The 68,260-nt window shown below is 36.7% G+C and overlaps 2 protein-coding genes, 1 long non-coding RNA gene and 1 pseudogene across 3 annotated transcripts; all 4 read right to left on the bottom strand.

Annotated features, from left to right (window-relative positions):
- Positions 1 to 4: 4 nt before the first annotated feature.
- Positions 5 to 1,399, bottom strand: LOC127160551 (soluble scavenger receptor cysteine-rich domain-containing protein SSC5D-like; the record flags this gene model as incomplete). Its single annotated transcript, XM_051103191.1, has 3 exons — positions 960 to 1,399; positions 515 to 832; positions 5 to 199 (listed from the first exon to the last, which is right to left on the bottom strand). Coding segments are annotated over exons 1-3 (571 nt in total), but the record flags the coding sequence as incomplete, so codon positions are not given.
- A 2,351-nt stretch (positions 1,400 to 3,750) lies between these two features.
- Positions 3,751 to 5,788, bottom strand: LOC127160549 (scavenger receptor cysteine-rich type 1 protein M130-like). Its single transcript, XM_051103190.1, is given in 6 exon segments — positions 3,751 to 4,046; positions 4,501 to 4,818; positions 4,895 to 5,218; positions 5,286 to 5,356; positions 5,358 to 5,598; positions 5,671 to 5,788. Coding segments are annotated over 6 exon segments (1,368 nt in total).
- A 1,870-nt stretch (positions 5,789 to 7,658) lies between these two features.
- LOC127160553 (deleted in malignant brain tumors 1 protein-like) lies at positions 7,659 to 66,465 on the bottom strand (annotated as a pseudogene).
- On the bottom strand, positions 12,329 to 12,974 carry LOC127160552 (uncharacterized). Its single transcript, XR_007826776.1, has 3 exons — positions 12,906 to 12,974; positions 12,711 to 12,773; positions 12,329 to 12,391 (listed from the first exon to the last, which is right to left on the bottom strand). It is a non-coding gene; the product is annotated as an uncharacterized LOC127160552 (long non-coding RNA).
- Positions 66,466 to 68,260: the final 1,795 nt, after the last annotated feature.

Below are 68,260 nucleotides of genomic sequence, written 5' to 3'. Positions count from 1 at the left end.
CACATCTGAGTGTCTCCTTTGCCAAAAGCAGCTGCTCCCAGCACCTGTACAGGAGCCCCACAGTCCAGCTCTCTACACACAACCTCTGCATCCTGCTGGTCAAAGGCAGCGTCACACACTGACATCCACGTCCGATCATGAAGTATCTCTAACCTCCCAGAGCACAGGTGAGGACCATCTACAAGTCGAAATCCCTTTTCTATGGTGTTATGATATAAAGACAAATTGTTCTTTATTAAAACATAGAGAGAAATGCAATTACATTTTGACATTGTATTTTATTAATTCACTTAATCTGTACAAATTTTCTTTAATTTAATATTGCACTTGTATTTTTTTTTTCATTAAATAAAAATATAAATAAAATAACATAAAACTGTGAGATCAAAAAGATCAAATCAGACTAATAATAAAAAAGTCTGCATAATAAGACTGACAATGGAAGTATGTTTTTGCTTGAGTGAGAATTATGAAAGAGAGTAATAAAATAGGCGAGAGTTTTGGAGCAGCTTACCTGAACAGACGACACCAGCATCATGTTCATGTTTACAGTCCTGTGCATTCTGGGTGTATGAAATGCAGTCTTTCAGTGCAGTCTCTGATCCTCTACAGTATAAATAACCCATTAAAATTGGTCCTGATCCTTGTCCAAAGTGAGCACTGCGTGTTGCTGTTACAGCCGTCCCACAGTCCAGCTCTCTACACACCACTGCAGCATCAGCAATATCCCACCCATGATGACACACTGTTCCCCACTGACCTTTATCAAAAACCTCCACTCTACCAGCACAGGGATTATTGCCATTCACCAGTCTCACACTCACACTTTCTGCTGTACATGAAAGAGACAATGAGTAAATACACCAACCACAGTGTATAGTAAAATGTAAAAGTATATATAAATTATTTCAGTTCATTTTAAGGAATGGATAACCTCTTTACCCTGAGTATGTACCTACCTGTGATGATGAGTTTTACCATATAATACAGAAACATCAGCATCAGACAGCTGTCCATCTTCTCCTTCAGCTCAACACACACTATTTCATCAACTCAGAGCACAGCACAAGTTTCTCGTCTGCTCCCTCAAACACACTGAAGAAACTGGCTCCTGTCAGCCCCCTAAAGAGAGAGAGAGACTCACAGCTGCCAATGACACTCACTGTTACCTTATTAGACACAACAGAGGAAATCATCAAACACAATCAGTGACAAATCAGAAAGCAGCATTTTTATTTTCTCCATATATATCAATAAAGTGTCAGCGCTGATGAGCGGGACTCCTCCTCCAGCGTGAAGAGACACTTCACTGAGGACAGACTCGTGTCAGTCATAAGTCAGTGTGGAGATAAAGTCACACTAAACTTAAAGCAGATTGATACAGAAACACTGCAGCTTATATTCAACATCAAAGCCTGAACCTGAACACAGCAGATACAAGTAATGATGACAAAACCTCTACCTCACACACACACACGCGCACACACACACACACAAGTATATTATATATATATATATATATATATATATAAAAAACTAAATACTTGTAAGTTTTCATTAAAAATGTCAACTTTATATTATATTATATTATATTATATGCATAAACATTATGTAAATACATTATAAAATGAACTGAATTAAAACAAGTTTGTAAATAAGCATTGGTTTATATTCCAGAGATATGGCTTTGGCATCATATTAAGGCATTTGTAGGGCTCCCTCTCTCTCTGCGAGAGAGTGTTTGCATATGTGTTTGCATAATTTATCCAGCAGATGGCAGCAAAACACTTCTTATTGTAAAGAGGAGCAGACACGAGTCTTGTCCTTGTGTCACCACATGAGGGAGCCTCACACGGTTACACTTTTTTTGTCTGGACGCAAATTGTTTATTTCTAACAGCTACATAATGGCTACATTTCTTATTTCATGTCAAGCTCATTTCACAGCATGCTGATTTTACTCTATATCTGCTGCACAGATATATTTTAATACACTGAGCAACTGAATAATGTAAATACACACTGCAGTCAGACTGTTTATTAAAATGTCTGACATTAATTATTGTTAGTGGTAGGGGTATTTTTCACCTGTCATGAAGACAGTGGAAGTTTATGAAATGTCCCGACTAACACAGTGAAACAAATGTGTGTATGAATGTGTGTATGAATTGATTTCTTGTTTCTTAATATATCCCTATGTAATGTCATTAGAGGAAAATGGAAAAGACAAACCAAGAAGGATCAGCCCAATCTCAACCTGCGATCTCAAATATTTAAACTAAATGCAAATAATCGGCCACAAAATTAGACTAAAAATGTTTTAAAGTCATTTAAGTTTAACTGCACCATCACACAGTAAACTGTGCAGCTGGGAAGTGTGATTTTTTTTTAATCACATTTTACATGTGTCTAATAAATCTTTGCAATCTATTTTTGTTGTTATTTTTACTGTAGATAAATTTGGCTGTGTTGGGCTCTGTTAAACTTTACACCTATAGCATGCATTAATTTATTTAGTTTTATTTGCCATTATATTAGGTACATAATGCTGTCAAAAGGCAGTCTACAAAGATTTTTGCTTTTAACTAAATGCTCTTTAAAATGAAAAAAATACTGAATTAATGTTTATTTATTTATTAGGTAAAAAGCAACAATATCAGTATAAAAATATCTAATAATCTGTAATAAAAATAATCTAATAATAATCTGAATACCAAAATACAAATTGTTGTTACCAAATTTGCAAAGCATGCATTTTTTTTTTTCATAGAAAAGGCACTGATGCATTAGTAGCAATATAAGAATAAAATAAATTCCAGTAGCTCCAGTAACTGTAATATGACTTTGTGAATAAAGATATAGTGGGTGTGTTTATTGAGTCATATGGCTCCTCCCTCTTTAGTTGACATCTGCACCACATCATCACAGTCTGTTTACAAAATAAAAATAATAATACAAATTCACGTTTTTCATTCATACATTTTTTCTAGACTTAGTTTGAATGAACAACAAATGAGTAGTTGTAAAGTAACCTACCTAATTTTTCCCCATCTTCATTGCTGTGCTTCACATTTTCATACTCCTCCTGATCTCCCTCTCTGATACACATGTAAAACAAAACCTCACATTGTAATTTGTAACATAGCTTGTTATGTCATAGACATCTCATGACTGAGAGATTAAACCTATTAGATTAAACTGATAGAGGCATGAGAATTCATGACAGAAATGCTTATTCAGTATATATTGAATCACACTTTTTTTTGTTTAAACAACTGTGTTCTGTGAAATGTTTGATATTTTTGTGTAGAAATGTTAGGCATGTCCCCCCCCCAAAAAAGTGCATTCTCTGTATAGGTCACATTTCTAAATATTTCTTTACATTCATTAAGCAACAGAGCACCGGCCCTCCCCTCCAATCAGTCTGACAGGAACATGATCTAAAACACACACATCAACCAGCACTGACCAGCTTCAGCAAAACACTCACAACAAAGTTTAAAGTTGTGATAATAATAAACTGATAATAAACATACTTGAACACTGTCTCTGGTGAGGAGATGGTGAGGTAGAACATGTCAGAAGACTCTGAGGAGACTCAGGTGTTTGATCCTCTGAGATTAAAACATGTTAAAATTCAATTTACTACTGAACAGTTAAAAAATAAGTAAAAGGCAAAAAATAATCATATTTAAACAAACAAATCATTACAATTTCAAACCAGCTTAAATCAGTTCAGTTAAATATCAACCTAGCAGGTGATTTTGGCCACTTCATTATCACAGACATTCTGTCCCCAGGGTAAAGATGGACACTGCCATAAAGTGGAATCATGTCGTCGACACTTAAAAAAATCCAGCCAATTATGGGACTTCAGTCCCTCTGAACTACTCGGCTCACTGCCAGATCTTCCACAGTTCAGCTCTTGACAGATCAAACTCGCTGTGTCTCTGTCCATCTGGTTGTAACATAAATTTCCCCAGGATCCATTGTAGAAAACCTCCACATTCCCTTCACAGCCCTCAGTTAACCTGATCTCTTTAAACTCTAGATTGAAAAGAAATTACCTCAGTTTTAATTAGTGATGTCAATCATACATTTTATGATTCTGAATCCTCCTAACAATTACAGCTCCTTAATTGTTCCATTAATGATTATTTTATATTTAAAAACAACACTAAACCAATTTAAAAATACCTACTTTTTATTATATATAAAATACTAATATTGATCAAATGCATATCTTTAGCTGCACTTTGTCATATGAACATCCAGTCTGTAATTAAACTGATTTAACTCTCAAAGTTTGCTGTAAGCTGTATGTCTTTGATTCACTAAACAGTATCAGAATCAGAACAGAATCATTAAAGATAAGTTTGGGAATTGGGCTACATTGTTCAAGCTGTGTGTTTTTTGCTGGAGATTTAGCAGTGTTATGTTCAGAGCCTGAACGAGTGACCTTAAAAGTTTAAATTAAATTATTATTTACATTATTATTTACCTGAGCACACAACTCCTACATCGTCCTTGTGTTGACAGTCATGTTTTCCCCAGTCTGAAGAAGAGCAGCTCCACAGGGACGTCTCATTCCCCTCACACTCCACCTCATCCAGCCATATGGGTCCAGAACCAGGACCAAACCAGGCTGGAACCTGCTGGTTACTGAGGGCCACTCCACACTGCAGCTGTCTGCACACCACATGGGCATCTTTAATATCCCAGGAGTCATCACACACTGTCCCCCATGAGCCGCTGTGAAAAACCTCCAGCCTCCCTGCACAGTCTCCCCCAGAACCCACCAGCCTGATGGACCCACGACCTGATATTCAGAGAAAGAAAAACACATTATTGATCACTAACAACTGGACAATCTGTCCAGATGTTGTTGTTCTCACCAAGGCAGGTGATTGACAGCTGTTGTGTGGAGCTGCAGTTGAGAGTTTGTGGAGAGCTGCAGTTCCCCAGATGAGCTTCACTCCCAGAGCACTGGAAGCCCGTCACACACTCATGACTGTGTTCAGGACTGGATGAAGAGGAGCCGTTGAAGTTCAGCACAGAGCCACAGCCCAGCTGTCTGCAGACCACAGAGGATTCAGTGAGACTCCAGGAGTGCAGCAGAACTCTCCTCCAGACCTGATGGATGAAAACTTCCACCTCCCCCTCACACTGTCTCTCTCCAGACAACCGCACCAGACCATCATGAAGAGCCAGAGAGGAACCTGAGGAGAAAATGTGGCATTTCATTAAGATTTATAAGATTTTTCTTTTTCAATAAAATCCTCTCACTAGAGCAGATGACTCCAACATCTCGTCTATGAGAACATTCAGCTCGACTCCATGAAGAGATGGAACATTCTGAGTTTTCTTTCATTCCCTTCACAATCAAACACATCAGCCCAGATTTCACTACTTCCCTCTCCAAACCAGTCTGATCCCACAACAGACACAGCAATCCCACAATTCAGCTGTCTACAGAGGACACTGGCAGCTCTCATATCCCAGCATGCATCACACACTGTGCCCCATTTATTGATAAATCGAAGCTCCACTCTTCCAGAACAAGAGTCTGAACCATTTACCACCCTGAGGTCTGTGTAACCTGGACAAACAACATTTGTTTATTTAAACAGTAAATGAAACGTGCAAAAGAAATATGTTTGACAAAACCTACCAGAACATAACAGTCCAATGTCATTCTCATGGGTACAGTTGTATGTGAGAGAAGACAGTGTTGGACAGAAAGATATAAAAGATTCATTTCCTCTACACTGAATCTCTTGTGTCCACATCTGAGTGTCTCCTTTGCCAAAAGCAGCTGCTCCCAGCACCTGTAGAGGAGCCCCACAGTCCAGCTCTCTACACACAACCTCTGCATCCTGCTGGTCAAAGGCAGCATCACACACTGTGTGCCATGTGTTCCCATGAAACAACTCTAATCTCCCAGAGCAGAGGTGAGACCCATCAACAATCCTAGACTGTTTTATGATCTATATATTACACAAACACACACACAAAAAGTGGTTATTCAAAGTGGTATGACAAAAAGTATATTTCATACAATATTTACTTTTTAAGTTACTAAACTCAGGTCTGCTTGTTAGTGTGTAAAAGCTCAAAATGCTTATAAAATTGAATTGATAATTAGTGATCTAGTGTCACTCAGTCTTAGTTTCTAGATATTATACAGGCCTCAATTCAGTTTCTAGTCATTAAAACATTTTCATTTAACCTTTTTACTCTTTATGCACGTACTTACCAGATGTGGTTATAGTGATTATAAAGGAGAGTAAAACGAGTGTTAGACATCCCTCCATCATCTTCTACTCATCACACCATCTGTTTGACTCTGTCAGTACAAGTTTCTCGTCTGCTCCCTCAAACACACTAAAGAAACTGGCTCCTGTCAGCCCCCTAAAGAGAGAGAGAGACTCACAGCTGCCAATGACACTCACTGTTACCTTATTAGACACAACAGAGGAAATCATCAAACACAATCAGTGACAAATCAGAAAGCAGCTTTTTTATTTTCTCCATATATATCAATAAAGTCTCATGTCAGTCATAAGTCAGTGTGGAGATAAAGTCACACTAAACTTAAAGCAGATTGATACAGAAACACTGCAGCTTATATTCAACATCAAAGCCTGAACATGAACACAGCAGATACAAGCAACACACACACACACACACACACACACACACAATGAAACTGGGAATAAATAAGTTATTATTACAAAAAAAAACCTAAATACTTGTAAGTTTTTATAAAAAAAAGTGTCAACTTTTTGTAATATTATATTATATATGGCTAAACAGTATGTTAATACATTATAAAATTAACTGAACTGAGACAAATTTGTAAATAAACATTGGTTTATATTCCAAGTTGTTTGTCACAACTTCTTATTTATTTATTTATTATTATTATTATTTTAATATAGTGAAACCTGTTGAACACAAACAAGTGAGTAGTTTCTGTGAGGGGTTATTGCTAGGGGTAGGGGTATTTTTCACCTGTCATAAAGACAATGGAAGTTCATGACTAACACAGTGAAATAAATGTGTGTATAAAATGTGGAGGTTCTGAAGAAATAATTAGAAGAAAATGTTTTTTTCAGTGAGAGAGGACAGTCCCACAGGTGAATCTCATTCCGTCTGCACCACCTGAGCATCGCTGATGTCCCAATGCATCACAGCAGCAGGATGAAGGCTGTCCAAATTCAAAGGCTCCTTCAAGTGCCACGAATGATACAAAATGATCCAGATTATCCCAAGATTTATTGCATGCCAGTTATGACGGGAATTTTTGAGAGAAAATAGGTTCAGTTTTGAGTTTCGGATTACTTAAATAGCTTTTATAGGAAGTTTACGCTTTTAATTATGTAATATGTTAAAATGGATCACAGTGAATCCATTTAGACAGACTGTGAACCATGTTTTGTTTTCAAATAGTTCAAATAATTTTTTTGTAGACCAGCACAAAAGCCAAAATTTGGTTTTGATCTTGTATGTGGGTTTTTTTTCCTATGCCGTGTCAAATTAAAAGTGTAACTTTTATCCTTTATTCTTTTATTTATTTATGTTTTTTACTTTGCTGTTGATAGCTTTTTCTCAGGTGTTTTGTTTCTAAACACATAAATTGTAATATAGTTAAAGCTTTTAACATTCTCACATGATGCCTCACCCCTCTGAGTGATGTTGTCTGTGATGAATCTCACGATAAACAGCTTCTGTCTGTGTCCTTTGTAGTCCTGTATACCAGTCAGAGAGAGCTGTGAGTGTAGACAGACAAACCTGCTGTCAGTTCACAACACATGACTGATCACACACTGAATAAGACACAATATGACAGTCTCTGGATCTCTCCTACCTCTCCTCATCACTCTGTTCTGCTGAATCAGTATAAGCAGTGGCACTAAGAGCAGTAAGAGCACAACTACCAGTACAATCACAAGCACTGGGGGGGACGGAGACAGTTTGTAGAGGAGCAACAGTTCTTAATGCGGAAGAAGTAGTGAAGGCTGACAAATCTGTAATTATAAAAACAGGCAGACACAAATATTAAAAACAATGCTATTTTTTTTTTTTAATTCTAAATATTTTCAGCTTTAAATGCTTAAATAAATATTATTCCTCAGTGTTTTGCTGTGACCTGCACAGGTGAGTCCAGCGTGCTCTTTGTGGGAGCAGTCAGTGTGGTTTTTCAGGGAGAGAGGACAGTCCCACAGGTGAATCTCATTCCCTCTGCACTCGACTCTGTTCATCCACACAACACCTTCACCAGCACCAAAGGTTGAATTCCCATCAGCCCTCAGTGCTGCTCCACAACCCAGCTGCCTGCAGACCACCTGAGCATCGCTGATGTCCCACTGATCATCACAGACTGAGCCCCACACAGCGTTATGATACACCTCCAGCCTCCCAAAGCACCGGCCCTCCCCTCCACTCAGTCTGAGAGGAACATAATCTAAAACACACACATCAACCAGCACAGACTAACCTCAGCACACCAATTTCAACAAAATACACACTAAAACTGCAGACAGAGTTTTAAAAACAAATTTAAATGCACTGATTTAACATGCAAATAATGCAATGCACAGATAATAATATTTGAAGCAAATACAGGCTTACACTACAAGAAACATTAACTAATGTATTAACAGGAAAATCACTATTAAGTACATATTAAATAATTTAAATACTGTATCATCTCACCCGAGCAAGTAATTTTGGCCACTTCATCTTCTCCACAGTCATTCACTGCTCACTTCAGACACTTACTAAAACTTTACTCCACACAGAAAGTAAGTTGATATTTTCTATATATATTTAAATTATAATAAACTGAACATTTAAAGTTATTTTTGGAACAATATACATGACATTAAAATCACAATGAACAGCATGTTATTACATTCTAAAATAAACTGGACTGCTTGTGTACAACAAAAAAATAGCTATTCAGATAAGATCTGTAAATAAACATCTAAATATTCTTCTAATAAATATTCATCTTGTATTATATCACAGATTTTTTTTATAGCTGTAGATGTGTGTTTAACACTGTAATGTGTAATTCATCCAGCAGATGGCAGCAAAACACTTCTTATTGTAAAGAGGAGCAGACAAGAGTATTGTCCTTGTGTTACCACGTGAGGGAGCTACTCACTGTTAAACTTTTTTTTTTCTGGATAGAAATTGTTAATTTCCTTTTAAGTTACCTTTTTCTCTTTCTTTTTTTTTTTTAAATGTTCTGTTTTTTTTCCCCCAACTGTCCACAAATAAATAAGTTACCAGTGTACTTTACAACAATATAAACATGATTTCTTTCTTTCTTGCGCCAAATTTAGTACAATCCAGTTTGTTAAAAAAAAAAAGTTAGACTAAAGACTACAGATATTGATTCTGAAGTGCACAATAGCAATGGACATACAATTTAAAGCACATTATTCAACATCTGCTTTAATCTTCATCTATATTTGATAATCCTTAATTCTGTAAATTGTCATACAAGTACAATGCCACATACTGTATGAGTAAGTGGAATAGAAGAAACATACACACAGTATATAACACACATGTAATATATTCACATTATATATTATAAACTTTCAAAAATGCATTAAATGTAATTTTGGGCAACACACTTCAGTTGAAATTAAAGTCAATTATTTTACTTGTTCTTTAGTATATTAATCAATACATCAACATAACTATATCTCTTTAAAGCATGACAAAAACAGTGATTTAAAATGTAAGTTTAAGTAAAACGTAATTAAACATTATTACAAAGCACATTTTTAAAACACTTAAAGTGTGTTGTTAAACAAAGTGAGTTAAGAAAGTCATGAGATTGTACTCTCTTTAGATACACTTAAGTGGCCTTTAATTTGATGTATAATATAAGTGCGCATTCAGTAAAATTAAGCACACCTCATTTTCACAAGGGTAGAAGGGATATAAACCTATAAACAAACCTGCTTTAGCATCTGTCCTGCAGGGGAAGGGTCTCAGGTGTGTGTATCAGTCAATCTTCACTGTTCCCAATAACAAATTTGAGTCATATGGTCTCCATTTCACTGGGCCACAAATCCAGTCTTAAGTCGCTGGGGAACATTTGTAGCAAGCCAAAAATACATGAACTGACTCAACACCAGATCTTCAACAGACCTTGATGAAAATGCATGTGCATTTAGAACATCAATATTTTTTTTTAGCGGCTGTGTCATCAATACAAGCTTATTTATTAACAAATTATAAAAAAAAAAAAAAAAAAAAAAAAAAATGTACAAATGCTTACTTGTTTATCTGTAGACAAAAAAATACTGCCACATTTTTGGGATGTTTCATGATTAAAAACAACATATTCTGTACATCTGGATGTTTAAAAAAGTAAAATAAAAAACACTGCTTTGCCACATTGCAATTAATTAACTGAATGGCAAATTTAACTGTCCACACACAAATCACAACAGCAGTGATGTGCAAACGACTACATTACTAATTGAATTTAAACATCGAAATTTAACAGATTTTATAAAAATGGCTTCAGAAGTAGATAATATGCTGCTCTATTTTTATATTACTTATTGTCAGGTGTCAGTTCTGTTCTGTTTTGGTTTAGCTCTGTGTTCTTTGTTTAGTTTGACCTAGCTTCCTTTGTTGTCTGTTTTCCCACCACTAGTTTGTTTCCACTGCCCTTGATTAGTTCACACCTGTTTCTGTTCCTTTGATTACTCCCTGCAAGTATATATTAGCCCTCAGTTTCTTCAGTTCTTGGTTTTGTGTAATGTTATGATGAGGTTTTAATGATTATGCTTGTGTGTTTTCTGTATTCATGAACACTGCTTTGGTTCTGTTTTATGTTTGTTTGGATAATATACACCATTTAAACTAAATTACACAAAAGCAGCATAAAATTAACTAAATTTCTTAAATTAAATTTCTAAAATTACATTTTATATGTCCAGCCCTTGGAAATGTGTAAAATAAATAAAAAGTAAAAATATATTGTAGAAATAGACTATATAATAATAAGTCATTATCACACACTGTTACCTACTGACCGTCATGATGGACTGCCACTCAAAGCACAGAGATACTGCCACCCACCAACCTCACTTTGCCTGTACAAATACAAATAGTGTTTAAATCCATATATTTATAGTTAAAATATGCTCATCTCATCGTCTTGAAAATAAAAGCAGGATGTCCAAGTCTCTACACAGTCAGTGTTATTTCTCTGAATGAGTTATGATGTGTGTATTTTATCTCCTGGTTGAGCAACATCTATTTTGGACCCTTCACGACTGTGGCGTTTTTACTGAATTACAGTTTGCATAGAGGTAAAATGTGTTGCATGTAATTATTAATTTAACCAACATTTAAATCATTAACTGCTTCAAACTACATACTGTTAATGAAATCATTGTTGAAACATTTGCAGTTATCCTACTATAATAATAAAAACAATATTACAACAACATAATTACATAAGCACAGCAAATAACTACACAGTGCATACGTTACAATGCATACATCTTTATTCACATTTCAGAATGAGCACTTTGTCATTTGTGATACATATGTTGAGACAGTATTCATGTCGTGTGTTTCTGAAGATCAGAAACCCCCACTGCAGGACATGAAGCAAACAATATGCATTTCTGCTCAGTTAAAAGAGTTATTACATTCATTTAAAAAGAAAGATTACTGCTCATGTCTGCTGTTTGTAAACTTATTTCCTGTTTGTAAACTTAGTACATTCTAATGTCCTTTAGCAAAATATTAAAAGTGAACCATCAGTGAGTCTTAAAAAGAATGATATTTTGATATTATGATACCATTAAGCTGAAGATCCTGTAGTCCATTAATGATATGTGTCAGTTTTTTTTTTTTCTCAAATTTCTAAGGCAACATGATGAAAAAGATTAATAAAATGCTTGGAAAAAGTCAAACCCATTCTGAAAAGGTCATTAAAGCAAAGCACTTTTTGTTGTCTAAAACTGCAATTGTATTTCAATATAGACTGTAACAAAACTCTGTTAGATGAAACGTATGTAGTAATATCACTAAAACTTTAAAAGCTTTGAGGATTTCAGGCAGTGGGTGTGGTTTGGCTTATACAATTCCTGCCCGTTTTCCTGGATCAACCTCCACATCATCATAGACTGTTATTGGAAAACAAGAGCAAATGTATGTATCAATACATACATTAAAATGCATTATAATAAACTATACTAGCAGTACATTTAAATGAGCTTTCATGACCACAGAAAGTGATAATGGAAAGTGATTATAAAGACTAAATGGTGTTAATAACATACCAAACATGTTGCTCATATACTCTCTGACATTCTTCACATCATCATACTCCTCCTGAACACCCTCTGATATAAATGTGGCTATTATTAATTACATGAACAGACAGACTATATCAGGGGCGTCCAATCCTGCTCCTGAAAGGATGCAGTCCTGCAGAGTTTAGGTTTTCTATCCCCAATTAAACACACCTGAACCAGTTGATCAAGGCCTTCAGGGTTATTAGAAACTTCCAGAGAGGCGTGTTTGGGTCAAGATGGAACTAAACTCTACAGGACAGTGGCCCTCCTGGAGCAGGTTTGCACACCACTGGACATTATATGGCACTACAATTTGAAGAAAAATAAGAAATAAAAAAAACTGAAAGGTGTAAGTTGAAACCCACACCTGCTTTATCACTGGAGAACTGTGGTATGATGACAACATCATCATAGTTTTCTGGTTCGTCATCTACAACAAAATAATGAACATGCACTCATCAAATAAAAAAAAAAAGTTGGATATTAAAACTGTAAATATATATGATTAAAATACAAACATTTATATTGTTAAAACATGTAGAAATAATTATAAGAAATAAACCTGTAGCAAGATCTCTCAGTCCAGCAGTGATCACATCATCATAGTTTTCTGGTGTGATTTGTTGCTCTTAAATGAGTTTAAAACAGAAAGAAAAAACCTTAGTCAGGGCAGCACCATATTTATTTTTTGATAATAATGAAAATGAGTTAAGCAGTTTGTTCAGTGGATTGCAGTGTTGTTTGAAAACATGATAATTGTTCAACTGATAAAAAAAAATTTCAGGAAAAAAAAGTGTGATTTTGGACCCTTGTACAGTGCATACTACTGTTAAGACTGTACGTTTATTACTTACAACCTCATTTATTCCTTACAACCTCGTCTACCTTGATTAAGGTCTATAAACAGAAACAGGTTTACTGTTCACAGGCCCAAAAGGTTAAAGAAGTGAAACCCATCAGTTGATTTCACTGACCTGTGGAGCCTTTAGTGGTGGTGACATCATCGTAGTATTCAGGTGTGACTCCTTCTGCAGATCTTGCTTAAATAAATAAATAAAACCATATCTAAATTATGTGTTGAATGGTGTGTATCATTTCCACTAAGATAACTTGGTAAGTGAATGTTTTTAATTAATTACATATGCATTACACAACATACATAGGCTTTATTATGTAGCGGGGGTATTATTATATTTAAGTCCTCTAACCTGAAAGAAGCTCATCAGCATCTTCATACCCAGAATGCTGTTCTTCAGAAAGAACACTTCCTGTTATGGAGTAGAACTATCAGAAACATTCATAGTCACAAATCAGCCAAATCCCCCACTTTCTTTGACTCATTGATTCAACACTAACACTATATAATTTCAAAAATGACACACAAGGTCCCACAAATTAATGAATGTAATTTATTCCACTCACCCCTCTGAATAAAGTGATTATCCTGTTGATCACTACAAATCCAACACTATGACACTTACTCACCTCTCTGAGTGAAGAGACTGTGTCTGTTAGTGGGTCTGTGCTGAATCTCCTCATAAACGGCCTCAGTCGTCATCCTGTGTCTCCTCTTAGAGAGAGCTGTGAGTGTAGACAGACAAACCTGCTGTCAGTTCACAACACATGACTGATCACACACTGAATAAGACACAATATGACAGTCTCTGGATCTCTCCTACCTCTCCTCATCACTCTGTTCTGCTGAATCAGTATAAGCAGTGGCACTAAGAGCAGTAAGAGCACAACTACCAGTACAATCACAAGCACTGGGGGGACGGAGAGGAGCTGCTGAAGAGTTTGTGACTGATGTTGAGTGCACTGGAAGAGACACTGGAGGAGAGGCTGATGTTGTTGTGGCAGGAGTAGTGGACACTGACAAATCTGGCAAAACACACACAAACACATTTAAGAGCATGAATGTCCTCAATATACCAATATTATTCATTCTAAAATGATCTAAAAATAATTAAAATAATTAAAAATTGTTTTGCTGTGACCTGCACAGGTGAGTCCAGCGTGCTCTTTGTGGGAGCAGTCAGTGTGGTTTTTCAGGGAGAGAGGACAGTCCCACAGGTGAATCTCATTCCCTCTGCATTCGACTTTGTTCATCCACACAACACCTTCACCAGCACCAAAGACTGAATTCCCATCAGCCCTCAGTGCTGCTCCACAACCCAGCTGCCTGCAGACCACCTGAGCATCACTGATGTCCCACTGATCATCACAGACTGAGCCCCACACAGCGTTATGATACACCTCCAGCCTCCCAGAGCACCGGCCCTCCCCTCCACTCAGTCTGAGAGGAACATGATCTAAAACACAAACCATCACTGATAATCACACCATTTACAAGATAACACACACTAAAACTAAAGCTGAATTTTTTTTTTTTTTTTTAATTAGGAAAAAATGGCTTACACTAACAAACATTTAACACATTTATTATCAGGAAACTTACTTGAACACTGTCTCTGGTGAGATGCTGAAAATGTCAGACGACTCCGAGGAGATTTCATGAGTTTCCTCCTCTAAAATGAAAACACAATACAATTAAGGGAACTCATGCTTTCCATCAGCTTAGTGTAGTTTTGCAGAAACTTTTAAGGAAATATGACTATTGAGACCATATTAAACTATTTAAACAAACTCACCTGAGCAGGTGATTGTGGCCACCTCATCTTTATTACAGTCATTCTGTCCCCAGGGTGAAGATGGACACTGCCATAAAGTGGAATCATGTGGTCGACATTTTACTTTATCCAGCCAGTTATGAGACTTCAGTCCCTCTGAATGTCTGGGTTCACTACCAGATCTTCCACAGTTCAGCTCTTGACAGATCAGACTCGCTGTGTCTCTGTCCATCTGGTTCCAGCACACATTACCCCAGGATCCATTGTAGAAAACCTCCACATTCCCTTCACAGCCCTCAGTTAACCTGATCTCTTTAAACTCTAGAGATGAAAAGTAATTTTAAAACACCAAAATTGAAAAATTTAGGCCATATGCACATATAAATATGTTATGTATAGATTAAACACATATTAATTTTTTTAATTTTAAAAACCAGCATATTTACCTGAGCACACAACTCCTACATCCTCCTTGTGATTACAGTCATGTTTTCCCCAGCCTGGAGAAGAGCAGCTCCACAGGGACGTCTCATTCCCCTCACACTCCACCTCATCCAGCCATATGGGTCCAGAACCAGGACCAAACCAGGCTGGTACCTGCTGGTTACTGAGGGCCACTCCACACTGCAGCTGTCTGCACACCACATGGGCATCTTTAATATCCCAGGAGTCATCACACACTGTCCCCCATGAGCCGCTGTGAAAAACCTCCAGCCTCCCTGCACAGTCTCCCCCAGAACCCACCAGCCTGATGGACCTGTGACCTGATATTTAGAGAAAGAAAAACACATTATTGATCACTATCAACTGGAGAATCTGCCCAGATGTTGTTGTTCTCACCAAGGCAGGTGATTGACAGCTGTTGTGTGGAGCTGCAGTTGAGAGTTTGTGGAGAGCTGCAGTTCCCCAGATGAGCTTCACTCCCAGAGCACTGGAAGCCCGTCACACACTCATGACTGTGTTCAGGACTGGATGAAGAGGAGCCGTTGAAGTTCAGCACAGAGCCACAGCCCAGCTGTCTGCAGACCACAGAGGATTCAGTGAGACTCCAGGAGTCCAGCAGAACTCTCCTCCAGACCTGATGGATGAAAACTTCCACCTCCCCCTCACACTGTCTTTCTCCAGACAACCGCACCAGACCATCATGAAGAGCCAGAGACGAATCTGCGTGAAAGATGTGCCATTTTATTATGATATTCCAAGGTAATTTAATAGGTAGTTTATAACATTTGTTCAGTGAAATCCTCTCACTAGAGCAGATGACTCCAACGTCTCGTCTATGAGAACATTCAGCTCGACTCCATGAAGAGATGGAACATTCTGAGAGTTTTGTTTCATTCCCATTACAATCAAACACATCAGCCCAGATTTCAACACTTCCCTCTCCAAACCAGTCTGATCCCACAACAGACACAGCAATCCCACAATTCAGCTGCCTACAGAGGACACTGGCAGCTCTCATATCCCAGCATGCATCACACACTGTACCCCATTTATTGAGGTACTCACGTTCAACTCGACCAGAACAGGAATTTGAGCCATTTACCAGTCTGAGATCAGTGTAATCTGGAAAACAATTAACAACTTATAAAATGAGAGTCACGATAATTAAGCTATCCAACAGTACATTATGTATGTAATGTATCTAAAGTGAGATCCAGAGGTTACATACTGGAGATGGGTATTTAGCGATATGCAAAGTGGAAGGAGTTGCTACAATAGTAAGTGTGTATCCACCTTTTTCTGAACACGAGAGTCTGGTGCTTTACATTTCTGGTCTCAGGTGTTTCTAGTCAAATTATATTTACGTTATATAATATAATGTTAAACCTAAGCACAATTTTATATTTAGTTATATTGAAAAAGTTCCAATTGAGTTGAGCTTTTTTACCCTGATTTAACATGGATTTCTATGGAACACAAACGCACCCAACAGAAGTTAGAATCCTTCATGGTGTCGCTTATCGTTTACTCAGAAAAAATACATTAAAGTAAGTTTCTGGTGAACTGGGAGAAGAATAGAGTAAACTTTATAGTTATCTATAGAATGTGTATATGATATTAAACATGTCATCAGATTATATCTGTAAGGCTCATTGTTACCACTTTCATAGACATCAGTGTGTAATGCTAGTACTTATGCATATTTAAATTTTGGAAATACACATTATGTGGTTAAAAACACTTAATAGTCATGATATATGACAAGCACTAAGCGCGTCCATCTCTGGCCAAAAAGCGCAAAAGCAGATTTTAATTTATTAGTTCACGTGACGCTGGAACATTCAAAGTGTTGCAAAGTGCAATTTAACAACTTTTCTGAGCAACGTTTTCTTTAAAAAGCAACTAGCAACAAATTTTGCTTTTTTTTTTTTTTACTCAAATGTGACTCAAATAGTGATAAGTGACTCAAATAATAAAAAGGCACACATTCCCTCTAAATTACACAAACAGAGGAAACCAAAGATGTTAGCTGGTACTTGTAATAACTGAATAATTTAAAATTTAATTTATGATACACCTTGTTAGTAGCTTGTACGTGTGATTGTTGATCAGTTAGTACACTAAGAAAAATATCTAGAAAAATGGAAAAGCTATTAGAACTTTTCCAGGACATTATCCGTTATCCATTACCCGCTGTAACCCTGTAACCCAAAATAAAATATTATGCATAATTTAAAAAACAGGTAAAAGAATAAACTGAAAAATCAATACAGATTTTTTTTTTATATTAACAAAGTAGACTGTGATTATAGTGTAGAATACTAACTAAATACATACTACACTGTTTAAAATTGTTCAGAATGTGTAGCTTTACTATTTTGTTAGGTAATAAAAAATGCTTACATTTTAATTGTTCAAAAATGTGTATATGTTCAATAATTCAATGTTGTATTTCCTATGCGTCAAAAGGTTAAGGCAGATTTACATTTAGATTTACCCACATATTGATCCTTTCTTTAGTTTATTGCGGTGTTTCTTTACTGATATCTAGTGCTAGAGTAAATTAATTCATGTTAATTTTTATTTTATTAATTGTAAAGACAATAATTATTTAAACATGTCCACTTACCTCTAGAGAAAGATGTCATTAAATGTTTACATTTTGCATTATATTAATTTACTTAATCTGGAGTATTTCTATCATTAACTTCCATCTGTGATTTATATATATTTATAGTCTTCACTAAATAAACAATGCAATCAGACTGTCTGAATAATATAAAAGACATAATACACACTGTATAATGATGATTCTCTCCATAATATTATACAAAATAAGGAATGATGATTAATATATTATTATGAACAAAACAATTAAATAGATACAGACTGATACTGCTGCAAGTTTTTCAACATCAGCATTTAGAAGTATGTTACTGCTTGAGTGAGAATTGAAAGAAAGTGATGTAGTTACAGGCTGAGGTTTGGAGCAGCTTACCTGAACAGACGACACCAGCATCGTCACTATGATTACAGTACCATGCAGTCACGTTCTCTGAACTGCAGTCTTTCAGTGCAGTCTCTGATCCATTACAGTTGACATAGGCCATTAAAACTGGTCCAGATCCATGTCCAAAGTGAGCATTAAATGTTGCTTCTACAGCCGTCCCACAACCCAGTTCTCTACAAACTACTGCAGCATCAGCAATATCCCAGCCCCAATCACACACTGTTCCCCACTGACCATTGTGATGAACCTCCACTCGACCAGCACAGGGATTATTGCCATTCACCAACATCACTTGCATACTTTCTACACATTTAAGAGAGGGTATGTCGTAAATACAATATACCAAACATAGTATGAAGTAAATGCAGATGTGAATTATTTCAGCAAATTATCATTTAAATTTAGAATAGATTACCTTGATTACCCATTATCTCCCTGCTCAGAACCCACTATTTCATCAACTCAGAGCACAGCACAAGTTTCTCGTCTGCTCCCTCAAACACACTGAAGAAACTGGCTCCTGTCAGCCCCCTAAAGAGAGAGAGAGACTCACAGCTGCCAATGACACTCACTGTTACCTTATTAGACACAACAGAGGAAATCATCAAACACAATCAGTGACAAATCAGAAAGCAGCATTTTTATTTCTCCATATATATCAATAAAGTGTCAGCGCTGATGAGCGGGACTCCTCCTCCAGCGTGAAGAGACACTTCACTGAGGACAGACTCGTGTCAGTCACAAGTCAGTGTGGAGATAAAGTCACACTAAACTTAAAGGAAAATTGATATAGAAACACTGCTCGAAGCACTACTCACTTGGAGCTAAGGATGCGAGGAAAGGTAGTGAGAAAAGGAAACAAGAATGCACCCAAGAATTCTACAAATTTCACAAGAAACATTGCACATTCAAAATATAAAGTACTCCAGTGTGACTTCCTTTACCATATCTTCTGCATCAGAACACTGCGAATTAAGTAGGTTATATTTTATTTGTGTGATTTTACAAATGTGAATTATATGATATATTTTTATTTTTAATTATGCTAGTTATTAATTTGAATATACTTCAGCTCTCTAACCTGAGAGAAGCTCATCAGCATCTTCATACCCAGAATGCAGTTCTTCAGAGATAAGACTCCCTGTTAAAGAAGAGCAGAACAGACATATATACACAGGAAGGAACACACACACACACACACACACACTCCTTCCCCTACACACACAAACATATGAGCCCCTGCTTATGACTCTCTAAAAATACACACTGGAAGAAACACTAACTGACACAAACACACTCACCTAAACATGCACCTGCAGCTCTGTGGTTTTCTGTCAGGAATTCTGTGGTTTGAAGCAGGAGGTTTAACTGGACTAATAATAGATGAACATCAACTGTCTGACAGACTCTCTTATTAATAATATTAAATAACTTTCATGGCTCATGTCTCTCCCCTCTGAGTGAAGTGATTGTGTCTGTGCTGAATCCCCTCATAAACAGCCTCAGACGTCATCCTGTGTCTCCTCTTAGAGAGAGCTGGAGGAGAAGCTGATGTTGTTGTGGCAGGAGTAGTGGACACTGACAATTCTGGCAAATCTGGAAAACACAAAAATTATGATAGTTTTGAATACAAAAAGATTATTAATTCTAAAATGATCAAATGAGTAATATTCCTCAGTATTTTGCTGTGACCTGCACAGGTGAGTCCAGCGTGCTCTTTGTGGGAGCAGTCAGTGTGGTTTTTCAGGGAGAGAGAACAGTCCCACAGGTGAATCTCATTACATGACTCAATTCAGTCATGTCTTTATTTTGATAAACAGAGGCCCGCACTGAAGGCGTGTTCAAATACTTGCAGTCTTGGCCAGTTAAGAGCATGTGCACACAAATAGTAGTAGTAAGTGCACAAGACTTTCTAAGAGCCTGTCTTAAAATGTCAGAGCTTAGTCTCTTTAACTCACACTACACCCAACATTATCCCATTCCAAAGCAATATTCGATGATTGGCTTATCTCATCATACATCATATTTAGAAACTCATGCCCTGAAATCATGAAATAGAGAAAAACATTCCACTGTAAGTTAAAATAATTAGATATCACATATAAATTGGTACTAAAAGTGTTGTACATTTTATTGGAACAAAGATGAGTATGTGTGTATTGTGTACATCAGTTACAACTGCTTTTTAATTGCTTAATTAGAAGCACCACAATTACTAACACAATTAAACACTTGGAAAAAAAAAATACAGAAAATACATCAGCAGACAAAAGGCAAGCAGTCAAGTAAAAAGGCCTCAAGTGTAAAACATAAAAAAACATAAAACCTGAGATGTGACATATCAATAACAATATTGCTCAAACTTATGTGTGTTCAGATTTGTTGAACTGAGGCAGTGGTTGTGAACATTGAACCAAATGGGCCCCATCCCCCCACTTCACTGTTTGACTCCTCCTCCACATGATCAATCTGTTATAAAAAACAAAATCTTAAATCATGTCAAATACCGTAATTGGATAAATATATTAAGTCTAAAAAATGTAAACAATTACATTAATATAAGAAAATGGTTATAACTAATCTCACTGACACTCGTCATATCATCAACTCCTCCTCAACCCCCTCTGAATGGCATAAAAAATGACATTTAAGTTTCTAAAACACTTTATCTCATTTGAAGGATCACAGAATAAATGTCTGTGTACTCATACTCATGTAAACATGCAAAGGGTGATAAAAAATGTTGTTCTGCTCATCTCACCTGTTACCTCATGAGAGACTGGTCTATTAATGACATCATTTGTTTATGACTGTTTCACGAGTTCACCCTCACATCTAATCTGGTTGAGTAAACAGTAAGCATATTTTGGCGTGCTGTCCTGGGGGAGGGCTCCGAGCCCGGAATATGGCCCGAACCCAGAGAACTCCCCCATCCCAAGTATAGGATGAGGATAGATTAAGAGTGAGGAGTTGGGGTGGAGGGGGGGATGCCGAAAAAACAGTCGAACGTGTGCTTATATATGACTTGTGCTAGCTAGACGAGTTGCACCTGTGCCGAATTAGTTGATTATCTGATCATGCTCCTCCCGAACTTTGTTATCAAACATCATTTAGTGTGACCACTGTTCTCACACAAATTATAGACTCTTAAATGTAACATTTTACTGAATTACAGTTTCCGTAGGAGTAAAATGTATTGTATGTAATTATTAATTTAATCAAGGTTTGAAGTGCTTCAGATTGCACACTGTTAACAAAATCATTGTTAAAACATTTGCAGTCATCCTACTGTACTAATAAAAACAATATTACAACAATACAATGACATAAGCACAGCGAATAACTGTACACGGTGCATACGTTACAATGCACATCTTTATTCAGATTTCAGAATAAGCACTTTGAGATTTGTAAAACATATGTTGAGATGCACGACAAAAAAAAACGTAAAAGCACCTGAAAAAAAGTCAAACATTTTAAAAAAAGGTCATGGATGCAAAGCATTTTTTCTGTATAAAATTGCAATTTTATATTTCAATACAGAATATAACAAAACACTGTTAGATTGCAGCTGAAACTTATATAGTAAGGTCACTAAAACATTAAAAGCTTCAACAGGATTTGAGGCAGTGGGTGTGGTTTGAGTTATACAGTTCCTGTCTGTTTTCCTGGATCCTCCTCCACATCATCATAGTCTGTTATTGGAAAACAAGAGCAAATTTGTCAATACATACGTCAAAATGCATTATAATAAACAATATTAGCAGTAAATTTAAATGAGCTTTCATGACAACAGAATGGATAATATACAGTGACTGTAGAGACTAAATGAAGGTGTTAATAACATACCAAACATGTCACTCCTATATTCTCTGACATTCTTCACATCATCATACTCCTCCTGAACACCCTCTGATATAAATGTGGCTATTATTAATTACATGAACAAATAGACAATATCAGGAGTGTCCAATCCTGTTCTTGGAGGGCCAATTAAACACACATGAATCAGCTAATCAAAGTCTTCAGGGTTACTAGAAACTTCCAGACAGGCGTATTTGGGTCAAGATGGAGCTAAACTCTGCAGAATACTGGCCCTCCAGGAGCAGGTTTGGACACCACTGGACTACATACTATATATGGCACAATAATTTGAAGAAAAATAAGAAATAAAATACCCTGTGCCAAGCTAGAAGGGTGTAAATTGAAACCCACACCTGCTTTATCATTGGAGAACTGTCGTATGATGACAACATCATCATAGTTTTCTGGTAAGTCATCTATAACAAAAAAAAGAGAGAGAAAGAAAAAACACATCAATCAATTACAATGCTTATATATCGTGTTAAAACGTAGAAGTAATGATATAAATAAACCTGTAGCATGATGTCTCACTCCTGCAGTGATCACATCACCATAGTTCTCTGGTGTGATTTGTTGCTCTTCAAAAGGAGTTAAAAAGAAAGAAAGAAAAGACCTTAGTCAGGGCAGCACCATATTTAAGAATAAAAATGAGGCTGTGAGGGACTAAAGTAAGGTGTGTTCAGTGTTCAGTTTATCCCTCACAACCTTATTTTCATCTGCATAAGATATGCAATCTACCTTGACTAAGGTCTATAAACAAAAACAGGTTTACTGTTCACAGGCCCAAAAGTTAAAGAGGTGAAACCCATCAGTTGTTTTCACTGACCTGTCAAGCCTTTAGTGGTGGTGACATCAGTACGGTATTCAGGTGTGACTCGTTCTGCAGATCTTGCTTTAATGAAAATTTTAAAATGTATGAATGAATGAATAAAGAAAAAAAGAAATAAAAGAAAGAAAGAAAGAAAGAAAATCATATCTAAATTATGTGTTGAATGGTGCATATTATTTTCTGCTAAGATAACTTGCAAAGTTAATGTTTTAATTAATTACATATACTAATGCATATAGCGGGTAACATTACTATATTTAAGTCCTCTAACCAGAAAGAAGCTCATCAGCATCTTCATACCCAGAATGCTGTTCTTCTGCAAGGACACTTCCTGTTATGGAGTAAAACCATCAGATACATTCACAATCACAAATCAGCCAAAACCTCCACTTACTTTGGATCATTTAACACTAACACTATATCAGGGCTCTCAAGTCTCACGCATTCACCGTGAGACACACGCATTTCAACCAGTTCACACGCTCTCACGCCACACCTTGTATTCTCACGCTGAGAAGGGATAACTTGTCCCGCTATATGTTAATGGATGAGGTGCAGGCTTTGCAGAGAGAAGTTCTCTGCCGAGTTCAAAACTGATCTTGTTAAATGTTCATAGCTGTCTTCGAGTTAAATGCCACCTACCAGCCAAGAAATTAGAATTTGCTGTTTTTACGTGATCCCGCTACAATCACTTTCGTCACTAGGCAACGTAGACGCGCACACACGGGACAAGGCCAGCGGTGTGGTCGCGTTGCGGTCTCGGAGCGGACGTTGCCATTATATTATATAAATAAATGCAGCAGGTTTTTTTTTTTTTTTTTTTTTTACGATTTACGATTCCTAGACAAAATTACTTGCCTGTGATCAAAGATAGTGAGAGCTGATGTTGGGGAATATAGCCAAATTCGTGCTAAATTATTAGTTCTTCAACAGCTTTAACTAATTGTGGGCTACCTGAAATTAAGGAAAGGACTGGATAATTGGTAAATCTGCTAAAAAAGACAAATTCATCCAAATAAAATAAATTGTTTTATATATTTCAAAACACAAATGTATCAACATTGTTGGGTAGGTTATTTTGGAAATATGCTATAATAGGCTATAGATTAAATTTCCCTATTTAAAATGTAATAAGTAGTGTAACTATTTCAATTGGTTTAGAGGTAATGTAACATTACATTTGATTACTTTTCTAAATTTCTAACGAATATTTTCAAATGTTAATCCTTTTTGAAACTTTTAAAGCAAGCAGGTTTAACCTTACAGTAGCACTCAACACTAATTACTGTCAAATTTACAAAATCTTTCATCACTTGAATTAAGATTATAATAATTTAATTTTAAAGCACAGCCACCACAAAATCTTTAGTACCTCTTTTTACTTTGAGATCATGAGGTTAAATACAGATTTAAAATCATAAGATATAGTTTAATAGCTATGATACAGTTAATCTTAAAAAATAAAGCATATACATACACCCAAATATGAAATAATTCAGTTATTGAATAAGCATGTGTCCTATTTTGTGTCCCAAACTCCAGAAACATTGGTGTCTCATATTTTAAAGCAGTCAATGCAATTTGGGAAATACATCAGTCAAAATATTCACATGTAATCGACTTTGTAATTGTACACAAACTGTAAAATTAAACTGTAATTTAACTGTATTCGTTATTTCTCAGTAACTGTAACAGATTAGTTCATTTTTGTTTTTAATTACATTACATAATTCCATTACATGTAACTAGTTACTCTAGCTAAGTTTGAGCCCCTACCACTGTCATCAAGGCATCAAAATGTGCAATAAACTTGAAATACAAAATGACATTCGTAAGCTGAAATATATACCCTCTCTCTTTCACAAACACACACACAGATTGACATACATGCTCAGGGCAAGTTCTGCAATCCTCCTGTATGTTTACAGTATGTGCATTGAGCACTGCTGTTTAGTTTGCTCGTTTGGGGCCAAATTTATTTTTTACTTTTGATATGCTGAATCTCCTCATAAACGGCCTCAGTCGTCGTCCTGTGTCTCCTCTTAGAGAGAGCTGTGAGTGTAGACAGACAAACCTGCTGTCAGTTCACAACACATGACTGATCACACACTGAATAAGACACAATATGACAGTCTCTGGATCTCTCCTACCTCTCCTCATCACTCTGTTCTGCTGAATCAGTATAAGCAGTGGCACTAAGAGCAGTAAGAGCACAACTACCAGTACAATCACAAGCACTGGAGGGATGGAGGGCGGATGAGACACTGTTGAAGGAGTTTGTGGAGGAGTAACTGATGTTGAGAGCACTGTAGGAGAAGCTGATGTTGTTGTGGCAGGAGTAGTGGACACTGACACATCTGATAAATCTGTCAAAACAACACACACACACACACACATTAACAATCATGCCAATGAATTAGATACACAAATATTATTAGTACTAAAATGATCTAAAATTAACATTATTTCTCAGTATTTTGCTGTGACCTGCACAGGTGAGTCCAGCGTGCTCTTTGTGGGAGCAGTCAGTGTGGTTTTTCAGGGAGAGAGGACAGTCCCACAGGTGAATCTCATTCCCTCTGCACTCGACTCTGTTCATCCACACAACACCTTCACCAGCACCAAAGACTGAATTCCCATCAGCCCTCAGTGCTGCTCCACAACCCAGCTGCCTGCAGACCACCTGAGCATCGCTGATGTCCCACTGATCATCACAGACTGAGCCCCACACAGCGTTATGATACACCTCCAGCCTCCCAGAGCACCGGCCCTCCCCTCCACTCAGTCTGAGAGGAAGATGCTCTAAAATTCACACACAAAAAAAGATACACTAATTGCCAGCAGAGTACTGTCATAAAAGCAGTGTCTGCACAGGAGTATGTGTGTGATCATGTGAGTATCCCAAGATGAAATCCTGCTTGCTGCTTCATATTAGAACACCATTACATTGCACAGCATTAAAAATTTTTATGTTTGATTCCATTAAATGAACTTACCAGAACATTGTCTCTGGTGGAAAGAAATGGTGCATGTCAAAAGGCTTCGAGGTGACTCATGACTTTCCTGTTCTGTAATTAAAATTGCGATATACGTATTTCATGCATGCAATGTTGAAGGACTACTCTTTTATTGTTTAGTAATGGAAAATGCATTTATTTTACCTGAGCAGATGATTTTGGCCACTTCATCTTCACCACAGTCATTCTGTCCCCAGGGTAAAGATGGACACTGCCAGAAAGTGGAGTCATGTGGTCGACATGTTACTTTATCCAGCCAGTTAGGAGCTGATTTCACTCTTGATGTAGAATCAGACAAAACACCAGATCTTCCACAGTTCAGCTCTTGACAGATCAGACTCACTGTGTCTCTGTCCATCTGGTTGTAACACACATTACCCCAGGATCCATTGTAGAAAACCTCCACATTCCCTTCACAGCCCTCAGTTAACCTGATCTCTTTAAACTCTAGATGAAAAAAAAATATATATTTTAAAATAATAAAACTGAAAAATGTAAACATTATGGGTACATGAATACAATGTTAAAATCTGTAAAAAAAAAAAAAAAAAAAAAAAAAAATAGTAGCATGTTTACCTGAGCACACAACTCCTACATCCTCCTTGTGTTGACAGTCATGTTTTCCCCAGCCTGGAGAAGAGCAGCTCCACAGGGACGTCTCATTCCCCTCACACTCCACCTCATCCAGCCATATGGGTCCAGAACCAGGACCAAACCAGGCTGGTACCTGCTGGTTACTGAGGGCCACTCCACACTGCAGCTGTCTGCACACCACATGGGCATCTTTAATATCCCAGGAGTCATCACACACTGTCCCCCATGAGCCGCTGTGAAAAACCTCCAGCCTCCCTGCACAGTCTCCCCCAGAACCCACCAGCCTGATGGACCCACGACCTGATATTCAGAGAAAGAAAAACACATTATTGATCACTAACAACTGAAGAATCTGCCCAGATGTTGTTGTTCTCACCAAGGCAGGTGATTGACAGCTGTTGTGTGGAGCTGCAGTTGAGAGTTTGTGGAGAGCTGCAGTTCCCCAGATGAGCTTCACTCCCAGAGCACTGGAAGCCCGTCACACACTCATGACTGTGTTCAGGACTGGATGAAGAGGAGCCGTAGAAGTTCAGCACAGAGCCACAGCCCAGTTGTTTGCAGACCACAGAGGATTCAGTGAGACTCCAGGAGTCCAGCAGAACTCTGCTCCAGACCTGATGGATGAAAACTTCAACCTCCCCCTCACACTGTCTCTCTCCAGACAACCGCACCAGACCATCATGAACAGCCAGAGAGGAAACTGAGGAGACAATCTGTTGTTTTAGTTAAATACTGCAAGTTTGAGTATAAAACATTTTATGTATTAATAAATCAATTCAGAAATAAATGACAAGAGCATTAATCTTTCAGTCTGAAATAAACATATGAAATACTTGTGAGATAAAATACTGTATTTCTATTATTGAATCATTGAGCAGCATAATATCAATGTTATAGTAAAATGGACTCACTAGAGCAGATGACTCCAACATCTCGTCTATGAGAACATTCAGCTCGACTCCATGAAGAGATGGAACATTCTGAGAGTTTTGTTTCATTCCCGTCACAATCAAACACATCAGCCCAGATTTCACCACTTCCCTCTCCAAACCAGTCTGATCCCACAACAGACACAGCAATCCCACAATTCAGCTGTCTACAGAGGACACTGGCAGCTGTCATATCCCAGCATGCATCACACACTGTGCCCCATTCACTGAAGAACTGAAGCTCCACTCTTCCAGAACAAGAGTCAGAGCCATTTATCAGTCTGAGATCAGTGTAACCTGAGAGAGGAAAGTAAAGAAAGTTCAGAAACAGTGCATAAAACTTTCTTCTGCTAAGCTGTCATTACATTAATTACATTATGTCTTAAATCTAAGACTGGTGTAGGGTATCAGAGCGAATCAGACAATGGAAGATTCGATCAGAACATTTGGTTGAAACCAAAGAGCCAAATTCCACAAAGAGGCCCAGGACCACGTCATAACTCTGTCCAGAATACCCTGGCGCCAGCCAGCCTGAAGTAAGCCTAACCAACCAACTTTCACAGCTTTGAACAACTTGCAACATTAAAACAAAAGAACACAATTATTGATAATCCCAACTCAGAAAGGAGATTGTCAATTTTGGGGCAAGAAACCCAAGATTAAAGGTCAAAGATACAGCACATCAGGACCATCACATGAGGAAACTTTGTTGGGTTGTGCTCCCCCCACCCAAGACAAGAACCAGACCAAGTTCCTTCTAAATTCCTTTGTTCCTCGGAACATGCCCTTGGTTCACCGAATGACAGAGAGACTGTCCCTTCAGCCTAAATATGCACCAAAATTATGCTTAAAAGGACTTATGAATGATCATCAGACCATTGCACAACTCCCTACTATGTATGTTACCCACACATTTGTCTGTTATGTTCTAATCACTCATTGTGTATGTCCTTTTTATTAACTATTGAATAGCTTAAGGGTTTATATTCATGTTTGGTATGTATGAGTTTGAAAATTAATGCTTTGAACGTTTCCACCGATCAATTCATTGTCAAATGCGTTGTATTCATGTTATAGGAATCATGGCCAAATTATACTCTGCAAGAGCGGGAAAATTCTGACCATGTGACTGATAAGATAACATGCTGATTTATGTTTTGGGAGGACAAATATAGCAATATCCTGAGTTAAGACAACATCTAATTGGTCAAGACACCATTTTGGGATGTGTCCAAAACTGAGTTTAAAACCACAGGACACCATCAAATTTTTGCTTTTAGCTATTGGTTTTAACCATCGCTTCTAGTCATGCTTTTAGCCGTTGCTTTTAGCTTTTAGCTATTGGTCTTCGCCATGCTTTTTGCCGCTGCTTTTTGCGTTCTTTGAACGTTTCCTGGCTTGCACGCCAGCCACTCCTCTAAACAAAAACACGAGGAGATCGTCACATTTCTTTCTTTTACTTTAATCTTTTCTTTCCGTTGAGAGTGTCGTGTTCTAAGTTAAGTTTTGCCGCTAAGCCGTGTCTCAGACTTGGTGCCTGCCTCAAAACTTCAACCAGCCAACGCCCAAGACATCACTTCCAACGACCACAGACTTCCAACCAATCAGCAACCTTGGGGAACCCCTTTCTGCAACGACGTCATCAAAGGAAACCCCTTAACATAAAGGCAACGCAAGTACAACCTCCAGATTCTAGCTGAACTGGTGCATTTAATATAAAATTTAATAGCCTCATTGAGAAACTCAACGCAAGGGTTAATTAAATGATTGATGGTTATTCAGGTCTAAGCAATTGCATATACTTATGCTATAAACTTGGGATTCATATTTTCACTCTTCTAAACTCATTCTTTCCTCATCTCTCTCTCTTTCTGCAACTTGTATGAATGCGCGTCTATGTGTTAGATTAGTTTATATGTCTTAGGTTTTTTCCAATAAATTCCTATTCATATTGAAAAGAGAAGTATCTTGTGTTTTGTGCTTATAAATTAATGTCTTAAACTGCCGACCTTGTTACCGTGCTAATAAATAGTGTTTTCACTATATTTTGGATATTAGTATCCAGTACAGAGTTGATTTTTACAGCTAAGCATTCAATGAATCACTCACTAATGATTCATTGATCCGCTGTAAAAACGGAGATTCTGTTCAATCTTAAATGATTCCCTTTGAGCTAAATTGACCTCTGTAGATCCCCTACACTGGGTATCAAAAACAAATGAAGAAATGGAGAATATTTATACTTAACCAGAGCAGATCAGTCCCACAGTGTTGTCAGTGGTGCAGTTGTGTTTGTGTGATGATGATATTGAACAGTATGAAATCTGAGATTCATTTCCTCTGCACTGAATCTCTTGTTTCCACATCTGAGTGTCTTCTTTCCAAAAAGCAGCTGCTCCCAGCACCTGTACAGGAGCCCCACAGTCCAGCTCTCTACACACAACCTCTGCATCCTGCTGGTCAAAGGCAGCGTCACACACTGACATCCACGTCTGATCATGAAGTATCTCTAACCTCCCAGAGCAAAGATGAGACCCATAAGTAAGTCTGGAGCGTTTATGACCTGTTTATATTGCATAAAAGTGAGCATTAGGTGAGCTGGTTTTGTTTAACAGGTTCTGGATCTGGCAAGTTTTATATGCAATTACATTTTTAACACTGTTTAAGTGTTTCCTACATATACAGGTTTAAAGGTTTACTGTAGTACATACAAAAATTAAAATAGTAATCCTGTCCTCTCTTTCGTATCTCTGCCTAGGCTGTTTCTTTTCAGTAAAAAGTTCTTATAATTAATTCTGGTGTCCCTGTTTATGTCTGTTAGCTCATTGTGACTGGGTACATGTTGGTTGATGTATGAATGTGCCTAAAAGTTGCAGAAGTTGCAGAATAAGAATGTTTGGCAGTTCAGTTTCAATAGATATATATTTTCTTACTTTCTTACATAATCAAGACAAAATTTTCAGAATGTATGGGATGCACTGAGGTTTAAATTTATTTACCTGAGCAGATGACTCCAGCATCATGATTATGAGTGCACACAGGTGTATTCCACCCTGCCGATCCACAGTTCTTTAATGTTGACTCTTTTCCTGTACATATTAAAACACTCATCCAGATTGGTCCTGATCCTTGACCAAAATGAGCACCACCCAGAGCATCTACAGGTTCTCCACAGTCCAGTTCTCTACACACCACTCCAGCATCAGGCATATCCCAGCTGTTATCACACACTGTTCCCCACTGGCCTCTATGAAAAACCTCTACTCTACCAGCACAAGGACTGTTACCATTTACCAGTCTCACATTCACTACACCTAAGAGAGAAGAAAACAGAGAGAAAGACAGAGATAAAAATCAATCAATCTAAAGAGATGTAACCGTATGCAAATTGCCATAACTACTGGCAATGTTAGGTAGTGCACTGGGGCCCTGTAAGTTCTGTGGGCAAAATCAAAGCTATCTTAACTTCTTAGAAGATTTGAAATAAAGAGCATGAAAGAATATGGACTACATTTACGGTCCTTTTCACAGCTTGAAGCAAAAGATCTGAAATAATAAAATTACTGATTTAAAAAAATAGAACTACAGTAAATGTTTAGTGGTAGTAGTAGTAGTAGTAGTAGTAGCAGTATGTTTAGTGTAGTGTTTGTCCATGCAAAACCTGTCAGAATTTGGGTTAATGATATAAATTCTGAAATGATCCAAAACTGATCTTGAAAACTGATTAAGCAAAATTCAACCATTCAGAATAAACAAACAGAATTACAAAATACTAGTCATGCTACTAATTGCTCTCATATTAATCTTCTTACCAGCACACAGAACCAGCCAACATGATTATCATAGAACAGTTGTGTTTGTGTGGTGATTTTGGACAGAGGTGAATCTGAGATTCATTTCCTCTGCACTGAATCTCTTGTGTCCATATCTGAGTGTCTCCTTTGCCAAAAGCAGCTGCTCCCAGCACCTGTACAGGAGCCCCACAGTCCAGCTCTCTACACACAACCTCTGCATCCTGCTGGTCAAAGGCAGCGTCACACACTGACATCCACGTCTGATCATGAAGTATCTCTAACCTCCCAGAGCAGCGAGAACCTCCAACCAGCCGGACACCTGCAGTAGTGAGAGAAAATAAATAAAAGTTACATGACTATCGTTATCATACTTCTAAACAACCATATTTATCTAAAATAAAAAGGCAAGACTTTATAATAACTTTGTCAATAACATTTACAAACATTATAACATTTAATAATGTTGACAAATCATTATTTTATGTGCATTCAAATAGTTACAAATGTTATTAAACTTTGATACATATATTTTGTACATGAACTATACACTTGTGACATTTATCAGAAGTAAACATTTGACTGCAAGCTCTTTTCTGAATGGCTGGCTTTAAGAAATGAATGCACAAGTATTTATGTCAGAAAACAAACTGTTTATGATGTACTGGGCTGGTACAGCTTATGAGGAAGAACTAATCATTGCATTATTTGGATTTACATTTTACATTTATGCATTTGGCAGACATTTATGCATATTGCTACTTAGAGATCCTTTCAAGATGAACATTTTATCAGTTCATGCATTCCCTGAGAACTGAACCTAAGACATTGGTGGAAATAAAATATAAGGCATGTGGATCAACAGTGACGTAATTTGTTAAATTTTAGAACAGCTCACCTGAGCAGATGACTCCAGCATCTCTATTATGATTACAGTCATAATCATACAACTTGACTGATCCACAGTTCTTCAGTGTAGACTCTGATCCAGTACATAACATACGATTTGTCCAGATTGGTCCTGATCCTGGTCCAAAATGAGCACCACCCAGAGCATCTACAGGTTCTCCACAGTCCAGTTCTCTACACACCACTGCAGCATCAGCCATATCCCAACCATCATCACACACTGTTCCCCACTGACCTCTATGATGAACCTCCACTCTACCAGCACAGCGACTGTGACCACCAACCAACCTCACATTGACACTGTCTGTTTATTGAATACAGAAAACAAGAGAAGAAGAAATATTTACGAACAGAGTAAACAAGAGAGTTAAAAGAATCACATAAAGCAAGTGAAATCGTTTACGCACACAGAGTCAGAAGATTTGACATAAGATTTCAGTGAAATAAAATAAATATGCTCAAACCTGCACACACCAGTCCAACATCATTGTCATGTGAACAGTTGTATTTGTGTGATGATGTTGGACAGAGGTGAATCTGAGATTCATTTCCTCTGCACTGAATCTCTTGTGTCCACATCTGAGTGTCTCCTTTGCCAAAAGCAGCTGCTCCCAGCACCTGTACAGGAGCCCCACAGTCCAGCTCTCTACACACAACCTCTGCATCCTGCTGGTCAAAGGCAGCGTCACACACTGACATCCACGTCTGACCATGAAGTATCTCTAACCTCCCAGAGCAGTGGGAACCTCCAACCAGCCTGACACCTGAAAAAAAACAAAAACAAAAAATGAATTAACGTTTGAACAACCTTTACAGAACAAAACTTTTCTTTTCTATTTATTTATTTATTAAAAAAAAAAAATTTTGAGGTTACCTGAGCACATGACTCCAGCACTCTTGCTCTGACACAAACTTTGAAAACCCCATGTAACAGATCCACACTTTTTCAGTGTGAACTCAGATCCAGTACACATTGCATTATTCATCCAGACTGCTCCTGATCCTTGTTCAAAGTGAGCATCACTCAGCGCATGTACAGGTTCTCCACAGTCCAGTTCTCTACACACCACTGCAGCATCAGCCAAATCCCAACCGTCATCACACACTGTTCCCCACTGACCTCTATGAAGAACCTCCACTGTCCCAGTGCAGGGACTGTTACCATTAACCAACCTCACATTTATTATTTCTACGTACAGTAAGGAGAAAAATTTTTTAGAAGAGATTTATCAAAATTAAATAAATCTTTCCTATTGAAATGGTCAACACATACCTGTACAAAGCAGTATAACATTACTTTTGTGAGAACAGTTATATTTGGGTGTGAATTTGAAAGATGTTTGACACATATGAATCTGAGATTCATTTCCTCTGCACTGAATCTCTTGTGTCCACATCTGAGTGTCTCCTTTGCCAAAAGCAGCTGCTCCCAGCACCTGTACAGGAGCCCCACAGTCCAGCTCTCTACACACAACCTCTGCATCCTGCTGGTCAAAGGCAGCGTCACACACTGACATCCACGTCTGATCATGAAGTATCTCTAACCTCCCAGAGCAGCGAGAACCTCCAACCAGCCTGACTTCTGAAAGAACATAAATATAGTTTTGCTTTTTGCAACAAAACATCATAAATATTACTTTATCAGACCTTTAAAACCTAGAAAGCAGAAAATATAATTGCGATCTCGAAATGGCATTACTAATTTCAAATATTTAAGCAAGCAAAAAGAAAAACGAAGCAGAAACATCTTAAGACACATCATTTATATGACCTTATGAAGCCCCACCTATTTTCAGCACTGAGCTTGCTGTCTCCTGTCTTATCAGTTCAAGCAAAAGGAATGGATGCGAGTATCGAAAGTATCGATGCTCAAATAAAAAAATATCGATATTAAGGTGTGTTTTATTTACCAGTGATTTTGTTTAATTAACAAAAAATAATGCGTACAGCATCTGAATGCACGCAAATGTTGCGAGACAGAACCAATCAATCACAGAGAGCATTCACTCACTTCAGACAGTGCATTCAAACAGGTCTGCGTTTCCCAAAAGTATTATAAGAAAGCATTGATGCTTTTAGGAATGGCAGCCCAGAGCAATGCTTATCAGAGGACAGAAAAAAAAACACACAAGCTGACACAGCCTGTCACTGGCAGCCCCTTATAAAACTAAGTATTTTCAACTATAGGATTAATAGTTACCACTGTAAACATATTTATCTATATATATTTATTTATGCAATTAAGGCATATTAAATGCTAAAATGCATTTCAAATATAAAGTTAAGGATGTATCATTATATATTTTACTGTTAGTAATTTAATAAATGCAATAATTCAAAAGTTAAGTTTAGAAGTATCATATCGGTATTGATATTGATGATACTGGCCTTAAAAGTATCGGTATCGTATTGAAAAATAAAAGTGTTATCGCCCATCCCTAATGGAAAGACCCCCCCACAAAGTCTATAATATAATATAATATATGAGATTGTATGCCTCAGTATGTAATGGTGCATAAATACAGTAGCTGTTTTACAGATAGTGAGCTAAATTATTCTTCTGATCCTCTATTCATTTCCTCGCTCGTAACCTGGTTTGGTTAGCATTAGTTAACTGCATGCAGCGCTCGTTAGTGAAAAGCAAGTTATTGAAATTACTTGACTTTCTAGAAATTATGCCATAATTGTGGCCATGAAAATCATCAAACAGGTAGTACCTCTTGTGAAATTAATGGATAAGGATATAAATCTGTTATACATAAAACAACGTTCTAAATTGTTATTAAATTATTTTTGTGATGCATTTGTAATTCAAAAGCTGCAATAATATTGTTCAAATGTGTTAAGAACATTTTCTATTTGAAGCAATCTTTGTCGTAGCAAAAACGGGACAGCATGTATTTTAACAAATGTGAGACAATAAAATGTACTACATTATTCAACTAATAAAATGTGAAAAAAGTTAAAAGTTAAATGCCAATTTATTTTATGTTACATTCTTGAGTTTATGCAGCAATATATTTTATTTTAAAATAAAGAATTCAAAATTTAGGGATTCTGGACCATGATACGTCCATGGATACAGTTTACTTGGCTTGCTTTTGAAAATACACTACCAGTCAAAAGTTTATGAATAGTAAATGTTTTTTTTTTTTTCTAAATATGTCACCAAGCCTACATTTATTTGTACAAGTTTGAAATATAAAGACAGCTAAATGTTTTGGAATACAACAAAATGTAACTAACTAATAACCTAGCCTAATTAACTCTCTCTCTCTATATATCTATATATATATCTATATATCTATATATCTATATATATATATATATATATTTTTTTTTTTTTATATCTTTTTTTTTTTGCCATACTTTTCTTATCACTGTGCACATTTTGAGCATCAATCTAAAATGTTGTAAACAATGGCATTGAGTACTTTGGCTGTATTTATATTTAAAATACAATATGAACAGCAACATGGTTTAAAAAAAAAAAAGGTGTAGACACAGGTGTGCAAATGTTACCTGAGCAGATGACTCCAGCATCTCTAGCATGATCACAGGAACTCCGCTCCCATCCTGAGGATTCACAGTCCTTTAGTGTGGATTCCGAACCAACACATCTGACAAAACGCATCCAGATTGGTCCTGATCCTTGTCCAAAGTGTGCATTAGCCAGAACATCTACAGGTTCTCCACAATCCAGTTCTCTACACACCACTGCAGCATCAACCAAATCCCAAGCAAGATCACACACTGTTCCCCACTGACCTCTATGATGAACCTCCACTCTACCAGCACAGTGACTGTGACCACCAACCAACCTCACATTCACACGGTCTAATATTTTAAATAAAGAAAACGAGAGAGAAAGAGGCACATTATGAATTAATAAACAACAATACTGTCCACTGAAACACTACATTATAATCAAACTATTTAAACCAAGCATTTAATAAAACACACAATATTCTGACCACTTACTTAATGTAGCATTGCTTCATCTTTTTTTTTTTTTAACTTATGTACTTACCAGCTGTGACGAGTATTACAACTGCAGACAGTAAAATAAGTGTCAGGCATCTTCCCATCATCCTCAGCATGATTAACTCAACACCCAGTACAAGCTTCTCCGCACTGACGATACAGAAGTACAGGCATCTTAATGAGAGAGAAAGAGGCCCAACACCCTCCAATCACACTCGCTATTACCTTATTAGACACAACAGAGGAAATCATCAAACAAATTCACTGACAAATCAGAAGAGGTATTTATGATATTTCCCATATATATCAAAACTGTCAGTGCTGAGGAACTCCTCCTCCTCACACATCAAGACACTTTGTACTGTACACACACACACACACGTTTTATAAGACTTACAGGAGACAGGAAACTCTCCAGTTTATTTACAGCATCAAAGGCCAACACCTGCAGAGACGAGATAAAAGCACTGATAACTGTGAATATCCAAAACCTTGTGTATTAGTGTATACATATGTCAGCATGACATCATAAACTCAATAGAAAAACTGTAAAATGAAAACATAAAAACCATAATTTCCATTCAGCGATGATTATCTTGTTCACCTTGTGACAAGCAGAGAGAGTCATTGTGCTACTGTACATTTCTGCTAAACCACCTTGTTTTGTACAGTCATTCTTTGAGAACAGTGTAGCAACATACATAAATTGTACATTTGAACAAAGAAATAATAATTGTAATCTCTGCATATTTTAGCTTGAGAAAAAGTCTGGCTTTGATAGTATCAGTGGTATCTCACACATTAAATAAAGATGAATGACAAAATAATTTAGTATGACATAGCCTAAATAAAATGTTAAATAAACCCTCCACTAAACAATACATGAAAACAAAACTGTGGCTGGTTTACATGTCAGTCAGATGGTCTCTTCTCATCTACATGTTAGTGGTTCTTGTCCAGAATATTTTACGTGACCTTTCACCATGTGTAGTCAAAGTTCAGTCTACATAAGACTATTACAGTCTTAAAGCTACTTAGAAAAAAAGAGCAGATACAATGTTTGCCACACATAAGTGATTTTTCTTCTAGCAGTGTAATACAGTAGTTATACACTACAATCGGAATACACTCCAGTTTAGTAGGACTACAAATCTATAAACATACATGCTAGTATCAATGATATGTCATTAATGACACACTGCAGCAGATTTCAATTTAAAAGCAGCACTGTCTCTTTAAAACCTGAGGCACATGAGCCTGGTCTGACACATCCGATTTTCTCACAACATTTCACTGTCAGTTAGGACTTTTTAACTCATTTAAAACCGTTTACATTTTAGTTTATGTGCAGCATCAAAGCCAAGTAACTGCAGATATAGAAATTGTTTCTCATTTCGAGTTCAAGTTTATTCTTAAATCAAATGTACTTTTTTAAAGATGTGTTTTAATGATTGTTATTCAGAAGTATATTTTAGCAATGCTCGTCACGTACACAGTATATATTAGTACATATAGTATTTTAGTAGGACGTTTAAAAAAAGACCATAAAGTATAACTATGACCATACACACTTCATCACACAGGAATACTAGACCAGCTGTACTTTTATGCGTTTAATACTGCAATACCGATCTATTCCTTTAGGTGGCAAAAAAGAACTGAGATGGTAAACTTGATGACTGCACTGAAGTACTGCACTGAAAACTGTGACGAGATATTAACCTTAAAATAACAAAATGAGCCCTCGATGAAGTGAATACTTACCTATAATCAAGCAACACGAAGCCTGCCACATACTATCGATGGCCAGCAATGAAGAAACTTTTAAAATGTTGTGTGCAGCTTTGAATGACTCGGTACTGCGGGTACAGGACAATTTCCTACCAAAAGAATATTAAAAATATCACAAAGTAGCAGGACATTACTGTGGTTTCATTTATGACTGCAGGAACTGTGTAACAGCCACCTGCGCTATAATTGATTATAATTATACTTTTTTTTTCAGCATTTATCCACTTACAAAACTCCAGTACTTGCTAAGGACTGTTAAATCGCTGATGGTCACTTGGTATTATGTTTAGGATGTCTTCAACTATCACTGTGGCTGTGCTTTATGAGGTAAGACCTTAATTTTGGGGTTTGTGTAATGTCCTACTGAAATACAAAAAGAAAAGAAAGAATGAAAAAAAAAGGACAATATTAATGTTAATGCCCTTGAGAACAAATTGATGGAAATGACATGACCCAACAGGTTTGATGTTCTGTTACTGAGCATTATTTAGTCATAATATATTCTTGAACTTATTATAAAGTGAAGAATGTGTTATAGTGATGAAATATGTCTTTGAAATGATTACAGGTTGAAATTACTGATAATTCAGCACATTACAATACTAAATGAAACATATAAAAAAGGATGAGTAGACAAAAAAAAAAAATTTATTTACTGGTTAAACTCACCTGTTACATAAGATAGCTCAGCCTAATAATGATGACAAAATCATAATTTTTATTTTTAGTACACATGCAAATATGATTCAAAATTAAATAGAAGCAAAAAAATCATTAAGACTTTGTAATTTAAAGTATTATTTAATAACAATCTTTGTTTTAAAGGAATAAGATCTTAAATTTGTTTTCAGGGTAATGAAAAAAATTGAAAAACACACAAACAAAATTGTCTTAAAAGTTTTTATTGATATTAACAATGCCAGAAAAATTATACAAATCTCACGAAGGCATACATTTTTAATATAAAAGGGGGTAATAGAGAAACCTGAGATTTTTAATTAACAATATCACCTAAACTTTGTTTAAATTTGTTAAACCAAGGCAGTGGGTGTGATCATTGAGCCTGAATTGCCCTCTTCTTTGTTTGACTCCTCCTCCACATCATCATAATCTGGTAATAATTACGAAATCTTAACTCAAATGTTGTTATTGGGTGAATATTTAAAAAAAATTAAAACATATCTGGACAATATAAACTAAGTTAAAATAAAGATGTTATTATAATGAGAACAAAGGGGTTATAATAACATACCCAACACGTTTCTCACATCTCGTAATGGCATCATCATAGCTCTCAGGTGTGTATTTTACACATTCATCACAGACTCACACATTTATTACATTCAGAACAAATTTGAAATATCTATCTTCAACAAACATAGACAGCAGTATTTGAAAAGTATTGAGTCATTAATCAAATATGTAACAGAATTTATTTATTTATTTATTTAGCTAAATTCCTTAAAAAGCATTTCAGTAGAATGTGGAATAAATATGTGCTTCATCTCTCTAACCTGAGAGAAACTCATCAGCATCTTCAAACCCAGAATGCAGTTCTTCAGAGATGAGACTCCCTGTTAAAGGAGAGCAGAACAGACTGACAGACTGAATCCTCATTTCCTTTGCATCATAAACAAGACAACACAAATATTAATTATTCACATTTAAAAGCATTATAGGCTGAAATCATATTTTGTTGGGCCTGTTAGTAAACACACATGTATCCTCACATGAACCCATTCCTCACTGCCTTCCAGAAATAAACACACACACACCTGCACCTACACTACACTCTCTTATTAATGACATTAAATGAGATTGATGGCGCATGTCTCACGTAAAGTGATTGTGTCTGTGCTGAACCTGAATATTGTGCTTGACACACAAAAAGTTCATCAGCTCAGAGTACAGCACAAGTTTCTCGTCTGCTCCCTCAAACACACTGAAGAAACTGGCTCCTGTCAGCCCCCTAAAGAGAGAGAGAGACTCACAGCTGCCAATGACACTCACTGTTACCTTATTAGACACAACAGAGGAAATCATCAAACACAATCAGTGACAAATCAGAAAGCGGCATTTTTATTTTCTCCATATATATCAATAAAGTGTCTGCGCTGATGAGCGGGACTCCTCCTTCAGCGTGAAGAGACACTTCACTGAGGACAGACTCGTGTCAGTCATAAGTCAGTGTGGAGATAAAGTCACACTAAACTTAAAGCAGATTGATACAGAAACACTGCAGCTTATATTCAGCATCAAAGCCTGAACATGAACACAGCAGATACAAGCACTGATGACTGACTGCTCACATCACTACTTGCTTGGAACATTTTAAAGTTATTTTCAGGAATTTTAAGTGGATTTTACTGCACCGTTATGATATTCTAACCAAGAGCACAATAAAAAGTTAATACATAAAATAAAGGGCAATTCAGACAAGATTTGTTAACAAATATTTATATTCCAAATATATTCATTTGGCATATCAAACACAGCTGGAATTCATCTGAGGGTACACACAGGAGATCAACTGATTTAAAAACAACACTACAATATTCAAGTCCAGGATGGGTCTGAGATAGCAATTATCTATCTAAGACTTGATATTCTTCATCTAAAAAGAATGATTGTGAAGAAGCTCAACGTTTTAAAAGAAGAAAACAGAAAAAAGCAACACAATGGTCAAATACGTCTAATATAGATTCACATAAGAAACGAAACGAAATGAACAGGATGGGCGGATTCAAAAACACTGCACACTGAACTTCACACAGTAAATTAAAGTTTCTCAAAGTTACCTCTTAAAAAGTAGCCTTTTGATTAAGTTGTTTAGGGTAAACAGGCTATCCACTTCATCCAGCGACGTTTATTCTGTGTTCTTAAGTATTCTGATCCGGGGAGGAGTCCGACATTGTAAATATTGGACCCCGCATGCTGATTCAACTATTTTTTATCCAGTTGTTTTCCAACTTCATCATTCTCCGCCCCTTTCGTTGATGTTGACTTATGTAACGTTGTATTTTTGTTACAACACAAATTTTAGATGACAGCGTAATTTCTTAACATTAACGATTCCGATTTTGATGCAAGAGCCAAATTTATTTAAACAAAAACAAATAGGTTGAAACAAATGATTGAGTAAACACAACGACACAAATAAAGCAGCGCTTTAAGTTTTCTGTCTGTTGAGGTAAGAAATATTAGAGAAATTGAATGAAATAGCTTAACTATATGAATATACATTCTTTCATATAGTTTAAATGTTATTAAATCAAGAACAGTGAGTGATTCGTGTGCTGAAGGTCTGAAATCCTTTCGTTTTCAATTTCAGCATATTTTCGCCTAATTATTTGCTAGATGAAGCTGCGCACATCACCAGCGTCACGTGTTTTACTCCCGTGTGGAGCATTTAATTTAATTTAAATTGACATTTAATTAGTTGCCAGTATTTAATTAGTAGTTTACCCAGCTGTTCTACATTAAACTAATCGACTTAACATAATTAGTTGATAAACTAATAAAAATAAAGATCTTTATTATGATCTATCTAAATTATCAGTGCCGGAGTGGTCTGTAAAATTCATCTGCCATATTCACCCTCATCTGGAGCCTGACAGCTTCATTTCGTACCCTGGATCGGACCACAAACACGCGTTTCATCTCCTATGTTATACCAAACAAGCCAATTTCTAGTCGGAATAAAATCAACCCACTTTTTTTTTTTTTTTTTTTTTTTTTTTTCCCCCAAATGTATTATAGTTGAAACGCGTAGGCTATTGAATGCAATTAGTTGGACTTCACATCTTTATATGTACAATAATAACTGCTTTTGTTTTGTAATATGGTTAAAGTGTACTGCTGAATGTATTAAAGCAATTAATGAGAACTAAAATATTTTAATAGGCCTATTGCTTACATTAACACTATTATGTAACTAAATTTACATTTACATTTACATTTACATTTACATTTATTCATTTAGCAGACGCTTTTATCCAAAGCGACTTACAGGTGGGGAATACATCAAGCGATTTGTCCTAAAGAGGCAAAACGACCTACGAAGTGCTCAAATTACCATATAACAGGCATTGTTCAAATAAGTACAAGCTAGAAAGGGAAAAAGAGTAGAATTTTTTTTATGTCAAGTAGTGTCGAAAGAGATGGGTTTTCAGCAGTCGTTTGAAAGTTGTTAGGGAGTTGGCATTCCGGATAGCGGTGGGAAGATCATTCCACCAGCCAGGAACGGTGTAAGAGAATGTTCTGGAAAGTGATTTTGTGCCTCTTTGTGATGGTACAATGAGGCGTCGCTCACTGGCGGATCTCAGAGTTCTGGAGGGAGTGTAGATTGGTAGCAGTGAGTGGAGGTAGGCGGGCGCCGAGCCTGTGGTTGTTCTATATGCAAGCATCAGTGTCTTGAATTTGATGCGAGCTGCAATTGGGAGCCAGTGCAGGGTGATAAAGAGAGGTGTGACATGGGCCCTTTTGGGCTCGTTGAAGACCAGTCGTGCTGCTGCATTCTGAATCATTTGTAGAGGTTTGATTGTGCATGAGGGAAGACCGGCTAGAAGAGCATTGCAGTAGTCCAGCCTGGAGATGACCAGGGCCTGGACAAGAAGTTGTGTGGCCTGCTCTGTTAGAAAGGGCCTGATCTTTCTAATGTTGTGTAGGGCAAACCTGCAAGATCGAGCAGTTTTAGCAATGTGGTCTTTGAAAGTCAGCTGGTCATCAAGGAGAACACCAAGATTTCTGGCAGAACTTGATGGGGTAATTGTTAAAGTACCTAAACTGATGGTGAAATCATGCTGTAGAGTCGGAGTGGCAGGGAAAATAAGGAGCTCAGTCTTTGCCAAGTTGAGCTGTAGGTGATGTTGTTTCATCCACTCCGAGATGTCCGCCAAGTAGCCTGAGATCCGTGCAGCTACTGTTGGATCATCTGGTTGAAATGAAAGAGAGAGCTGCGTGTCATCAGCATAGCAGTGGTAAGAGAAGCCATGTGCCTGTATGATGGGCCCCAGTGATGTAGTGTAAATGGAGAAGAGGAGGGGTCCAAGAACTGATCCCTGATGCAATCACTTACTTTCTCATAATGTTGCAATTTAGCATATTTATAGATTGAAAAATTTGTTAACGTGCATTTTAATTAAACACACTAAAGTATTTTAAACAATTAGTCTGACTAAAACTATGTGACAGAATTAACAGAATTTAAATGAAATAAATTCCAATTTTAATTATAAAACATTTCAAATTTAATTATGAAACATTTAATCTGTACTGAATTTAAATGATCAGCTTTATAACACTATAAATGTTTAGTTCAATCTAATTTGCTTAAAAAATTTAGACTACAGATATTAATTCTGAAGTGCACAGTAGAAATAAACATGCATTCTTGCATATACAACTGATATATCCTTCATTCATAAACATTTGATAATCATTTTTTGTTCAATTGTCATATAAATGCTGCAAAATGTTGCATTTCAGACTCTCAGAAACTGGGAAATTTTACTGTCAAGAATTAGTTGTTTACCATGTACTGACCAACACCAAATGTATTGCACACAAACTTTTAATGAAGTTCAATTAAATCAGCTGGAGTATACTGTAAAAGCAAGTGTAATGAAGTTTAGAAGAAAATACACACAGTATATAATGCACACAGTGTATACAGTGTAATAGTTATATTGTACACAGTATATATTATTAACACATTTAAAATACATTAACAAAATGTTTTTTTGGAAACTTCAGTTGAAATGTAACTCAATTATTTTACATGTGCCTTTGTATATTAATCAATACTGCACATCAACAGAACTATACCTCTTTAAAGCATGACAAAAACATTGATTTAAAATGTACATTTAAGTAAAACTTAATTACACATTATTACAAAGTACTTAATTTTAAAAGGCTCTTAAAAGCGTTAAAAGAAATTAGTTATGAACAGCCATGATACTTCCTTTAATTTGAGTAATTATCTGTAAATAGGCACAGTGAATAACTGTACACAATTCATATGTTGCAATGCATACATTTTTATTCAGATTTCCAAATGACATTTGTTGAAATGTTTCATTTATCTTCTGATCAAATATTCGCTACTGTAATGAATATGGATGTAATTTCTTAATAAGAAGGGGAAATTACCCACATTTAACAACGAATTACATGTTTATCTGCGTTATAAGAATACAGTGAGACATCAGATATAAAAATGCATAGGTGACGTTTTCTCATTAAAATTGCACAATTTCCTATTAATTCAGTAGAATGTGTGAGAATACTAGGGCAAAGCAATATGGTGGCATGGTGGTTTCACCTTTTATGTCGTCATGAGCAAGTATTCATTTCATGTGTTTCTGACGATCAAACCACCACTGCAGGAAATAAAGTGAACAACGTGTTTAAAATAGTTATTAATTTAAAAGGAAAGATTATTGTTGGAAGCTTTATGGTGAATGATCTGAACTCAACACAATTGTGTTCTTACAAAATAACAACGTCAGAAAATCTCAAATTTCTAAGACTACACGACAGAAGAGACTGTAAAAGTGCCTAGAAAAAGTAATTTTTAAAAGGTCATGAAAGCAAAGCAGTTTCTTTCTGTCTAAAATTGCAATTGTATATTTCAGTGCATAATATAATAAAACACTGTTAGATCAAAGCTGAAACTTGTATAGGAAGTTGACTAAAACTTTAAAAGCTTTAAAAGGATTTGAGGCAGTGGGTGTGGTTTGAGTTACTGAGTTCCTGCCTGATTTCCTGGATGCTCCTCCACATCATCATAGTCTGCTATTTCAAAAACAAATTTGTTTTAATACATACATTAAAATGCATTATATTAAACTATATTAGCAGTAAATTTAAATGAGCTTTCATAACCACGGAAACTGATAATATAAAGTGACTAAAAAGACTAGATAAAAATGTAAGATACCAAACATGTCACTCATATATTTTCTGTCATTCTTCACATCATAATACTCCTGAACACCCTCTAATATAAATGTGGCTATTATTAATTACATGAACAAATAGACCATAACAGGGGTATCCAATTCTGCTCTTGAAGGCTCTTTAAGGGCCAGTTTAGTTCTAACCCCAATTAAACACACCTGAACCAGCTAATCAAGGTCTTCAGAGTTACTAGATACTTCCAGATAGGCGTCATTGGGCCAAGATGGAGTTAAACTCTGCAGGACACTGGCCCACCAGGAGCAGGTTTGGACACCACTGGACTACATATTTTATATGGCACTATCATTTGAAGAAAAATAAGAAATCAACCCACACCTGCGTTATCATTGGAGAACTGTACAATGATGACAACATCATCATAGTTTTCTGGTAAGTCATCTACAACAACAAAGAATGAAAAATTAAATGCATCCATTAAATTATGTACAAAATTTTTAAAAAAAAAAAAAAAAAAAATTTTAAAATATATATATGTATATATATAAAGCATATAAATGTATTTAAACATGTAGAAATAATTATAAGAAATAAACCTGTAGCTTGATGTCTCAGTCCAGCAGTGATCACATCATCATAATCTCTGGTGTCATTTGTTGCTCTTTTAAATTAGAGTTAAAAACAAAGACAGAACAGTTAACTGTTAGTCAAGCCAAATAGGCAATTTAATTAATTTTCTGACAAGAATTCAACAAGGCTGTGAGGGCCTGAAGTACAGTGTGTTCAATGGATTATAGTTTAATGACTCCTGCTAAAATTCAACTCACAAAACATCTTCCCAAAAAACTTTCAGTAAACAAAAACTTTTTTGAAAATGATGTGATCTAGGACCTTTGTACCATGCATGCCATTGTTAAGACTGTAAGTCCATCCCATACTACCTTATTTCCAGTCGCATAAAATTTACCATCAACCTTGATTAAGATCCATTCATTAAGTCACTGACCTGTTGGCCTTTATGTAGAAAGGTAACATTATTATGCTTAAGCCATCTAACCTGAAAGAGACAAACATCAGCATCTTCATACCCTAGAATGCTGTTCTTCACAGATAGGGACACTTCCTGTTATACATAGCTTTAGAAGCAGGTACCATTACAGATTTAACATTGACAATCAGCAAATCATACCCAAAATCCCCTGTTCTTCAGAAAGATCCTGTTATAACACTAACCCTATATAATTTCAATCAAACAAATGTGATTTACATTCAACACTCATATATAATTTCTGAATCAATCTAATGTATTCAACTCATCAGACAAGTGAATACCATCTTCACAAATCTGACACTATGACACTTACTCACCTCTCTGAGTGAAGAGACTGTGTCTATTAGTGGGTCTGTGCTGAATCTCCTCATAAACGGCCTCAGTCGTCGTCCTGTGTCTCCTCTTAGAGAGAGCTGTGAGTGTAGACAGACAAACCTGCTGTCAGTTCACAACACATGACTGATCACACACTGAATAAGACACAATATGACAGTCTCTGGATCTCTCCTACCTCTCCTCATCACTCTGTTCTGCTGAATCAGTATAAGCAGTGGCACTAAGAGCAGTAAGAGCACAACTACCAGTACAATCACAAGCACTGGAGATGCTGCTGGAGGAGTTTGTGGAGGAGTGACTGATGTTGAGAGCACTGGAGGAGAAGCTGATGTTGTTGTGGCAGGAGTAGTGGACTGACAAACTGGCAAATCTGTCAAATCTGGCAAAACACAAACACATTAAAAATATACACAAAATTATTTAGCTCTAAAAAAAAATTTTGAATAATATTCCTCAATGTTTTGCTGTGACCTGCACAGGTGAGTCCAGCGTGCTCTTTGTGGGAGCAGTCAGTGTGGTTTTTCAGGGAGAGAGGACAGTCCCACAGGTGAATCTCATTCCCTCTGCACTCGACTTTGTTCAGCCACACAACACCTTCACCAGCACCAAAGACTGAATTCCCATCAGCCCTCAGTGCTGCTCCACAACCCAGCTGCCTGCAGACCACCTGAGCATCACTGATGTCCCACTGATCATCACAGACTGAGCCCCACACAGCGTTATGATACACCTCCAGCCTCCCAGAGCACCGGCCCTCCCCTCCACTCAGTCTGAGAGGAAGATGCTCTAAAAAAATACACACAGACAAATCACACATAATGCCAACACACACTATCAGAACAGCATTCATGCACTGATGAAACTATATGGTTGGTTTGCATTTAGCCATTAATTTAATTGCTATTTTTAAAACAACACTGTACTACTTGAACACTGTCTGGATGCATGATGCTGAACATGTCAGACAACTTTGTGGAGACTCAGGACTCTCTTTCTCTGAGATTACAACATGCAAGACTCAACAAACCTATGATTTAGATGGAAACTAAACTTTTATTAAAACTCAGTAACAAACAATATTTATGTGTTTTTTTATAAAAATAACAAAATCTAAAATCAAGAATTATATCATAATTTTTATATCATGGAAAAATATCATCTTACCAGAGCAGGTGATTTTGGCCACTTCATCTTCATTACAGTCATTTTGTCCCCAGGGTAAAGATGGACACTGCCACAAATTTGAATCATGTGGTCGACATTTCACTTCATCCAGCCAGTTAGGAGCTGATTACACTCTTGGTGTAGAATCAGACAAAACACCAGATCTTCCACAGTTCAGCTCTTGACAGATCAGACTCACTGTGTCTCTGTCCATCTGGTTCCAGCACACATTACCCCAGGATCCATTGTAGAAAACCTCCACATTCCCTTCACAGCCCTCAGTTAACCTGATCTCTTTAAACTCTAGATAAAAAAATTAATACAAAAAAAATTCAAAATCTAAACAAAAAAAAAAATAACTGGTTAAGACAAGTAAAATGCTGCAAATTTACAAAATTTAAAAATTTATCAAATCCAATATGTTAAAAAAAAAAAAAACATTCACATGTGTACATGTTTACCTGAGCACACGACTCCTACATCCTCCTTGTGATTACAGTCATGTTTTCCCCAGCCTGGAGAAGAGCAGCTCCACAGGGACGTCTCATTCCCCTCACACTCCACCTCATCCAGCCATATGGGTCCAGAACCAGGACCAAACCAGGCTGGTACCTGCTGGTTACTGAGGGCCACTCCACACTGCAGCTGTCTGCACACCACATGGGCATCTTTAATATCCCAGGAGTCATCACACACTGTCCCCCATGAGCCGCTGTGAAAAACCTCCAGCCTCCCTGCACAGTCTCCCCCAGAACCCACCAGCCTGATGGACCCACGACCTGATATTCAGAAAAAGAAAAACACATCATTGATCATGAGCAACCGAAAAATCTGCTCAGATGTTGTTGTTCTCACCAAGGCAGGTGATTGACAGCTGTTGTGTGGAGCTGCAGTTGAGAGTTTGTGGAGAGCTGCAGTTCCCCAGATGAGCTTCACTCCCAGAGCACTGGAAGCCCGTCACACACTCATGACTGTGTTCAGGACTGGATGAAGAGGAGCCGTAGAAGTTCAGCACAGAGCCACAGCCCAGCTGTCTGCAGACCACAGAGGATTCAGTGAGACTCCAGGAGTCCAGCAGAACTCTCCTCCAGACCTGATGGATGAAAACTTCCACCTCCCCCTCACACTGTCTCTCTCCAGACAACCGCACCAGACCATCATGAAGAGCCAGAGAAGAATCTGAGGAGAAGATCTCATGCTTTACTAAAATATTGTTTGAAAATATACTGCATAATATCAATTATACATTTGCATAACAGTAATAATATGTGAATCTACAAGTAATAAGTACTTACTAGAGCAGATGACTCCAACATCTCGTCTATGAGAACATTCAGCTCGACTCCATGAAGAGATGGAACATTCTGAGAGTTTTGTTTCATTCCCGTCACAATCAAACACATCAGCCCAGATTTCACCACTTCCCTCTCCAAACCAGTCTGATCCCACAACAGACACAGCAATCCCACAATTCAGCTGTCTACAGAGGACACTGGCAGCTCTCATATCCCAGCATGCATCACACACTGTGCCCCATTTACTGAGGAACTGAAGCTCCACTCTTCCAGAACAAGAGTCTGAACTGTTTACCAGTTTAAGATCTGTGTAACCTGAAAAAAAAAAAGAACAGAAACAGTTAAAAGAACAAATTTATTTTTTTTAAAAGGTAATAGCTCACACAGATCAAAAAAAATAATACAAAAAAAAAAAAAAAAACAACAAAAGAAGAGACACTGAATATTGATACTTAACCAGAACAGATCAGTCCCACAATATTGTCAGTGGTGCAGTTGTGTTTGTTTGATGATGATATTGAACAGAATGAAATCTGAGATTCATTTCCTCTACACTGAATCTCTTGTGTCCACATCTGAGTGTCTCCTTTGCCAAAAGCAGCTGCTCCCAGCACCTGTACAGGAGCCCCACAGTCCAGCTCTCTACACACAACCTCTGCATCCTGCTGGTCAAAGGCAGCATCACACACTGACATCCACGTCTGATTATGAAGTATCTCTAATCTCCCAGAGCACAGGTGAGATCCATTAACAAGTCGAGAAGGTGTATGACCTGTTTAAATAATACGAATTAAGGGCACACAAAAACAAATGCTAGTTAAAAATAATAGTTAAAAATAAAAACAATGATATTTAAATATATTACAATAATTAAATAAATAAAGTTTTCAAACAAAACACAATCATTAAGTCATCAATCCATAATAAAAAAATGGGCACAGCAAAAAGTGTTTTTTTGTGGCATGTTTGATTTACCTGAACAGATGACACCAGCATCGGAATTATGAGTACAGCCATGTATGCACCACCCTGCTGATCCACAGTTCTTCAGTGTAGAATCTGTTTCTGTACATAATATCATACTCATCCATATTGGTCCTGCTCCTTGTCCAAAATGAGCATCACTCAGAGCATCTACAGGTTCTCCACAGTCCAGTTCTCTACACACCACTGCAGCATCAGCCATATCCCAGAAATCATCACACACTGTTCCCCACTGACCTCTATGATGAAGAACCTCCACTCTACCAGCACAGCGACTGTTACCATCAACCAACCTCATTTTTTTTTTTTTTATCTAAGTGACAGATAAATACAGAGAGAGACTACAAGTAAAAGTAAGATATTTAAATAATATTAAAAGTCTTACTTTATTTAGATGGCACCAGACTGCAATCAGCCCCTTTAAAATTATCATGAGAACAGTTGTTTTTATTTGATGGTGTTGTTGGACAGAGGTGAATCTGAGATTCATTTCCTCTGCACTGAATCTCTTGTGTCCACATCTGAGCGTCTCCTTTGCCAAAAGCAGCTGCTCCCAGCACCTGTACAGGAGCCCCACAGTCCAGCTCTCTACACACAACCTCTGCATCCTGCTGGTCAAAGGCAGCATCACACACTGACATCCACATCTGATCATGAAGTATCTCCAACCTCCCAGAGCAACTGGTGTTTCCAATAAGCCTGACATCTAAAGTAATATAAGACAAGAAATATAAAAAATACACTTTAAACTTGTATACAGTTTATCTCAATGTGCAATCCTTGTCATTATTGGTTAACCACAGGCACAAAGTAAAAAAATCTGAATTTTTACAAAGGGTTTATTTAAAGCAGGGGTGCCCAAACTCGGTCCTGGACAGCCGGAGTTTTGCTCCAACCCCAATTAGACACGCCTGAACCAACTAATCAAGCTCTTACCAGGAACTAGAAACTTCCTCACAGGTGTGTTGAGGCAAGCTGGATCTAAACTCTGCAGGACACCAGCCCTCCAGGAACAAGTTTGGGTACCCCTGATTTAAAGGATTAGTCATAATTTAGTGTCATCATTTAGTCACTGTCATGTCTAATCCAGGACTGTGCTGTATTGACAAAACAATTACAGGTTGCATATTTTCTTAGTGACAGAAGCTATTTACACTAAATGGAAATAGTGATAGATCCTAGGATCCTAGTGCAAACAGAAATGGATTATATTTATACTATGTAAAAATAGCAGGATTTTCTTTGTAGTAAGTGTAAATAGTAGAGGCTATTTATACTTCGCAGGCATTTGCATTTCAGTATTGTAGTACATTATAAAACAGTATGCAGTAATAACATAATATTACTATTAACATATAAAAAATGATTAAAGCGCCCCTATTATGGAGTTTTGAAAATTACCTTTGATGCAGTAACAGCTCTAAATGAATGAAAACATCCTCCAAAGTTGTAAATCTGAAAGTCTGTGTATAAAGTTACTGTCTTTCAAAAGAAAGAGTCAATTCTGAGTCAAGAAAACGAGTTGTGTTTAAAACAAATCTTTGGCTGTTTCAAGTTGGAGTCAACTTGAAACATTAGCATATTGCCTGCCCACTTGTGTGTGCAGACCAGGGAAAACTTGAACTCAAACGTTTAAGTAATGTTGAACTTTTGTAACCCAGTAATGTTGTCTATAAGTCAACCAGACAGTGGTGAATGGTATAAATACCTCCTTTTTTTTTTTTTTTTTTTTTGTGGATTTTGTTGATAATGACAAGTAAACAGTAATATGCATCCTTCAAAAACGTGTTTGTAAAAGTATTAGTATGTTCTTCTACTCCTGTAGCTCACTATGCTATGCATGTTGAATAGAAAACTCCATGTAAAGTTTTCTAAAAACAGACAGTTCACCTCAGAAATTCATCAATATAAACTCCTAGCACTAATTAATTATTTAGGTGTTTCTTCCAATATTTCGTACACCGTGTGATTGTGTGATTGATCTGCCTGCTACATATTTTTTTCCTCTTTATATTCTTCAGTAAAATATTATCTGTTAACTGCATTTTACAACCTAAATATAATGAAAAGCATATTATTTCCACACAAATGACATTCTGGAACATAAATGCATAGGGCAGTCCATATCGTTAAGTCTTGTAATAGGTGGTGAATATCCGTATGATCTGCCTCCTTTGTCACTGACTGATGACCCTTCTATTTCTTATCCCTAGTTTTTTCGCCAAGCCCATGCACAAGTTTTGTTCGGTTCAGTGCCATTGTTTACATTCAGTGCCACCGCAATGGCCAACTTTCAGATTGATGATGTAACATGAAAACACTCTATACCTGACAAGAGATCAGAGAGCACTCCAACACATGGAATTTCACCAGATGCTTCAGTTTTCCAAGTGTAACATGTATGTGTTCTTTCCATTGTGTATTTCCTGTGACATAGTTTTCCTGTGTTCTGATTAGTTCATGCTGTTCACCTGTTGTCCAATTCATTAACTCAGCAGTTGCTTTGTTCGTTTTGTGTACTTAAACTCTTAGTTTTCTCTTTGATTCTCTCCATTCTGGTTGATTGTAGTGTGAGGTAATGTTTTTCTGAGTTTGTTATTAATGTCTATTTCTAGTTAAGCTTCTTCATTGTGAGTGTGATTATATTACCAGAAGAATGGGCCAAACTGAAGTTATATTGTGTAATTTTTCCCTTTTATGTTTTTTCCCTTTTCACCCTTTTTATGGATTTGCCTGCTGTTTAGAGTTTGAAAAACTTGAAAGTGAGTAAATGATAAAAGTATTTTCAATTTTTGGTTAACTACCCTTTGAAATAAGAAAAAAAAAAAAAGGTTTGGAGAAGATTACCTGAGCATATGACTCCAGCATCCTTAGTATGATCACAGTCATACAAATCCCATTCTATTGATCCACAGTTCTTCAGTGTAGACTCTGTTCCATTGCATAGCTTGAGATGTGTCCAGATTGGTCCTGATCCTGGTCCAAAATGAGCACCAGTCAGAGCATCTACAGGTTCTCCACAGTCCAGTTCTCTACACACCACTGCAGCATCAGCCATATCCCAACCAGCATCACACACTGTTGCCCACTGACCTCTATGAAGAGCCTCCACTCTACCAGCACAGCGACTGTGACCACCAACCAACCGCACTCTAATATTGCCTATATAATAAATTGAGAGGGTATCAAAAAATAAAAGGGGAAATTTAATAATAAAATAAAATGCACAAAGTAAAAAAGGTAAATAAATAAAAAGGAAATAATAATAATAAAAAACTATGGTGAAAAAAATATCTAGTGATGTTTAGGGAACATTAAATTTAATTTCAGTTTATAAAAAAAAGAAAGAAGAAGAAGAAGAAAAAGAAAAAAAAAGGCTCAAACCTGCACACACCAAACCAACATCATTGTCATGAGAACAATTGTTTTCATGTGATGGTGATGTTGGACAGAAGTGAATCTGAGATTCATTTCCTCTGCACTGAATCTCTTGTGTCCACATCTGAGTGTCTCCTTTGCCAAAAGCAGCTGCTCCCAGCACCTGTACAGGAGCCCCACAGTCCAGCTCTCTACACACAACCTCTGCATCCTGCTGGTCAAAGGCAGCGTCACACACTGACATCCACATCTGATCATGAAGTATCTCTAACCTCCCAGAGCAGTGAGAACCTCCAACCAGCCTGACTTCTGAAAATAAATAAATAAATAAATAAATAAATAAATAAAACATTTAAGTTAGGGAAATCAATACTGACTCATATACCAGCCATGAGATAAAAAGACAGAAATCATATGTCCTTGATCCTCTGAAATTAAAGATATTTAGTATGTATGTGATCTGAATACATTAACACATGACTGGCCACATTTTCAAGACAGACAGAGTGAGGTAATAAGGAATAAATAGAATGCTAGAATCATGCTAGTAACATAATAATCATGCTAGAATCATGGTAGTAATTTGCTAATCATGCTAATAACATGCTAATCATGCTTGAAACATGCTAGTAACTTGCTAATCATGCTAGTAACATGATAATCATGCTAGAATCATGGTAGTAACTTGCTAATCATGCTAATAACATGCTAATCATGCTTGAAACATGCTAGTAACTTGCTAATCATGCTAGAATCATGCTAGTAACATGATAATCATGCTAGAATCATGGTAGTAACTTGCTAATCATGCTTGAAACATGCTGGTAACATGCTAATCATGCTAGAATCATGGTAGTAACTTGCTAATCATGCTTGAAACATGCTAGTAACTTGCTAATCATGCTAGAATCATGCTAGTAACATGATAATCATGCTAGAATCATGGTAGTAACTTGTTAATCATGCTAGTAACTTGCTAATCATGCTAATGACATGCTAATTATGCTAGAATCATGCTAGTAACATGATAATCATGCTAGTAACTTGCTAATCATGCTAATAACATGCTAATCATGCTTGAAACATGCTAGTAACTTGCTAATCATGCTAGAATCATGCTAGTAACATGATAATCATGCTAGAATCATGCTAGTAACTTGCTAATCATGCTTGAAACATGCTGGTAACATGCTAATCATGCTAGAATCATGCTAGTAACATGATAATCATGCTAGAATCATGCTAGTAACATGATAATCATGCTAGTAACTTGCTAATCATGCTAATAACATGCTAATCATGCTTGAAACATGCTAGTAACTTGCTAATCATGCTAGAATCATGCTAGTAACATGATAATCATGCTAGAATCATGGTAGTAACTTGCTAATCATGCTTGAAACATGCTGGTAACATGCTAATCATGCTAGAATCATGGTAGTAACTTGCTAATCATGCTTGAAACATGCTAGTAACTTGCTAATCATGCTAGAATCATGCTAGTAACATGATAATCATGCTAGAATCATGGTAGTAACTTGTTAATCATGCTAGTAACTTGCTAATCATGCTAATGACATGCTAATTATGCTAGAATCATGCTAGTAACATGATAATCATGCTAGTAACTTGCTAATCATGCTAATGACATGCTAATTATGCTAGAATCATGCTAGTAACATGATAATCATGCTAGTAACTTGCTAATCATGCTAATAACATGCTAATCATGCTTGAAACATGCTAGTAACTTGCTAATCATGCTAGAATCATGCTAGTAACATGATAATCATGCTAGAATCATGCTAGTAACTTGCTAATCATGCTTGAAACATGCTGGTAACATGCTAATCATGCTAGAATCATGCTAGTAACATGATAATCATGCTAGAATCATGCTAGTAACATGATAATCATGCTAGTAACTTGCTAATCATGCTAATAACATGCTAATCATGCTTGAAACATGCTAGTAACTTGCTAATCATGCTAGAATCATGCTAGTAACATGATAATCATGCTAGAATCATGGTAGTAACTTGCTAATCATGCTTGAAACATGCTGGTAACATGCTAATCATGCTAGAATCATGGTAGTAACTTGCTAATCATGCTTGAAACATGCTAGTAACTTGCTAATCATGCTAGAATCATGCTAGTAACATGATAATCATGCTAGAATCATGGTAGTAACTTGTTAATCATGCTAGTAACTTGCTAATCATGCTAATGACATGCTAATTATGCTAGAATCATGCTAGTAACATGATAATCATGCTAGTAACTTGCTAATCATGCTAATAACATGCTAATCATGCTTGAAACATGCTAGTAACTTGCTAATCATGCTAGAATCATGCTAGTAACATGATAATCATGCTAGAATCATGGTAGTAACTTGCTAATCATGCTTGAAACATGCTGGTAACATGCTAATCATGCTAGAATCATGGTAGTAACTTGCTAATCATGCTAGAATCATGCTAGTAACATGATAATCATGCTAGAATCATGGTAGTAACTTGCTAATCATGCTAGAATCATGGTAGTAACTTGCTAATCATGCTTGAAACATGCTAGTAACTTGCTAATCATGCTAGAATCATGCTAGTAACATGATAATCATGCTAGAATCATGGTAGTAACTTTTTAATCATGCTAGTAACTTGCTAATCATGCTAATGACATGCTAATTATGCTAGAATCATGCTAGTAACATGATAATCATGCTAGTAACTTGCTAATCATGCTAATAACATGCTAATCATGCTTGAAACATGCTAGTAACTTGTTAATCATGCTAGAATCATGCTAGTAACATGATAATCATGCTAGAATCATGGTAGTAACTTGCTAATCATGCTAGAATCATGGTAGTAACTTGCTAATCATGCTTGAAACATGCTAGTAACATGATAATCATGCTAGAATCATGCTAGTAACATGATAATCATGCTAGTAACTTGCTAATCATGGTAGAATCATGCTAGTAACTTGCTAATCATGCTAGTAACTTGCTAATCATGCTAATAACATGCTAATCATGCTAGAATCATGGTAGTAACATGAGAATCATGCTAGAATCATGGTAGTAACCTGCTAATCATGCTAGTAACATGCTAATAACATACTAATCATGCTTGAAACATGCTAGTAACTTGCTAATCATGCTAGAATCATGTTAGTAACTTGGTAATTATGCTAGAATTATGCTAGTAACTTGCTAATCATGCTAGAATCATGCTAGTAACATGATAATCATGCTAGAATCATGGTAGTAATTTGCTAATCATGCTAATAACATGCTAATCATGCTTGAAACATGCTGGTAACATGCTAATCATGCTAGAATCATGCTAATAACATGATAATCATGCTAGAATCATGGTAGTAACTTGTTAATCATGCTAATGACATGCTAATTATGCTAGAATCATGCTAGTAACATGATAATCATGCTAGTAACTTGCTAATCATGGTAGAATCATGCTAGTAACTTGCTAATCATGCTAGTAACTTGCTAATCATGCTAATAACATGCTAATCATGCTAGAATCATGGTAGTAACATGAGAATCATGCTAGAATCATGGTAGTAACCTGCTAATCATGCTAGTAACATGCTAATAACATACTAATCATGCTTGAAACATGCTAGTAACTTGCTAATCATGCTAGAATCATGTTAGTAACTTGGTAATTATGCTAGAATTATGCTAGTAACTTGCTAATCATGCTAGAATCATGCTAGTAACATGATAATCATGCTAGAATCATGGTAGTAATTTGCTAATCATGCTAATAACATGCTAATCATGCTTGAAACATGCTGGTAACATGCTAATCATGCTAGAATCATGCTAATAACATGATAATCATGCTAGAATCATGGTAGTAACTTGTTAATCATGCTAATGACATGCTAATTATGCTAGAATCATGCTAGTAACATGATAATCATGCTAGTAACTTGCTAATCATGGTAGAATCATGCTAGTAACTTGCTAATCATGCTAGTAACTTGCTAATCATGCTAATAACATGCTAATCATGCTAGAATCATGGTAGTAACATGAGAATCATGCTAGAATCATGGTAGTAACCTGCTAATCATGCTAGTAACATGCTAATAACATACTAATCATGCTTGAAACATGCTAGTAACTTGCTAATCATGCTAGAATCATGTTAGTAACTTGGTAATTATGCTAGAATTATGCTAGTAACTTGCTAATCATGCTAGAATCATGCTAGTAACATGATAATCATGCTAGAATCATGGTAGTAATTTGCTAATCATGCTAATAACATGCTAATCATGCTAGAAGCATGGTAGTAACTTGCTAATCATGCTAGAATCATGCTAGTAACTTGCTAATCATGGTACTAACTTGCTAATCATGCTAGTAACATGTTAATAACATACTAATCATGCTTGAAACATGCTAGTAACTTGGTAATCATGCTAGAATCATGCTAGTAACATGATAATCATGTTAGAATCATGGTAGTAATTTGCTAATCATGCTAAAACCATGCTACTAACATGGTAATCATGCTAGTAACTTGCTAATCATGCTAATAACATGCTAATCATGCTAGAATCATGCTAGTAACTTGCTAATCATGCTAATAACATGCTAATCATGCTAGAAGCATGGTAGTAACTTGCTAATAATGCTAGAATCATGCTAGTAGTTTGCTAATCATGCTAAAACCATGCTAGTAACATGGTAATCATGCTAATAACATGCTAATCATGCTAGAATGATGCTAGTAATTTGCTAATCATGCTAGTAACATGCTAATAACATACTAATCATGCTTGAAACATGCTAGTAACTTGCTAATCATGCTAAAATCATGCTAGTAACATGATAATCATGCTAGTAACTTGCTAATCATGCTAGAATCATGCTAGTAACTTTGCTAATCATGCTAATCACACTTGAAACATGCTAGTAACATGCTAATTGTGCTAGAAACATGCTAGTAACATGATAATCCTGCTAGAATCATCCTAGTAACTTGCTAATCATGCTAGAAACATGTTAGTAACATGTTAATCAAGCTAGAACAATGCTAGTAACTTGCTAATCATGGTAAAATCATGCTAGTAACATGATGAACATGCTAGAAACATGCTAGTAACTTGCTAATCATGCTAAAATTATGCTAGTAACATGCCAATCATGCTTAAACATGCTAGTAACATGCTAGTAACTTGCTAATCATCGTAACAACATGCTAGTAACACCGTAGCAACCACCCTGAGTACCTAGTAACCACATAGCAACACCCTAGCAATGACCCAGAGTACCTTAGGAACCACATAGCAACCCCCTAGCAACAACCCCACGTACCATAGCAACAGCATAGCAACACCATAGCAACCAACCCAGGTACCCCAGCAACTGACCTAGCAACCACCCTGGATCTCCTAGCAACCACATAGCAACACTCTAGCAACCAACCAGAGTACCTTAGCAACCACATAGCAACACCCTATCTATCTGTTTTTCTAATATACTGTATTGCCTTTAAAACATTCAGACTTTAATCTTTCAAACTTTTGATTAATTTTAAACTGAAAACAATTTCAAACTGAAACCATCAAACATTTAAAACTTTTTCAAGCCAACTTAAAGTTTGTTCTCAAACTTTACTCATCTAGTTGTATGTATTTACTGTTTGTAGTATGTTGAAACTCTCCCGAGCAGCGTTTTGAGCTCAGATAAGATTACAATGGTCGTAGAGCGCACTCAGGTGACCGTTCATTTTACATCAGAATGAATTTGTAAATATCCACCAAATTATCATCACCCCAACCTAAAGCATCTTCCCGCGCCCCTGGATTTGGTGTTAGCAAGACTGCTGCATGCTCTGAAGTGGGAGTGACCAGCTGGCAGAGGATTCCACAGCCTTGCACACCCATGTTATGTTCACAATTTGTTATTTACTTACTGTATACAGATCATTTGCGTTACCCGGGGGGATTGGAGGCTGTGATTGGATGATGACAGGTGATGTGATCATTCTCAAGCGTTGTGATCAGCACTGCTACTGTTGCTGTTGTATCAGTCAGTGGTTAGATCAGCATACCAGTCAATAAATGGGACAAGGGAGGTCATGTACGGGACTAATCAGTTATGCCCAATATACGGGATGTCCCGGCTAATACGGGAAATTTGGCAACCATACTAAAATCTGACTCCAACAGTATGTATGGTTTAAAAAGAAGGTGAAAAGTTACAAGTGCTTTTGGCATTATTGTTTTGCATTGTAAATCAAGATTTTTAGCTTACCTGAACAAATGACTTTAGCATTCCTATCAAGGCAGTTGTCATGATAAATCGATGATAAAAATCCACATTTCTTAAGTGAGGACTCAGATCCAGTGCACAATGCATTTTTTATCCAGACTGGTCCTGATCCTGGTCCAAAATGAGCATCATTCAGGGCATCTACAGGTTCTCCACAGTCCAGTTCTCTACACACCACTGCAGCATCAGCCATATCCCAACCAGCATCACACACTGTTCCCCACTGACCTCTATAAAGAACCTCCACTCTACCAGCACAGCGACTGTGACCACCAATCAGCCTCACATTTATTTTGTCTTGAATGTAAGAGAGAGCAGAAAAAAAGGAAGTGTCAATTTGAAATGTTACAATAAAATTAAAACATGCTCTACACTTATCGGGTTTGACACTGGGATTACAAATTTAAGAATCTGTTTTAGATCTGCTAATCATACATCCTGACATATCATTACATGAAAAACTAAGGTTCATTTAGTATTAATGGTAAATATGATGACATCAGATGAATGATTCTGTTGAACAAAATTTGTAGCAAGAGGTTCTTGCTAGTTCCTGTTCTCTTTATTGTAAGTCAAGTGAGCCAGAAGACTCTTACCTCTTACCTGCCCCAGTCTTTGAATAGTTATGGTGATTGGATTAGAACTGGTGAAATGGGGCAGGTTGCTATACCTGCTTAACTTAATACGTAATACTTAATTTGCATACTTTGTTTAAGGTCGTCTCCTAGGTGATTTGTCTCCATTTCTTTTATAACCTACAATGTATCACTGGCTTAGTTAAACTTTTGATGACTGCAGTGTCACACAGCACATTCTCCATAAAGAACCCTGCTGAAGATACTGTCTTCTGGTCTGCACTACATGGTGCTTCCCAGACTAAAGTCTGTTGTATTGTGAACTCTTACCAGCACATAGCAAACCAATGTTGTGCTCCTGAGAACAGTTGTTTTTGATTGACAGTGATGCTGGACAGAGGTGAATCTGAGATTCATTTCCTCTACACTGAATCTCTTGTGTCCACATCTGAGTGTCTCCTTTGCCAAAAGCAGCTGCTCCCAGCACCTGTACAGGAGCCCCACAGTCCAGCTCTCTACACACAACCTCTGCATCCTGCTGGTCAAAGGCAGCGTCGCACACTGACATCCACGTCTGATTATGAAGTATCTCTAACCTCCCAGAGCAGTGAGAACCTCCAACCAGTCGGACTTCTAAGATAACACAGATCAACAAAACAATGGATTATTTAATTTATTGGTCCTGACTGATAAACATTTAATTGGAAATGTGTACTTATTTCAGAAGTTATTGATAATAGTGATTGGAATGCATCAGAAAATGAGGTTGTAGTAATAATAGTAGTTGTTGAGGATCTGATGAAGAATAGGTTGTTGTGGAAGTCAGGCATTTGGGTACATTATAGTATGCAAGTTTGAAAGATGTGATCCATGCAACAACCAGAGAGCAGGAAAGATGCCAATTAGGGGTGGAGCCGAACCCGAATACGGTATTCGGAAAGGCACAAATAGCGTGTTTTTTACAAATACTTATTTCGAACAAATACTTAAAAAAATATTTGTATTCGGGAACAAGAAAAACTTTATATCAAAAAGCTGCGTTTCCTCATGAGACCGCAGTGCATGCCCGCATGAGTGAGTGAGTGACATTCAGGAGTCTGGGGTTGGGGGCAGGGCTCGAAATTGCGACCGTTTTGGTCGCATATGCTCCCAAAATTTAATCTGCGCGACCTCAAAATATATTTGGAAGCATTTGTGCGAGTGCGAGAAATCGTTGTGGTGCGACTTGTTTTTATTTCTTTACAAAACTTTCGCTAGCCTAACTACTGCTCAGACTGCTGTGAGCTGATACAGTGACAGTTTCGCCGTTCTCTCCAACATTACATAACTAATTAAACTCGATCTGTACATTCTTAACTTTAATGCAGATTTTAGATATTAGCCGTCAATCACTCCCTGTCACTGACACTGCGCTCCGCTGAAACTCGGAACCGGCCGTTTTTTTCTCTCTCTCTCTCAACCAACCTCTGATCCAGATTTGCACAAACTACATTGCAATTAGGGGTGTGTGATATGACGATTTTTGATTGTGGACAATTAAAATGTCTCCACAATTTGCTTTTGAAGAAATATACTATATTTTGTGCTACAGCGCACATTCTGGCATACATTCACATCAAATGATAACTCCACTCACGCAGGGGCGTAATTTCCACTGGGGGCACACTTTTCAAAATCCCGTTTGTGTCCCACCACTTTTAATAGTTTTGTTAAATTAATGTCTTGTATTGTAGAATGCACGCTCAGCACCGCAGAGAGTTTAGCGCCATCGTTAAAACGAAACCGAAAGTAAAACGCGCGCGCGCATTAAAAAGCAATTTTAATACTCCACGTTTAGAGAGCGACTCCCCAGTTAACCTTAGCATAGCTTCCCGTCACTCATTAACTTAGTTAAAACTCCTCACATAGATTTGGGCGACCAAATAGAAAAGAGTGTGGCTGCTGCTGAGATCTCTTGGTCCTCCACCAGCCAAAAAAAGTGTGTAGAAGTGTAACGCAAAAAAACTGGATTTTTACGCCTATTTTGAATTTTACTCGAATACAAATACAAATATAAATACTTTTCCCCCCTCAACAAATACAAATACAGATACAAATACCGGCTGCTTTGCACACCCCTAATGCTAATGTGTATTGGCATTACTATACTGACAGGCAGGTATGCTCAAAAAATTATGACTGCACTGAAAACGAAGAGTCTTGTGCAATAACCTTTATTTGTTACCACCTACTGTTGTTGTCGTCTCTGTGCACTGGAAGCCTGTGACACCAAAACAAATTCCTTGTATGCATAAGCATACTTGGCAATAAAGCTGTTCTGATTCTGATTGTTGACTTTCACTTGTGCTGCGATAATTGATTTGAAATTTCAACATGAAATACGATGTTAAAGTTGTTTTAATGCTTTTGAAACACTAAGACATGGTTCCCAGGCAATTAAATTGCCTCTGAATTTGTGTCAAGTTTTAGATATTTTCAAATTTTCCAAATCAAATATAGCAGAACAAGAAAAAACTGAATGTTGATAATGATTTTTAATGTTTTTTTTGTTTTTTTTTTTTTTTTTTTTTTTTGGAAACAATAACTTATCACTTCTTTCTGAAAAAGTAAGACCTTGTCTCTTTTTTTCAGATAGTGAAAATGCATGTGTGAGGTTTTGGACAATTTGCCAAAAATAATGTACCCTAATGGGACAAAGTCATAAATGACAGAACTCAAAAAAGTTCAAAGGTCAGGTGTAGACAACAAATTTTGGAAAATTATTTTAGTCCTAAATATATGCACAATATAAAGTCAGTTATTTTTTTCAAACTGTGAATTCACAATTATGTCACAATAATGTTGATTAAATGTGGTAATCTAATTAATAAGTTATGGGGAAAGAAATAACTCACATTTTTTCAAAAAATGCAATTAACGCAGCTGCCCCACCCCAAGACCTATGCATGTCATCTTACATTTCATAAGGGGTGCTTCTCATTTCTTATTTGTGCATCCTTATGTTGTTAAAGTTTGGTTAAGACATTCATAAGAAACATTAATATAGGAAGATGCCCTGCAAAAGTAACACATAAAGTAAAGTTATTTTGATGTAAAGGGGGTGTTAAGTTATAATATATCACACAAGCGACGACTGCAGTATCACAGAGTGCTGTTTTGTCACCCCCAGTGTTGGGCATGGTACTTTTAAAAAGTAATTAGTCATAGTTACTAGTTACTTCTCACAGAGAGTTAAAATAGTTAGTAACAGTTACATCATTATAAAAGTAACTAATTACCAGGAAAAGTAACTATTGTGTTAATTTTTTTTTTCAAAATGTTCAAATATGTCAAATAACTTGGATGCCCCCAATATTAAATAAGTTAAATGAATGCAATTTAAATGAAGCAGATTTTTTAGTTCACACACCAGGCTAATATTAAATATTTGATATATTCTGATAGATATATATATATATATATATATATATATATATATATATATATATATACACACACAGGGGTTGGACAATGAAACTGAAACACTGGCCAATATAGTGTTGGAGGTTTCATGGCTATATTTATGCAGCCTGGTGGCCAGTCTTTACTGATCGCACATTCCACCAATAAGAGCAGAGTGTGAAGGTTGACTTTGTGCACCCAATAGCTCAAACATTGTACCCTGAAGGTGGTGCCGTGTATTAGGATGATAATGCACCAATACACACAGCAAGACTGGTGACAAGAGTGATTTGATGAACATGAAAGTAAAGTTAAACATCTCCCATGGCCTGCACAGTCACCAGATCTGAATATTATTGAGCCACTTTGGGGTGTTTTGGAGGAGCGAGTCAGGAAATGTTTTCATACACCAACATCACATAGTGACCTGGCCACTGTTCTGCGAAAGGAATGGCTCAAAATCCTTCTGGCTACTGTGCGGGACTTGTATTTGTCATTCCCAAGATGAAATAATGCTGTATTGGCTGCAAAAGGAGGCCAAACGGCATACTAATTGTGGTCTAAACCCAGGTGTTTCAGTTTCACTGTCCAACCCCTGTATATATATATATAGTTTTTTTAAATATCTGACACTTTGCATCAGTCAGTCAAGCATTATAATATGACATTATGATAATTTAGCATTATACTTTATTAATTAGAATAACCATGTATGAATGCATATTTGTCATGTTGATTGTCATGTTTAACGCCGCATTTTATTGTCAGTAACGGTAACTGTGTTGTAACGGGGAAACAGTAGTTTGTTTGATTACTCATTACTGAGAAAAATAACACTGTTAGTAATGCTGTTTATTTATAACGCTGTTATTGTTATATTTATATTTTATATTTATAACGCCATCACTGGTCATTCAGAAATTCAGTTACGTCAAGGTTGGTCCTGATGAACGTTATGTTTTCTGCAGGGTCTGTAGTCCAATGGTAAGTACTACAGACCCCTCATATCTCCCAATAATAAGACTATAGGCTGTCGCGAAAGATTTTTGGCACACATCAGCATGACATAACAGTAACTGGCATGCATCTTGCGGTGATCACCAGTGATTGCTTCTGTGCATATTTTGCTAATCCCAAATGAGCCCATTTACTTAATTCCTGAATTAATTAGCCATTTGAATGAAACAAATAAAATCTAATAAAATTAATTGTTACGTCCCAGGACATATTTTTATTGTTATTTCTTCTTTTTTTATGGTTTACCAGTGTGGGGGCGTAGTCAAAGCCCTGTGCCTGTGTTATGTTTGGTTTCTCTCCCTCTCCCTCTGTCTCTCTCCTCTCTGCTCCCTCTCAGGCAGAATCACCATCACCTGTGGCTCGTTATGAGAACGTGACTGAGACTGGAGTATATGGTGGCAGTCCAGTGTTTGCACCAGAGAGAGACACACTTCTCCCCTGTTCCAGATTGGAAGTTGTGTATTAGCAGTGGCTAATAATCCTTCAGTTGTGAACTGTTTTTTGTTCCATTTATTTGAGCTAAAAACAAGTGCAAGAGCTTCTACTCTTGAATTTTGTTATTTGTATATTGTTGTGGGAAGCGTAGGGAGAGAGTGCCTTTTTCTTTGGACTTCTCCTTTATCCCTGTTTTTGGTTCAGTTAGGAAGTAGAGGGAAGTTTTATGTTGTTTATTTCTCTTTTTTTCTCTTATTTTTTATTTTTTTTTTGGACATTTGAGGTAAGTTCGTTGCTTCCTAAAATTAGTTAGTTGAACATTTTGTTTGTTATTTTAGGCCTTGCTCTCTCCTGTTTCATTGCTCCCTATCTCTTTTATGTTAAATTTATTGTTCCTTTTTTTGCAAATAAACCTCTGCTCTTGTAAATATCTAAGTTGGTGTCATCTTCACTCTGGGACAGAGGACTGAAGTGTGTTCTTGCCGTTTTTTTTTTATTATTATTATTATTATTATTATTATTATTATTATTTATGTTTTTTTTTTCGTTTGCTACTTCCCCTCCTAAACCCCTAGACAGGAGGGGAACGTAACATAATGAATGAATGACTCAGTGACTTATTCATTAAGACAGGGTCTCCAAACTCGGTCTTGGAGGGCCACTGTCCTGCAGAGTTTACCTCCAATCACAAATAAACACACCTGAACCAGCCAATCAAGATCTTACTGGGTATACAGACATATTTACATATGAATAAAAAAAATCTGAAAACAACAATAAAAAACAATCCATATTAATAAAAATCTAATTAAATGGATAGTTCACCCAAAAATGGAAAAAAGAAAAAATTCTTTCTAAAGCTACTTTTTGTGATATCGCTTTCATGCTTTTCTTCATTTAACAAAATGTCTTTAAATGACAATGACAACCCTAATTTTTAGTCTTTTATTAACTAAATAAATGTAAAAACACAAAAGAAAAACGCACAAATTAGAAATATATTTATTACTGTCAACATTTAAAAATCTAAATTAGAAGCCAATATGGAAGCAGAAAAATTATATAGATATGAATTAGATTATGTAAAATACTTTACCTGAGCAGATGATTCCAGCATCACCATTATGATCACAGTTATGATTACCCCATCCAGATGACCCACAGTTCTTCAGTGTAGATTCTGATCCAGTACACATAACAAAACTTATCCAGACTGGTCCTGATCCTTTTCCAAAATGAGCATCAGTCAGAGCATCTACAGGTTCTCCACAGTCCAGTTCTCTACACACCACTGCAGCATCAGCCAAATCCCAACCAACATCACACACTGTTCCCCACTGACCTCTATGATGAACCTCCACTCTACCAGCACAGCGACTGTGACCACCAACCAACCTCACATTTATGCTGTCTGAAAATTGAACAGAGACAATGAGAGAGAGAGAGATGAAGAGATGAGAGCTTAATTCATAGAGTCACAAAAGTGGGACTACTGGTAATGTGGGGCACATACAGTGCTGCTTAGAAAATCGCGAAAGTTGACAAAGAGAACCTAATCAAACAAATGAGCTAAAATTATATATATTGTCATTTATATTTTTTTCTGGAAAATTATCCAATATTACATATCTGTGAGTAGCAAAAGTTTGTGAAACAGTTGAAATGTGAGTCCACCTGTTTAGAGAAGTTTTAAATCAATGGGATGACTATCAGGTGTCATTGCTTGCCCTGTTTTATTTCAAGAACATGGATCTATCAAAGTCTGATCATGTTTATGTAAGTGTATCATGGCACGAACAAAGGATATCTCTGAGGATCTCTTTTCTGAGGAGAGTTGTTGTTGCTCATTAGAACCATCCCTAAACACTTTTGACTCCACAGACCCACAGTTTGACAGACAGTGGAATGGAGGAAATTCAAGAGCATTGTTATCCTCCCCAAGAGTGGTGGACCAACAATGATCACTCCAAAAGTAAGACGTTTAACAGTCTGCAGGGTTTCAAAGGACCCCTGGGTAACTTCTAAGCAACTTAAGGCCTTTCTCACATTGGCTAATGTTAAATTTTAATGAGTCCACCATCAGGAGAACACTGAACAACCATGGTGAGGAGAAATCCACTGCTCTCCAAAAAGAACACTGCTGCCCATTTGCAGTTTGCTAAAGCTCATGTGGACAAATCAGAGGACTATTGGAGAAAGGTTTAATGGACAGGTGAGACTAAAATGTAACTTTTTTGTTTAAATGAGAAGCGCTATGTTTTGGAGAAAGGAAAACATAGCATTCCAGCATAAGATCCTTATCCCACAAATTCTGAATTAGCAAATTCTAAAGGAAATTTTTAGGACATCTGTCCAAGAACTGAATCTCAAGAGAAAGTAGGTCACACATTAAGACCCCAACGACCCCAAACACACAAGTCGTTTTTACCAAAGAATAGTTAAAGAAGGACAAAGTTAATGTTTTTGAATAACGAAGTCAAAGTCCGGACTTAAGCCAATTGAAATGTTGTGGAAGGACCTGAAGCAAGCAGTTCAGAGGAGGAAACCCACCAACATCACAGACTTGAAACAGTTCTGTACTGAGGAATGGGCTAAAATTAATAAAAAGTAAAAGTAAAAAAGTAAATGTGCAAGACTGATCAGTGGTTATAAGTAACGTTACCTGCAGTTATTGCTCCAAACAGGGGTTACACCAGTTACTGAAAATAACTGCCACTCACAGATATGCAACACTGGATCATTTTTCTGAATTAATAAATGACAAAGTATATATTTTTGTCACCTTTGTTTGATTAAGTCCTCTTTGTCTGCTTTCAGGACTTGTGTGAAAATCCAATGATGTTTTCGGTTATATTAATGCAGAAATCTAGAAAATTCTTTCAAGCAGCATTGTATGTCTGAATATTTAAGCCAGATTTTTGTATTAAGAAAAAAACAAAAAACAAAAAAAACAGGAACACGTTGAAATTATATATATATATATATATATATATATATATATATATATATATACACAGGGGTTGGACAATGAAACTGAAACACCTGGGTTTAGACCACAATTAGTATGGTGTTTGGCCTCCTTTTGCAGCCAATACAGCATTATTTCATCTTGGGAATGACAAATACAAGTCCTGCACAGTAGCCAGAAGGATTTTGAGCCATTCCTTTCGCAGAACAGTGGCCAGGTCACTATGTGATGTTGGTGT

Source organism: Labeo rohita, unplaced genomic scaffold (genome assembly GCF_022985175.1).
Source record: "Labeo rohita strain BAU-BD-2019 unplaced genomic scaffold, IGBB_LRoh.1.0 scaffold_384, whole genome shotgun sequence".
Taxonomy (NCBI): Eukaryota; Metazoa; Chordata; class Actinopteri; order Cypriniformes; family Cyprinidae; genus Labeo; species Labeo rohita.
This window is presented reverse-complemented; position numbering and strand designations above follow the sequence as displayed.